Genomic DNA, 53856 nt, shown 5'->3' with positions numbered 1-53856 from the left:
GTCTGGCAGACAGAAATTCATACCTAATCTGCCATCTCATTAAACACCCTAGAGCTTCTAAAGTAACCTAGATCTGCGATCCTGGAACTTTGATGTACTTATCCTATCAAAAGCATTTTTGTCTTGCGGCTGCCCCTTTCAGACTTTTTTTAAGCCCAATTATTCCTCATGATCTCTGACAAAATTGCTTATATTTATCTCAAGCTCACTGTTTCTGTAAACTGTGGCTCATTTGAATCATGCAGTATTCCCTCGCTGAAATCCAATATTCTGTCTTTTGCCAGCGGCAAACCCTACAGAAACCAAGAAGAGGTTCGCAAAGCAGGGTTGCCGTTTCCCTGTGCGGGTACATGAGAATGTGTGTTTATGTTGTTAAAATGAAACTGTTTATTTTAAAGTGTATTTCATGTGCAGTGTGGTGTATTTATGAAGGTGTCTGATCACTGCCAGTAAAAAAAGAGTGTGTCCCTGCAGAGTGGTTCCCAAAACCTATCTGAAAGCATCTGTGTTGACGGTGTACAGCTGAATGTAAGAAACAGAATGATGTTTTGCATTTTAGATAAATATAGCGATAAACAAGCAGCCCTCGGTTATATTAGTTATTGTCTCGTGAGGATTCGGATTACAGGATGTGGCTCTTTAAACATTTTACCGAGTCTCAGCTCTGAAAGACTACCCAAACGCTGTGCTCCTAGTGTTGTATGATATGAAATAATGAGGACGTGCAAATTAATTTACATAATTGTTGTTTAATTGCAGCAGCCGAGGGTGTTAAGGATGCAGCAGCCCCTGCTGGTAAGAACCTTCATGACATCTAAACTGGGCCCACTAGCTGTGCTCCAGATATCCAATTTATTTTTTGAGTAATGCATACAGTAGCCACCCACTTGAAGCAGAACATGCACTGGAAACAAATATTTAAAGAAATGCTTCTAATATAATTTTTTTTCTCTCATTTACAGATAACAAGGGTAAGAAACCTGCGTTCAGTGTTGGTTTGTCTCTGTGTCACGCAGACTGTCTGTAGATCATCCTCATCCTCATCTTTCTCATCCTTTTCATCATCGCTGTCAGCTTCATCGCCTTCATCCTCATCATCAAAATAATGCCTTTCCTTCCACTTATTCAGAGATGTCAGGAGAGGAGGAGGGTAAGGTTTAAAGATGAACCCGAACAAACACAGAAGCAGTGAACTTCTGTGGTGATGGGGCTGAGTGTGGAGATGCATGATCACACACTTACACACATGCACTTGAGCAGTTCAGAATTCCTCGGTAATCACTTGTTAAAATCTGGAGCAGTGAAGAAGGTGTTTAATTCACGGGTAAGCGTCACACCGTGTATACACGAGCGCGTCTATGTATATGATATTTTTGGCTTTATTTAAATCTGTGATTACATGCAATGGATACAGATGAATATTTGCCTTTTAGCTACATTTATATAATTTACTGGAGCAATATAGCGTTCCTAAATTAAATCTTATTCGTGTAGGGAACAGCTGAGAACTTCAACCAATTTTAAATCAGTTAGAAAAAGATAAGCTGGCACCTTATCATCACAATATTTATCCTGATATTAGTTTATGTATTTAATTAAAAAGTAGGTTTTATGTCTGATTTTTTGTTTGCAGCTTCTACATGTGTATCTATGTTTAGCTGATATACAAAAAAGTGATTGTGATTAGACAAAATCAAACATGGAAGACAAATCGCCCCTTTTGGTTTTTCCAGAGAGGACATATCCAGAGAGGAAAACATTAAATTTAGTACTAACTGCTGCAGGTAAATTGTAATACAATTAAAGACATTGAAATTAAAATCTCTAGGTTGTCATGGCTACAGAAATTCTTGCCTATTTCCTCATGTTTTAAATAGCATCAGTACTACTCCTGTACTACCAATGCCGATAATAAAGATATAAATAATTTAGAAAGTAAATGTGTTCGGCAGAGCCACTGCAGAAGTCTGAACTGATGCTATCTGTGCTGCTAAATAAAACTATGGCAGTGAGTAGGACTAAACACTAAACTATTTTCATGACACACTGGTGTCATGAAAATAGAAATGATTTTAATCAACTTCCACATTAACATCAGTTGTTAATCCAAATGTCAGATAACCTGTTGAGGTTTTATTGGTTTCATGAAGATAAAGGTGCACTAAAATGATCACTATAAAATAGACATGATACATGTTTTACTATGGTTAAGAATGTTAGAAAACAGAATGGAGATTCACAACCTGTTAACCTCCATCTTTTATGTGGAAGGAAACGTTTATATTTACATTTTAACATTTTCTTGTTCAATATGACTTTTAACTGGAATCTTGAACCGTAAAACTGTTTAAGTGTCAGTTAACAGTTAATTATTACATGTAATAATGAATTATTCTGAAAATCGGCTAAACCTCATTTTCCTTTTTCGAAACTACAAACTGAAATAGTTAATATTTATTTTTAATTCAGGAGTAGTAAACCTGGGATATACCCAGCACCTCTAACGATTTCTGAAATGCCCGATGATGGGTTCACATCAATAATATAAATTATTATTACTAATTATTGTTGTTGTTATTGTTTTGGTTATGCTATCACTGACCCTTTAGTGTTTTCCAGCCTTCTCTATAATGTAAGATGATACTTTGTATTTGTGAGAAAGAAAACTGAGATTTATTTTCTTCTTTCGCTGATTTTTCCTCTTATTTCCATCAGGGACATCTGTACTCAAAGGAAGATAATTATTTCTGTCTGCAAAAAATGTATGTTCAGCAATATATAGCTTTGTTCTGGGACCTCCCCACATATGTGCATATGTAATCAGCTCAAACTGAGAATTAGAGCAATTTAACTGGAAGTCGGGGGGCCTAGGAGGCATTTAACATATAGTAAACTATAATTAACTGTTGTTTACATATATAATATGTTCATAGATTGTGGCTGGTGTGTTACCTGTAAATAAAAGACATAGCCACTCATTGATTTATGAACTACTGTTATGAAACCTCAAGCCTCAATCAAAAGTGATGAGAGATGTGTGTGACTGAAAAACAAGGCTTTATCTGCCTTTTTGATAGAATTAAATATAATGTACAAAACAGGCATTGTGTTGTATTCACTAAGATGTGAAAGCAGCTTTAATACCGTAAAGTTATCACGAAAGGGTTTACTGAAGTCACAGAAAACAAAGCTGAATTATTGTTTTTCCCTATGGCCTGGAATTGTGATGTCATCCATTAGTTTTGCATTTTCACGCCTCAGTGTCATGGCTTTGGCCGGCATTATGATATAGAGTTAGTGTACTTGAATTTAAGGTTGATATGTTAGAAAATGTTGCTTCCATAAACTGTATGTATGCAACTCAGATATCAGATGTCAACTGTTTTGCTCACTTAAACATTCCAGCTATGGACATTTGTTCAACCTCAAGTGGCCATTAGAGGAACTGCAGTTTTTGTCACTTTCACACTTCAAGGTTTCTGCTTGACTTTCCTATAGACTTCTATATTAAAATTCTCTTTTAAACCAAATGAGTCACCTGGTCCTGGTCAAGCAGGTTAATGCTCTTCCACACGCTCTTCTCTTTTCAGACCCAGAAAGTATAAAAAGCAATCTTTTATACAGTCTATGTTTATGATTCTGTTGCAAGATGGTCTTTATTTATGTTTATGTGAATTTCCTTTAATTGTAGCTCATAAAAAGTCTTAAATAATAGGTTCCCAGAGAGTGAAGTACACTTTGTTGCACATTTATGTGAACAGTCTATTTGTGTAATATGTTCACCCTTTGAGTTCACCTCTCTGGATTGAATGTCAGTTCTTATTATGGGCCAACTGTAATAGAGGGCATGAGCAAGAAAGTTGGACACGTGGTTCTCTGCCCGTGTATGTGTGAGTGTGTGCAGTCAAGATGAATTATTACATAAACCTTCTGCAGCTCACCAGGAGTGATTAAATGTGTGTGCGCAGGTGCAATGATGAGGTAGAGCAGCGATTTCTACTCATACTCCAGCTCATTTATGCTTAGTCACAGTCTTTGAAGGGGTACATTGGCCAATATACAGTTAGAACCCAAATCAGACAATTCCAAGCAAACATGATTGAAAAAGCCAAAGCAACACTCAAAGCAAATGGCTGGCACAGCTTTAGTCTGTTCTTAACTCCATGACCTTTTGCTTAATATACCATATGCCAGTGAACTTAGCTAATTTGTTTCTCAAATCCTTTCTGTTGTGCCCACCATGTTACGTTGGCTGCAGTTGGCAGAGCTAAAACGTCGGCTGTGATTTGAGAGTCCCGCTTTGGGAGAGAACATAAACATTGATGGAGGCGTGATGTTTTGCAATCTAAAGGGAAACTCTACCGATCTGATCTCTCTCCAGGTGTCGGACCGTATGAATTTATATGTGAAAAAACAAAACAAAACAAATCTGATAAGCCTCTGTTGTTGTTTTTTTTTTGGGTTTTTTTTGCTATTTTAAAAAACAAAAAAACGAAAGTGCTGCAGAAAGTTCACCAGACCTTGTGACTGTAAGCTTGATGTTATTTCTGTGATTTTAAGAACATATGCATAGTGCATGTTAACAACTTCACCCTTACATGTCATGTATGGAGATATTTTGCATTTCTGGGGGAATTAGACACCACAACTAAACTGGGAAACACAATTTTTACCATTCTGTGATTACAATGGACAACATGATCATAGCATCAGTCTAAGATACACAACGACAAACTAACACCCAGACCGACATCCAGTCCAGAGTACAATAGCAAAACAGAATCGAGAAGTCCTTCAGACAATCTAAGGTTACCAAAGTCAGAAATATGGTACCCTCTTGGGTGGTAAAAGCCACCCAAGACAGCTGGCACCAACAGCTTGTATTTGTTTGTGAGAACTCACGTTTTTTTCCCCATTATTTTAGCATGGCAGAGAAGTTTAAATATGGCAGTACCCATCATCCAATGAGAAGACGCCAGTCAGTCTGTTGAGGTATTGCAAATTTGAATCATATTTTCTACTACTACAGGAAAAATTGCCTTTCCTTCTCGGCCCAGGGGCATCTGAAACGGCACCCCCAACTTTTCAACTCAATTTTGTGTCCAGCCTGACTTGGGTCTCTTGACTGCTAGAGCTACAGATCCACCATAACAGAAACTTCCTAATTTATCAATTAAAAACCTCTGGGCCATCCTTGGATTGCTGCCTTTTGTTTGTTTTTAACTTATATCTGTAATCTGGCACACTGTTTACATCTGGAAGTCTCAGTCGACATCTGTACAACATCTGGATCTTGCCACCAACAACCTGCATGCCGTTTTAATCGTCCCTCAAGGCCTGCAACATCACAGCTTGAGTCAGTGCAGGGATTATTATGTTTTGGGGCCTGATAATTTTCCGATTGTTTCCTTTTACACTATTATGTCACTTTCTGTGGCAGAAATGCAGCCGGCTGTAGAGGGTAAGCACTGTCCTGCAGCTAAATAGCGTTATAGGTGTGCTGACGTATGTGTGCGCTCATTTTGTCCTTACTCATCTGTAAAATTAAACACATTGATTTATCTCTACAATTATCACTATAACTCACAGAGGCACGGGCAGTTTATGACGCCAAGCACTTTTCTGTCATACTGTGTTTATTTACAGCATGCATTTGCATGGAAAGCTTACAGTACATTATATCTGCATTACCACTTATTTAGTCCTGTTTATTTACAAAACCTGTGCTTATTCTTCATTAACAGATTTAGGTAAGTGCTTTGCTTTGTTGTTATATCTGTGTGTTTGTGTGTTTGTCTGAAGATATTGTAGTTGTCTGAGTGAATAGGCTTATGCATTGTCTTTAATCCGATCTTTGTTGAAGCATTTTCATTCTTTATACACACATACACACACACACACAGCCCTCTGCAGTCTGATGAGACCTGTGCTGTGCTGTGAAGACTAATTTCCATGTACCAACTGTTTCTTTTCATTTAGCCAACAATGAGCCTAGGGATGGTAAGCAAAAGACTCGACACAATACATGCCAGCTTGCTTGTGCTTTCCGTGTTTGTGCTTGCTTTGTGTCAGCCACTTTTTGCGTTAGTGGACATGGGTATCAGATGAAAAACGCTTCCTCACTGAAGCCTGGGATTGCTCTGGTGTTGCTTAAAGTTTCAGTATTTTCACTCAGCAGACAGAGACATTATGAAGATGCAGTTTTGTTGCAGACATATAACCACGGTGATTTCTGGACATTGAACATAATAACGACACTAATCATGACGAGAATAACTTTATTTATGGAGAAAACAAAAGTGACAAAGTGCCTCACAGCAGACAGATAAAGGAACCTAAATCAAAAGGAAGAAATCAATGCAAAGGCGCAGCTTAAAAGCAATTCAAGGCACGGCAAATTCAACTGATAGACTGTCAGATGAAACATGTTGATGGTAAAATGAGTAAATAAATACAAATATAGCAGATAACAGAAAAGCTTCTGACAATGTCTTGTGAAAAAAGTCTTTCAAAAGGATTCAGAGTACAGTGGTTAGATTGCTTCCACCAAAGCATCCAAGCAAACGTCTGTTTTGAAAGTGAAATGATGAGATCTGATTGGTAAAAAGCGATATATCCTGCCTGTATTTCTGCTGGATATATGCCATCTGTGTGTGTGACATGGCCTAATTATTACTAGTGCTGAAGAGTGTTACACTGCACTGATTACTGTTTACATAATGATTTTTCTGTTGTTCATGTCTTTACATAATGAGGTCCTCTAGTTTCATTATGTTTTCATACACTTAATAAGTAATAATAATAATATGTACTGTACAATCAGGATTATAGTAGTATACCATGTGTAGTACTTGACTTTATAGAACTACAAATCCCAACTGCTCTCTTATCTTTTCCTCCAAGTGTGAAATGTGGAAACCAAGTATCTGTTGATTCTTTAGTCAGTGTCAGTGCTCACCTGAAATTACACTGCAAACTGCATATTAGGCATTTCAGTAATTAAATTAACACAGTGAATGAAGTTTTCAATAACCAGTGAATTAAGTTGGTCAGAATATTCATTTTAATGGGTTTCACTTATCTTTTATGATCTGACACGAAACTATTATTAAACGGAATCTAGTACTATATTTTTTTACCCTCTTTAATATATGTATATATTTATACAATAATGCTTAAGTTTAACATGCACATTAGATATACCTAATGTGGGTATCTCAGACACATGGTGCTCATTATGTCAAAAGAAGCCCCACCCACCTGCCGGATATACCTCTAATTTATGAGGCCAATCAGAAATAAGATAGCTTAAGGGCATACAGTAAATGAACTGTGGGGAAAGACCAAGGCCCAGTATAAGACACAGTGGAGGGAATAATTATTTCCTGCTGAATTTTTAAATTTGCTCACTTCCAAAGAAATTAAAGTGAAATAAGTATTTTGATCCCCCAAAAAACATCACTTAGTACTTTGTGGAGAAATCTCTTGTCTTGTCACAGGGTTTCATCTCAGGAGGGATTTGGACGTACTCCTCTTTACAGTAACTGCTTCCTTTAGGTTTCCTGACTGCCACTTGGAAACTAAAAACCTCAGCTCCCTCTGCAGATTTTCAGACTATGGGCTGGAGAGCTAATGTGCTTTGTCTTTAGCCACTCCTTTGTTACCTTGGTTTTGGCTCACTGCCATGCTGTAAAAACCATACATGATGCATTTTCAGTGTTCTGGGAGGAAAGAAAGTTCTCATCCAAAATTCATCCATCTAGTTGTCTTTTAGCCTTAGCAAAAACACCCCCCCAAAGCATAATGTTTCCACCTCTGTGCTTGACTATGGGGATGGTGTTTTAATCGCATCGCTTCCTCCCATACCTTCTCTGAATCGTTTAAATGTTCACTGGCAAACTTAAGACAATTAATGTTAAAATAATATCCATGAATGCCAAGACCAAGGTTTTACCAGGAGAATGTTGCAGTTGTAGTTTATTAAACTCTATAGAAAAGATTAGGAAATTATGAGGAAATAAGAACCCCATACAATCCATATTATTTATACTGTGTAATCCTTTACAAACAGTTAAAAATCTATAAGTTGTATTTTAGAGTCTAAAAGTAATGCATGGTTAAATAGTGTTGCTTGGCATAATTTAAAACTCCCAGTGCCAAAGTACGACAGCGTCTGGAGTCAATTTCATTTAGAAGCCCCATCCCAAACACAGCCAGTATCCAGTGCAACAGCGTAAGAGTGTAAACATTCAAAAGTGTCCCCTGAGCCCTATCCCAGAATCAGTTTTACCCACTTAGCATTCCAATGGAAACCTTTTAAATCACGCTGAACATCTGAACTTGGATCTGTCCTCAGGGGTACTTTTTGATTAAAAGATCAAATTAACTGAGCCCATAAAAGCAGAGAGAGGAAGAGGCGCCGACAGTATGGCTCTCTGAATTTATGGAAGCGCATGACCTTATCTGACTTGTGACCCTGGATCCATTCTCTCAGCAACTGGTCTCGTCCAATGGATGTCCAGTCAGGGTCCTACTCACTCTATCTGATTGGTGATTCGATGTACCTTTGGCTTATTGCTTGTGTATGAACCTTATTTTCTTGTTAAATCTGCAGGATGTCTGACTCAGACAGTTTATGTAGATTGTGTACTGTACCTCAGAACAGTTGAAGTGATTTTAGAACAGTTGTTGAAGAAATAACTCATTAACAGTTGTGCTTTTCTTAAAAAAAAAGAGGAAAAAATGTTAATTAGACTCTGAGAAAGAAATCCGTGTTCTTTTGAAGTGTGAGAGCACGCTGATTTAATGTGTGAGTGTTCGTCACCTGAAGTCAAGGTGATCACTGGGCCAATTAACGCTTGTGTTTAATGGGACAACACAAATACTGTACAGACTGACGTGTTCCTCACTTTCTCATTTTCCCCCTTCCGATGCAGAGTTGCCTCCTGATGGTAAGAGAAGTGAATATGTTAGCATTTCTATAAAGCATATCAACTGACAAGCAAACACCTTACAAAGGTTACATCAATTTACTTGCAAAAGAAACAAGTGAGTAGATAAAAGAGCAGCTCATTTTTTATTGCCACGATAAGACTGTACAGCTTCAGCTTATGTTCTGTCGGGGTGGCAGATGATTGCAGAGAGTCAATAGTAATATGATGTCTTCAGGGGTGATCTGAGGAGTTTCTATATTCCCTGTGGGCCAGCCTGCTCCTTGGTCGCTTGTCATTTGTCAGAGGGTCCCAAATGGCTTATGCAGTGTAACAACAAAGGCATAATGCAAACAAGCTGCCTTGTGGAGAGACTGTTGCTCAGTTTCAGCACTAAATAACCGTGCAAAGACAGAATTTAGTGGGTTGAGGCTTTGTGTCCTTGAACTAAATTTCTGAATTTTCCCAAATGACTTTCAAATAGGCACTTAAGAAGATGATTCGGGGGTTTGCTTGGTCGCCTGGTTGCCTTTATTTATCTAAAATCTATGTGCTGTGCCCAGATAACATTTTCTTGTTTTAATTCATACTTTAGTTACTCTCTCCATTCCACTCCCATCACAGATCACCTTCCAGGGGAGGGTCCTCAGCTGTCTGAGCTGACCGGCCTGTTTGTGCTGAAGCCGGAGAGTGTTACAGCAACAAAAGGTCTGGCAAAAATGATTGGCCATAAAAACTGAGTTATATCTGAAATGAGAGGAATGGCCACTTAGTGCTAAATTCCAGTTGTTACACACACAGTTTAATTAATTACTGCATTTAATCTTTGTGCTTGGCAGGCAAGGACATCACGTTTGTGGCTAAAGTGGACTCCTCAAACCTGATAAAGAAACCGGTCATGAAATGGCTGAAGGGGAAGTGGCTTGACCTGGGTAGCAAAGCTGGAAAGCACCTTCAGTTTAAAGAGTCCTATGACAGAAACACCAAGGTACACATTTATTCTCCCTGTTTTAAATATAACCTTTGTGAATGTATTTATAAAGAGACAGTAATATCAACGGGACCATAGCCTCATGAACATTATAGCAAATCTTTCAGTTGGTTGGCTGACCACTTTATTGTAGACCAAAATATCTGAGTATGTTATGGTATTTCGTGCAGCACTATGGACAGAAATATTGGGCTACATAAACGTTACACCATGAAAACTCATGGCATGAGACTTCCATCACACAGTTTTGGTACTGATATTAATGCCAGAGGAGATTTGAAACTTGGCTATTATTGAGTCAGCAGAGCCGTGTTGACTGTTACGTACTATGTGACTCATCATTTGGTGACCCTGCTCAGTAACTTTACACAGTCTGCCATTTAATGGCTGAGTTGCTGTGGTTCCTAAATGCTTCCACTTTGCAATAATACCACTTACAGCTATCAGGGAATATGTAGGAGGGAAGAAATGTCTGGACCCAACTTCTTGCAATGGTGGCAGTTCAGTAAGCTACACAGAAGACGCATACTTTCACAAATGTTTCTAATGACATACTGCATGGCTGTGTGTTTCATTTCATGCACAAGTGGGATTGAAAACATGTATATTAAAAAAATTAAAATGAGGAGGTCGGGGAGAGGGGGGGGGGGGGGGAATAAAATGATAGACTACAAATAGAAATGCAAAATGTATCTCCAACTGCTGCACCTGTAAAAGACAAAAACAAAACATAAAACATACATACACTACCTGGAACACAAAAATGAGAAAAATACATATATACATAAATGAACAATCTTCTTATAGTGTGTGTGAAGGAGAGAGAGTGTGTGAGTGTGTGTGTGGGCAGCACCCGCAGCCCCCAAGACTGGACTGGATTGTGCAGATGAGTCCGAAGACTTGAGGCACAAACAGTTACCAACTATTTACTAAGTGGTTGTGAAACTGAAGCGTCAGATGCAAAATGGAAACAGAGAAGTCAAAGTTGCACTTTTTGAAACATGTTGGTTTCAGTGGTAAGGCGCAACTTTTACTTTGACAGTCAAAGGTCTCCTTTTACAGTATGTATTGCATTTTTGCAAACTTCACTATCACTCAGTGGTTAGTTTGCAGTTGTTTACAGAGCAATCACTGTTCTGTGAAATCTGCTACAAACCAAAACAATCACAAGGAGGTTTTTGGAGAAACGCCCTTTTTGCAGTGTAGCTACAGCCAACAACCTTCAGCAACCAGTTGGCAACAGGTTGGCGAATACATGTTTTTCCTTAGTGACCTGCATTGTAAGTTTCAGGCATAAAATGTGAACGTGCTAATGGCTAAATATCATTTTTTAAATATCCTGACTGCATGCAAGTCAGCCTGCTCATTGCTCTGTCTCAGACTCTTGGTGGTTTTTAAAAAAATGGGATAAAACTTTGTGTAAAACTGACTGTTTTAACGAAAGATCCAAACTTTGTAACTGAACTCAGCTCAGCTGTTTATACTGATCAACCAAGTGGTAGCAAATAGTAATGTGCTTCAATATTTATTCACTTTCTGAATCCTGTGAAATCACATTTATTCCACCACGGCACAAAAAGCTTCTCGTTTAAAACATGTTGAATCTGTTGGATTATACTACTGTAAATAAAGGCACGAAGGCATGCCTGTGCAAAATCCTGCCAACATTAATAGCAAATTGCAGTAATGAACAACTGAAAATAAAACTTGCAATTAATAGATTTTATGCTTTCCAGATCACACCCACAAAGTTTTGTTTATTTCAATCAATATTTATAAAACTCACAAAAATCAACAGCATAAAAACTGGTAGAAATAATCTGGTTTTAGCCCTTTGTTTTCTAACCATTTAATGACATTTCTTCCCAGACATCTTTGTGTAGAAAATGGAGGAAAAGATGAACACGTAATCAAAGTCCAGTGAGTGACTAGCTAACTGAGCAACATTTCAAGGCGTCAGTGTCACCCTGCTCGCTTTATCCATACTTCGAGCATGTGTTGGTCAGCACGGCCGGTTTATATACGTGCGTGTACGTTTGAGCTTTTGCGTTTGGGTGTTCATTTAATTGTGTGTGTTCCTAGCATATCATCCCCTCTCTCTCTCTCTCTGTCAGATCTACACTTACGAGATGAGCATCATCAAAGTAGTGGATGGAGACGCAGGTGGCTACCGCTGCGAGGTCACCTCCAAAGACAAGTGCGACAGCTGCACATTCGAAGTCTCTGTGCAGGGTAGGTCTAGAGACAGACACTTAATCACATTATTGTCATCTTCCATTCGGCGTATCCACCATTACTATGTAACTAGCTTTGTCAGGCAATAACTCAGTGAGTGCGATACACATTAGGTCCTATCATTTAGTGGCCTAGCGAGGTCATCAGTCCATTATTCCTTTGCTGCTCAAGCCCGCTGAGTAATGAATTAACCTAGCTGAGCTCTCACCAGCCTTTCTCCTTCTGTCTGGTTTCAGCTGCACAAGAGGACCAGCAGGACAACATCTTGGAGGCATTTAAGCGATCGTGAGTGTCAGTGTCGGCGTGGGTCTACTCTACATGTCACCCATCACACTGTCTCGCATATGCTCCTCTGTAGATCGCTGCCTCTGGGCATCTGTCAGTCTCAACCAGTGTCTCTGCCCGTGTGCCTGTCTATCCCTCGGTTGTAGTCGACTTTGTACGAGTCACTCAGTCTGCCATCTCTCTCTTTCTGTCACGTCTCAGTGCATCTGCTGCCTTGGTGTTTTGCTTCACCTGGACTCCCTCGTGGTTTAGGATCTTATGCATTTCGTCACATGTCTCAGTAACAGTCTCAGAAGGGAGTATTTCTTTTTGTGTGTATGTGTAACTGTTTCTCTCACTGTCTATTTCCATCTCTGCTTCTGGCCTGTGTGAAGTTGGTCTATGCTAATGTATCCTGCGAATGTGTAGTCTTCTTTATTTTTTGAAAAATGAGATTTCAGCTGTTCTCAGCCTGTAAATTGTACATATGTACACGTGCCTTGTGCTGGTAAATCAGCTGACACCTTTGCACCGATACCTTGATTCGCCCTTTTTGTAATCTGTGATCAAAAATATAATTTCCCTCCCTCATTAGAGCATGAGCAAAAACGGGCAGGTAAGATGAAAAAGGCAACATGCAAAAAGACAGCATCATATTGTGGTTTAGACAGGATGTCGGTGCGTTTATTTGCAGAGTGCTGATAGGAGGGAACAAGAGGGTGAAGGAGAGAGAAGGTTAGTGAGATAAATGAAAAGTGAAAAGTTGGTTAAAACTCAAATATGTTGCTGGAAGAAAACAGCGTATGAGTGCGTTAAACAACTTGTTATGAGGAAGTCTTGCAGCTTAGCTTCTGTAAAATAAGAATAGAGGATCCTGTTTCCCATAGGAAGATCATTTGTGCTTCTCTCATTAACACAAGGTCTGCATGCATTAAGATACACAATCCTCTTCTCTTAATTTCTGTAGTTTTATTAACACCAGATTTTTGTGTCTGCCTGAATTAGCACAAGCTCCTCATTGTGTGCCCCAGGCATATCAGGCTATTTTTTTCTTTGTGTTGCATCTTCACTGACTGGTCGGCTAGCTGAGAGGGCTTCAAAGGGAAACAGAAAATACACACTGTATGTTTACACAGCAGTGTTTCACCAGCATTTAAAAGCATTTCTAGGTAGAATTCTCATTATACCACTATGTTTATTCTTATCAGTGAAATGCGTACGCGCATATCTGCATTTGTTAGATAGTATGCCATGGCACTACTGCACAGAGATGAAGGTCAAAATAACAGATTCAGCCAACGTGTAAAGATGCACCACACATCTAAATTCAAAGAATTCCTCTGACATTGGATTTTATTTTGATTTATTTCTTAGTGGGCCGCGATAGGTGGTGATAACGAATCTCATTACTGCACGCTAAATCAAGGAAAAATAAAATACTGTTGTTACTAGCTGTGGAGGTCAAATGTCTACACATAATGTGTTTTTTTAAATATACTGTAAATAAAAGATGGTTCTAGCGACCATCGCTCTGGTTTGTGGACTACAGTTTTAGAGCTTAGCGGTAGCACGTAGCCATGTTGGTTGTTACAGTGCATCTGTTATCTTTCTTTATTTTAGAACAAGTTTAAAACAAAATCTACTTACCAGAAAAACTAAGCAAGCATCTTCTCAGAATATATTTAAGTACAAATTAACCAAACAAGCTAATGGTCCATTTAAAACCGAACACACTAAATGCATAGAATAGCACCACTATATCTTTTTGACTATAAATTATGTCCTTTTTACAAAATGAGCATCACCCTTTAATAGAAAATACTTAAACCAGCAATTGAGATTAACTAAACAGGAAAATGTTCACTGAACTACACATGAATAGGTTCATTTTCTCATAGGTTTTTCTACATTACAAGCTATGTTTGAAACCAGAGAAGTTCCCTTCAGCTGCCATCAAAAAGAATTCATAATAATGAAGCTTCGCTGTGGCTTCAGTCTTTTATCTTTTTTATACAGTCTATTAGTGCTCAGCACTGCTTTTTCATTCATAATTTGAATTTATAGTGTGAATCACTGTTTGCCATACCACACAATAATATGCATTTATACATTAACAGGTATCATTAATCGTTCTTTGCTCTCATTCCACATGCTCAAATACTGAAGCAGAGCTCTTCACCTCTGTTTTCATCTAAACTTTCAGTCTAGTTTTTCACATAGCTTGACTTTTGTGTAGACTGAAGCTCTCTGAAGTGCTCAAGCAGATTGAGATTCTGCATTTGCTATGACCACAGCACCGCAGACATCGCTTTCACTCTCATCGTTTTTATCATTTGGTGGTCATGTGTGCCTGGTGATCGACGACATTACCACCCAGCGAGAATTTACCTCCATTAGGATGGCAAGGATAACACGGATGGATGTTATCCTTGGATGAACTGTTCATCCATAGGACGAGCATTATCACTCAGAATGGCTCTGAATTTACTGGCATTTATCTTGCTCTCTGAGGGGTTCAATGAGCCTCAACAATGCCAGGAAAACACACTCCACGCTGTAAAGGAGCTGCCAAAACCATTCACGGTGGAAAACAAGCAGCACTCGATCCTGTAGACATTTATTGGTGTGTGCCACACACAGTGCTTGTCACCTTGTTGAGCACGAGACAGCGACTGATTATGCCACAGCACATGACATATTCACCATCACTTTATACTTGCAAATGTGCATCTGAAGGGTAATAAAGGGTTTTATGCATGGTTACAGATGCATAATTCCCCCTACTTGTATTCAACAAAATATTTTGCATGTGACTGTCGCTTTTTGAGTATCTTCTTCCTTTCACTATGCTTATGTCTCATTCTTACATATACTGTCTTTAATCACATCATGACCAAAGATAATCTGATTACTTTTGTCAAGTAATGAGTAAAGTAAGGGATTACTATTGCAAAAAAAGTAATTCGATTACTGTTACTTTCCTGTAAGCACTCTGCGTTACTAAACCGTGATTTTGTTTGTGAGAGTCTCTCATGACAATGATGTGCGAGCGTGCCACATCCGTGGCAGCAACAGACGTGTGTAGATCAACAATGGATAATATGGAATGTGGGAGAGAGTACGACCATGCAGCGTTTAAAGCTTGAAAGTACTGACATTAGCGTCCACTGTACACTCTGTGTGGGAAAAAAAATTCTTTCTACAGGGAAAAATTAAATGTGGCTCCTAGCACGCTGCCACAGGAATGTGAAATTCACAGAGAAACCCCCAGATCCCCCCACTGACATGACCTGCTAAACAGATGAAAATAGACTTACTACACACCGAACGCGATAGAAGCGACCAAAGAGTCAGGTTTACATGTAAAGTCATCATACATAGAATAAGGGAGCCAAGAGCTACATGGAGTTCTGTACAATCTGCCTTCCTTTTACAACCAGAGATGTTGCCTCCTGCTGGCCATGTGAAAGAATGTAGATTTAACAGACTGGTTTCACTTTACATTTACATTTAGTCAGGCTGCTTCTGTAACTAACAATTTTAATCTTAATGACTTGTCTGACTGATTCACTCCACTGTCTTGTGGTACAAATTGGTACTACACAAAAGTACAGCCTAGTCATACTATAAAGATTGCGCTTTAAAAAAACACTTAGGTTGTTTGCACAGTTATAGCTTTTTTTTTTTCCATGCTCAAATTGTATTGATAGCTAAATAACTTTTTAAAATGTGGAATTTCGAAACACAGAATTTACAATAAGTAACTTTAATGTTGGTCCAAATCTGCTGGACATCTGTGATATGTCACATGATCCTCTGTTTGTGGCTTTTGTGTACTTCAGAGACCTAACAGATCTTTCAGCTCAAGAGAGCTTATGATTCACTCTATGTTCTCACTGCCCCTATTTTCTTTTTTGCATTCTGAATGCATTATGGTAAAAGGGTAAGTGTTAACCACAGGCACAAATTTGTTAGAAGTTTACTGTTCGACCATCTTCAGTATTATTGCGTATTAGAATTTCCTATGTGTAATATGGAATAAAAAAGGATATATTATTGAATGTAAATACATTATTAATGTCTTTTTTGCCACCTAATTTACAAATAATGTAAATAGCACAGGATAAAAAGAAATAAATAATAATCCCGGAATTGAATTTCTTTTAATTCCAGTGGAGATGCAGATGAGGATGCTGGAGAGCTAGACTTCAGCGCACTGCTCAAGAAAAGGCAAGATAATTTACATTTTCAGAGAAGCATCTTCCATCTTCATGTGTCTTAAACTTGGTTTGCACTTACTATCTCATTCACAATCAATCTTAAACACCACCAGGCAGAAGAAGGAGAGGAAGGAGGAACCAGAAGTGGATGTATGGGAAATCCTAAAGAACGCTAAGCCCTGTGACTATGAGAAGATTGCCTTTCAATATGGCATCACAGACCTGAGGGGTATGCTGAAGAGGCTGAAGAAGATGAAGGCTGAGTCCAAAAAGAGTGATGGTAAGGGACGGGGGTTACGAGGCAAAAGCAGAGTTTGTGCTTTGAATGAGATAGCAGGCAGTAGGCTGTACATACCAGCAGCATATAAAGGCCAGCATTTTAAGGAGGAGCAGTTTTATTGCTGGGACAACAGGTGGAATATGTGTTAGCATATGCCTGCTGTTGGTTGGCACAGGTATTATTTGGCCCTTAAAGCCTTTGTCTTTACAGCTTTCCTGAAGAAGCTGGATCCAGCGTACTCAGTGGACAAGGGCGAGAAGATCCATCTCACAGTGGAAGTGGCTGACCCCGACGTCCCAGTCAAATGGTTCAAAAATGGACAGGAAATCAAACCATCGGCTAAGTGAGCAACTATCCTGCATTTGTGCCAGTTTTTGTATTTAGATTCACATTTCTGTCATCTATGATTATGTGAAGAAGAAAGTTTTCATTGGAGTCCATGTAATGAAAAACTAAGTACACCCTGTCTGCAGCATATCAGGACAAACTCCTCATATCAGCTGTCAACATGGTGATGATTTGGGCTTGTTTTGCAGCCACAGGACCTGAGCAGCTTTTAGTTTTTGAGTCAACCATGAAGTTTTCCGTATACCAAAGCATTTCAGAATCGAGTGCGAAGCCATCTGTCTGACAGCTAAAGCTGGGTCATTCAGAAGGACAAGGACTGCACCAAACTGAAGCAACACTGTAGAGAACAGTGGACCAAAATAATGACGTGAGAGGCAGATGAAGTGATATAGAACATGCATACTTCAGGTTTTTGCTGTTTAATACATTTCTACAAGCTAATTATGGGGTGCACTTAGTTTTTTTTAATGGACTACACAGAGTCCTGTGAAAACACATAACTGTGGCAACTGTAAGTCTAACTCACATCTAACTCAGAAAAGTGCTGTGTGCAATTCAACACCATGTCTTAGGATAGACCTGTTATTGTTCTGTCTTCATCCTACAGGTCTCGTGTTGTATCTGATGTAGCTCCTTGTCTCTTGACGCTGGTTTCACTAATATGGCTGAGCATCTAGAATGACTTACTGCTCCCGTAGCAGGATAACTGGTTTTAGGGCAATCCACCATTTCGGTGATGACTTTCCCAAGAAGACAAAGTTTTGACAGTATGACGACAGTTAAGGTCAGCCCCATGCACATAAACAAACTCGTGGGCAGATGAATATGCTAGTGATTAGATCAGCTGGCAGGGTGTCCCAGATTTGTCAGAGTTCTCATTTCCCTGCATCTCAACAGAGGTTAAGAGTGCAAAGTTTGCATTACAGCCACAATAGTCACTTTAAGGGGAGATACAACATCTATAAATAAAACATAATTGTCCTTTAAATAGTTTAGCTTAGCTTGATTGCTCTCATTATGTCACTAACATTATAACAATAACAACTTGACCAACTGGAGCAACTGCAAGAGTTGCAGAGTACATTTCAAGCAGTTCAGCAAGCACATCCTTCCTCAAGCAAAACACGGTGCAGGGAGTGTAAACGGTTAATTCAAAATCCTTTAGCTCTGACTGGGATGTCTGACAGAATACATATGTTACTTTTTGAGCCTCTTTAGCCTGCTGAGCTTTATCCAGTGTCTGCGTCGCTCTCCTCTGTGCTCTTTTCCCTCCTTCTTCAAAGGCTACTTGTGGTCTTTCATTGAAGAGGCTACAGCTGTTTCAAGTGCTATGTTTTCAATAGCTCCACCATCTGCTATTTCATGAATCTTCATGCTGTTTCTGGAAAGTAAGGCGGCCCTCTTCCTGTTATGATTAAGACAGTTACATCGGGAGAAGTGACTTTTATTTTGGCCTGAGCAGAGTCTCCCTGGAGGTCTCTCCAGGCTGTGGGCTGTGACCATTCAGCTCTAACAAATCAAATGTTTTAGGTTAGTGACTAAAAGCCACTGGGATCAGGGTATTACTTGTACAACCCTGCTCTTTTTTGTTGTTGCTTTATTTCACTCCTACTACTGCTGTGGATAAAGCATAAAACCAAAACCAAGCCAAAAATTCATTTGACATAATACATATAAAAAGAGATTATCTTATTATGGCCAGCTGAGATTCACTATTTTGCCACTCAGTGTTACAAACCCCATAGAAAATAAATTTAATTTTGTTTTGTGTTTTCCTTCACTGATAGCAGCTTAAAACATTGTTTATTAGGTACAAAAAAGTGATTTTTCTTGAAGGCTGAGTTGTCCTTTTGTTTCATTTAATTTACCAAAGCCTCAGAGATGAGGAAAAAATGCCATACTGATTCAATTTGGTCTATCTGCACTTCTTTAATTTACTCTTCTATTAAAAAATACCATAATTTAAGATTGCAGTACGCTGTATATGACATAATGATACCTCCAAGAACCAATGTCGTGGAATAACAGACATTTACTGAAAGTTGGTTCGCAGGTGTTGGGGAATAAAGTATGAAAAGACGTCTGTAGCTACAGAGGGAGTGTTGTGAAATAACACATCAACCATATGGAAACCATATATATAAATCTTATAAAGTTTGTATCTGTCTTGTGTGAAACTTGCATGAAAAGCATACAAGAGTGAAAACAGATAAAAGATCCCTTGAAAAATTATATAAATGAAACTTGTATGTTTTGGATACTTCCTAAAACAATATATGAAAGTATTGAGAAAGTGGCCACTTTCATGAGTAAATCATATAAGCCTTATATGATTCATTATATGAAGCAAGCCAAATCTGATGCAAGTCTTTTATAAGTTTTTTCTGTTTCTTTTCCATATGGGCAATGAAAGACCACTAGTTGAGTCAGCTGGAGGTGCAGAGTTAAACAGAGTTAGGTGCATTGTGGGTAACATGGGCATAGGAAGTTCTGCAAACAGACTGTATTTTAAAGATGGATGTACCTACAATTATGTGGCTTGTTAGATTGTGTACTTGCAATTTAAAGTTTCATCTGTCATCAGTTGAGGACAATATCTGGACAGTGCATCGGTGCAAAGTGCATCTATTGTATGTATGGATGCATTGTACAGTCGTATATACCTGCTAGTTATTAGAATAACATACAAATACTAGAATTTTACTCAAAATAACTAAAACACAGACTTCTTGGGCTGTAGAATTAATTACACTATAAGTCATGCTAGTTGTCTGATGTTTTCTTTAAAAATGTTCCTCTCAACCAGCATTGAGTGGTCCAATTCAGATCACCCCATATGTGTAGGATTTTGCAGTAGCAAAAAGAAAGAACTCTCTTGTAAGAGAACAAAGCCTCAGATTGGGACAACCACCTGCTGTGACTGTTTGGATGAAGGGAAAGAGAAGAGAGTAAAAGAGAGCATAAAGAGATTATGCCAAAACATTCATTATGGGAGAGAGAAGGCAAATGCTCGAGCCTACAGCGCCATAACTGAATGATAGTTCAGAGTCACCTGATCCAGCCCTAACTATAAGCTTTATCAAAAATGGAAGTTTTAAACTCAATCGTAAAGGTAGAAAGGATTTATGTTTCACGAATCAAAATGGAGAGCTAGCTCCGCAGGAGAGGTGCCTGATAGCTGAAGGCTCTGCCTCCCACTATATGAGACAGTATTGGTGTCCACCTATGAGTCAAAGTGGACTCTTCCCTAATAATGAAAACTTCGAGTGTTTAAGAGTTTAACTGAGCGAGTCATACAAAATCACCCCCTGAAATAGCCATACAGATGCAAATATTTTATTTTATTTTGTTATTTGATTTATTTTATTATCATAAACATATTAGTTTGATTCCTGAATTCGGGCAATTCAAAAGGGAGTCTGTGGAGAATGACTAAGCAGCAAGGGCTGAAAAATTAAATCACAACAAAACTGCTACAAGCTGCAATTCCACTTGAGGTTGGCTTTAAAACCAGTGTTAAAATGCCAAACTCAGCACCAATAAAAACCACCCTCACAGCTCGGTAAATAAACAATTGTTGCCATTATGGAAAGTTTGTCCCTTTATAACAATACTATGGTAGTGAACTTTCATCTTCTTAGATACTGCTAAGCTTTAAGGTTTGGGAGCATTTGATCGATGGTAGCTGTTTTCTAGCTATCATCTATCATCTGAAAATTCAGTTCACTCAATGTTTAAGCGGTTGGTTCCTTCTGGAGGAGGTGTATTGAGGTTATGAGACAAACTGTGGTGTGGTACAGATCATCCAAGCCATTTGAGCTCAAGTTTGGATGAGTGACTAACTTACAAAAGCTTGCTAACATTAGTATTAGCTGAGTTAGCGCTCATATATCAATCTGTCATAGCCAGTGTATGCTGTAGAGACTAAAATTATTCTAAATACGAGGCTGTAACCATGGTTATTTTTGCTGTGAAGTAAGGTATTATAGCTTTGGAGTCTATGAGGATTTACTCAAGTTTTTGGCACGGTCACATTTGCTTTAGATTTTAGGTTGCGTGGTTGCCTTTTAGTTTTGCCAATGAGTGCAACAGCATTAGAAGGTACAAAAAGAAGCAATGGGGAGTTTATTACAACCTCTACTACTGATTATAATAACCACATTATACGCTGCTCAAAAAAACAAGCAGAGGGGCTTATTAATCAGTTTCAGCTACTTTGGCATTAATGAAATTAACAACAGTTGTAGTAGAGGGGCAACAATGAGACAACCCTCAAAACAGGCATTGTTTTACATGTGGAGGCCACTGACATTTTTTCCTCACTGTTTTTTCACTAGTTTTGCATTTGACTAGGGCCAGCGTCACTGCCAGTGGTAGTACTATTCCTCGGCATGACAAGTTTGGTGGTGGATCAGTGATGGTGTGGGGAGGCATATCCATGGAGGATCCTGGAAGATGAAGGACTTTATACCACTGACTGGCCCCCCCACAAAACACCCCTGGGACATTGTGTTTTAATCTATCAGACAACACCAAGTTGTGCCTCAGACTGTCCAGGAGCTCAGAGATGCCCTGGTCCAGATTTGGGAGGAGATCCCCCAGGACACCATCTGTTGTCTCATTAGGAGCATTCCCCAACATTGTCAGGCATGCATACAAGCAAGGGGGGCATACAGACTACTGAGTTACATTTGGTGTTGCTTCATAAAAGTCTGATGGGATATTGTCGTCACCTTGCCGAGTGGCGGGCTGGCGGTGCGGACATGCAAGCTTGTGAATGCGAGAATTCAAGAATGAAGTGACGTAGCGGTTTGAAATAAATACTGCAGTTGTAGCTACTAAAAATCTCAGATGAGTTTGGGTCTCATTGACCTCCACCTCAAAGTCAAGGTCAGAGGTCAGGTTTTCTGAAACTGCTGTGAGGGGTAGAAATCGCAACCGACAGTATTTTTCACTTTGATTTTTGGGGTACTTTTCAATTCAGCCCTCTGCCGTGTGATCATTTTTATTTCCATCAAATGATGTGGCATCATTTTATTCCTAACACGTCACTGAGTGTTCCTAAGTGTTCCTTTATTTGTCTCGAGCAGTATACGAGAATAATAAAGAAATCCAGGGACCATGACATGTTTACATAAATGAAATCAAAATGTAATACATTTTAATCCTGAACACTCTGTTTCTAACATTTCTGCTTAACTGTTAGCCTTACAATATGTACTTATTCAGTATTCAAATTACACCTACTGTTAATGGACCTTGAGTGGTCTGATGATGTGAATGCTTGCAGCTTGTAACCATGGGAATCTTTCTCATCACTGCCTCATCACTGCGTGTGATGACACTGTGGCATTACTGTAGCTCTCTGATGTTTGGCACCATATTTTCACAGCAAGCTCAACGCATGTGTGTGGGAGCATATATTAAATGTGTGCATTCTTTGTCTCGATCTGTAACTTTGAGTCACTCTGTTGTCTTTAGGCCTCGTTCGCCTGACTGTGGTTGGATTTGCTGAAAGCACTTAATCATTATTCTCTCTCGCTCTCTCTCCCTTTCTTTGTCTCTCACTTCATTTCTTCTTTATCCGACTCGTATAATCTTCCCCCGCCATCCCTCTGCGTCCAGGTATGTGTTTGAGAGCGTGGGCAACAAGCGGACACTCACTATCAATAAGTGCAACCTGTCGGATGACGCAGCATACGAGTGCGTGGTCGGGGAGGAGAAGTGCTTCACGGAGGTTTTTGTCAAAGGTATATGAGTCACTGTCTTTGGAGGAATCCTTTCAGGAGGGAGCGGTTTTTCCGCTTGGTTTAGCAAATGCTGTCATTTGAGTGTTGAGAGGCCTGACAGCTCTGTTCCCTTCTTGTCATCTGTGTATTTCAATGCTTTTATGCCACGCAGTAACATGCTGCGCTCTGTTGTCTGCTCACTCATTTTTAATGGGTACGTGGCGAGTGAAATTTTCATGCTTTGTTTATTGTCATGTATCATTGTCGCCGTGCTGTTTGTATTAATGTGCTGACATATTTATCCGAGTTTGACTGATATGTGTGTTTTTGAAGGACAATCTGAATACGGATCAATGGTAATAGTAAAATTGCTAGGCAGATTTGGTGTATGATAGCTCTGTATTCAGGGTTTTTGAAAGAAGCACTTGTATTTCGTGTATTCTTGTAACACATTATATTATTCTAGATCCATGTCATTTTCGGTATTAATTGGGCCTACTTGATCGACTAAATGCATGCCACTTTACTGTACATTTTAATGGATGTAACTCAGTCTACTGCTTTTATATTAATCCCATACTTTACTCTCTTACATCATCAGAAAGATTAAAAATAAGCTCTATAACCACTCCCAGGCAGCTACAATGTGTCTATGTGCCTGCTGATGAGTGTTGTTATATTTATATAGATATAAATATATCACTCATGTGGCTGTCTGTAAACAACTACATCAGTACCTTTTGTCACTGATTCCTCCTGGCACAAGTCAGGCCAGAGGTGGGCTCACCACATAACAGCTTGTCTAAACCAGCGGTCTCAGTACTTTAAAGTAGACGCAAATTACCTAAGCAAAAGCTCGGCTTACTGTACAAATTTATCGTTTCCTAGTTTGTCTTGATCGAAAATGACTCCTAAAGGTGTGCTCAGACAGGAAGCATTTTCAGCTTCAGTAAACCAGGTCAAAATCTGCGCATTTTACTGACTGTAGAGGTGATTTCTGTAAGCTGGCTAGCAGACATCAGTTTGAGATGTGCTCACCAGAAACCCATTTTTTTCTGTTGATTTGCTTTAGTTTCATATATTTTTCCTCTGAGCTCTTTATGAAATAACACTAGATTCTAAAAGCGAAATCTCATGCTTATTTCCATCTTCAAATTCATATTCTGAATACTATACTACACTACAATATACTATTTTAAAGTAGAATTGCTTGGCCTTTATAGTATCATTATTTTAAAGATGCATCAATTTAGATTGTCTTTTACGATTCCAATTTCCAGTTTTTCCAATGTTTTTCTTTTCTCTCTTTCCTTCTAAGAACAGTATATACAAGCAAAAATGAACTTTTCAGATATCACCCAATCAAAGAAAAGTAGCCAATCAGGGACCAGCTGGAACAGTTTAGATAAAACAAGTTATTAGATTAAGTTAATAAATATCTTTTAGTTTATACTTTATTTATCCCATATTTGTTTGTTATAGCATAATAATGGTAATAAATAATAATAATACAGGCTTACATAAATACATAGACTAACAAAATGATAATATAAAGGGATACGAAATAAACAGACATAAAAAAAACAGTTGGAAATGAAGCTTGTGATTATTTATTAAACACTAAACAGATTATGTAACTGAAAAAACCCTTAAAGCTAGATTAAATATTATTTTTCTTGTCCTAACTGAAACCTGTATAGCTCACTCAGTTGCCTTTTCAGCTACTTCATTGAAAGGACAAATTCATGATAAACTATTGATTACATGAAATTGTATCTACATCTACATTTCTATTGCATTCAGTGTCTCACTTTTAGAGTTTCTGGGAGCCTCCAAACATGTTACGGTTATTCCATGTCAGAGTACAAATCACATATTGCTTTTTCCAGACTTGAAGGTACGGCCGCTATTACAAACCTACTGGGCTATTTCAGTGTCATACTCTTCTAGCTGTGTCTGTGTATTCCAGAGAGAATATATTCCTCAGTTTTTATGTGGACAACATCAAATTCATTTCACAAAACTTTTGTGATGCCCACAGTCAGATTTTTACATATTTCTGTGGTGTTGTGAGTGTAGTTCAGAGAGTTCGCGGGCACACCAGCTAAGGGGAGAGAGAATTGAAACGTCCGGAGGGGGACTGGAGGCCGACTGTGACAAATAGCTGAGGCTAGCAGAGCATCAAGCACCACACCATGTGGTTACACAATGTGACTCCCACCACCTCAGGAGACTTGAGGTGCCTTCCACCTCCACAAGACGGCTGTGTTTGGTGGCTTTGGATAAGAAATTCAGGAACATACTATGCTGTTATTCAAATACGAAGGAGCGTTTACACGTTTTGTGTGCTATCCTATTTTTCTGCTAACAGGTACTAAAGTAGGGTATCTACCATTCAAAAAGAAGAAAATAATGCTAAAAAACCTGACCTACAGGTACATGTATACTGTATTATGACATAATTAATATCTTTTAATGATAGATTCTTATTGCTGTTGATATCGTAGAAAAGCATTAGTCACTCTCCTCAAGTCCTGCTTCCTTGCAGATGTGTTTATTTGCTACACTTATTTTACTCTCCATTCGTGTTTGTGTACTCCGGTGATTTAGATATGTCCAGTTTCCAGTTGGTGATTTACATAAAATAGCGTATCTCTTTAATGACTCACTTCCCATCTGTTGTTTGACTCAAAGCTATTTGTTTTCAGAACCTCCAATCACCATCACCAAGCTGCTGGATGATGTTCATACAGTGGTGGGTGAGAGGGTGGAGTTTGAAGTGGAAGTGTCTGAGGAAGGCGCTAACGTCATATGGTGAGCTAATTTACCCTTCGGTTCATTTTGAGTTTGAAATTCATCAATGTGCTACTCAGCTAATAAAACTCTCTGTATAACGGAATAAACAGTCCAATGAGACAATACGTTTCAGGCCTCATAAAGCAATGCTGACGCAGCTCACATAGTGAAATTTTTAATTTTTACAAGCTAACATAAAAGATACTGGCTAATAGTGTGTAACTGAGATTTCTGCATAAGGACACTCCAACAGAGTCATGGCAAAAGGACAGATGTCAGTTCCTAAGACTTTACATTTTAAAATTAAATACTGTAAATACAGCGTGATATGAACAACAGCACATGACATATTACAACATATTATGATCTATTTCTTAAAAACTAAAATGCAAAATCCAAAATGCATTGTGTGAAAAGCAAAGTACCCAGTGATTCAATCCTCTTAGGGCGAATGTTTGCAGCAGTAACTTGAAGTAGTTGTTTTCTGTATGACTTTATCAGGCTTTCACATCACAGAGTTTTGGCTCACTTTACAGTGTTACTTGAGTTCATTGAGGTTTATTGAGTTTATTGACGGCACAGCATTTCAATCAGGTTTTCTGTCTTCTGTCCTGTCTTAGTTTTTCAAGCATTGTTTCTGCAGGTCTGCTTAAGTTTGATTAAATAAATGATGACAAAGTGTAATATGTCATGTTTTGCTGTTGTTCTGAGGTTGTATTTATATAGTTATATCGTTTATATAGTTTATTTATTTATTTAGCACATTTAATTACAACAGGAACGTTGACCAAAGTGCTGCACAAGAATACAAAATACCTAGTAAAATAACTTATAATATTGATAGCAAACATCAAATATGAATTGTCAAATAACTCTCACACTGTATTAAAAGCCAGTAAATACAAATGTGTTTTAAGATAGGATTTAAAAAGATTGGCAGTAGGAGCCTGTCTGATGTGTATTTATCTAATTTTACAACCTACTAAGTAATAGGTGTACTTTCTTTCTACTGTGACTATACTTTGGCTCACTGCCATCAGCAAATAAGACACTATTTACCAAAGGCAATGATGGAGATTTATCTGTTTTGTCACTTCAGTATCGTAATGATTTATTATTTAAAGATGGTGTGATGAAAAACTTTTAAAATAAAGATTTATCGGTGCAAAAGGTGTAATGAATAACAAAACCCCCAAAAACCAAAACCATTATTAGTAAGCATCTATCAATAAGCTCAACCAAATTGTTATATGAAATATTGCTATTAGCTAAACATTTTGCAATTGCCTCTAATATCATTGTCTAATAATCTTCTCCACAAAAAAGAATCTTTGTGGCTTTTATTTTATTTTATTTTAAGTTTTATTGTTGTACAAAGCCAGACAGTTTCTAGGCAAAATCTACAAAGATGTCTTTTGGGTTTTGTTTTTTTGTTGAAATAATACACAGCAATCAAAGCTGTCTGAGCAATTAGGGGAAGCCTAGATGGGCTGTTAACTGGGACACTGTCTTCCTTGCTTCCTTCTTGTCTGCACTTTTTTGGATGTGGTTATTCCACTCAGAGGTTTTTAGAGAGCCAAACTAAAAGATATGAGTACGAATGCATGCATTTTTTTCCTTTGCTATACACAGCTTTTTTTGGTACAAATATTGTACACAAAAAATCCTCACCTACTGCACAACTTTGTCCCAAAGCCTTTTGACTCCTGAAGGATCTCACTATCTACAACACTGCCAACATCTCAAGTATCAGTCCCTTTTCTCGCGTTCCTGTGCTAAAGTATCTCAGATGTATTTATGTGTGTGTGTTTTCTTCACAGGATGAAAGATGGAGTGGAGTTGAATAGAGACACTGCAGGTTCAAAGTACAGGTTAAAGAAAGATGGGAAGAGGCATATTTTGATCATAAATGAAGCCACTAAAGAGGATATTGGAACGTACTACGTCTATACCAACGGTGGGGAGTCAAAGGCAGAGCTGGAGGTTGAAGGTATTTGTCCTCCAGTCCACCAGTGCTTGAAAACTTGCTATCCAGGCTAACTGGGCTTATTGAAAATAAACGGGGAGCATGAAAAGCAAATAACAACATGATCAGATATTATTGGAGCAATTAAAAATTAAACATTACATAATAAATATTAATGTGCTTAAATTGCAAAGGCCATGAAATCTGTGCTGATGTTTAAAGTTTACAGACATATATTTCCAGTATGACTCCTCAGTTAGAAACAAACTTCAACACATGTTGATGTTTTCCATCCTGACAAGCATGAAAAGCAACAAATTAGTCATTACTCATGTCATCATTAATTTTATTTCATTAATCTCTTGTATCAGTTGTATCACACTATTCGTCATACTAATTTGGTTTTACACCTCCAAAATTGATATCAGGCTTCAGATATCAGGCACTTGCACGCTGTGAGTCAAACGAGTCCCATAAATTGATTATAGTGTGAGAAAATCTCTGTCCTTCCCCCTCAGATGAAGGATAGAAATACAGAGAAAAGATAGTATAGTTATAGTAACTGTGAATTAGGTAGCTGATATAAACAAAGTACTACAGTCAAAGTGGCTAAAACCAGCATGGCTAAAGCCCACGAGGTAATGAAGGAATGCTGGATAATAGTTTTCCTCTCAGAGACTGCACATACCAGATGGGCATAGCCATAGTGTTGCCTGTGTCACCATCCAGTAATGTGAATACTGCTCAGATCTACTGTGAAGAAAGAGATGAGCGTAAAAGCAAAGGTGTTGATTTACCAGCTGATCTACATTCCTACCATTCACTTGTGGCTGCAAGCTATAGTTAGTAAGTGTAAGAATCAAATTGCGGATATAAGAAAATTAGTTTCTTCTGTACTGTTTCCTGGATCTTCTAGGTCATCCAGAATAATAACTGCTACTCTCCATAGTGGTGGTTAGGGAATCCGAGTAGGATGGGTTCTTTCAGATAAAAGATGACCAGAAAAGCGGGTTTGGGGTGTCTCTGAAATGGTTTACAAAATGTATGTATGGATTAGTTGTACTAAAACGAATGCATAAAAGGGGGAAAATGGCTAAAGACACGTTTTTACGATCATGTTTATTCCTGCGGTGCAAGAGGCAGCTTAACATAGGAGTCTGTTGAGACTGACTCAGTTTTAGCACAAGCCTCAAGTGCTCATTCACAGAACTGCAGTTTTGACATTTGTGCAATGGTTTAATTTGGTTGTGGCGGTCGCTGCTAAGTTTGTAGCAATGCCAGCATAGGTATATAGTAGAGAGTTTTTTTCTTTTAAAGAAAAAAAGGGGGAGGAAGCAATTCCTCCAAATCCAACGTTACTTTATAAATACTTGGTAATAATTAGGTTTCTAATGGGTAGTTAATGTAACTCAACACTAAGATTGGAAATGGGAACACACAAATAAAATCCAGGAAGTTGAAATACTTCAGCACAAAACTGTAACATTGTATTTGCACTCATTTTGCATGGATACACTTAATTAATTAGGCTTTTTTTTTATTAATTAAACTTTTGATTGATCTTTGTGGTGCAGATAAGGAGCTGGAGGTTCTACAGAGCATAGCTGACTTGACAGTGAAGGCATCTGAGCAAGCTGTATTCAAGTGTGAGGTGTCTGATGAAAAGGTGACTGGAAAATGGTTCAAGGATGGTGTCGAAGTCGAGACCAGCGATCGCATAAAAATTTCACACATTGGAAGGTATCGCTATCAGACTCCAGTGGGTTAATGTTCTGTTGTGATAAAACTGTTGTTTCCAGCTCGGCTACCTATCATGTACAGCTGCACACATTATGACAACAGCAAACACACACACCCAGGCTCACAAAATCATATAGCTATGACAATAAACAGTTTGCTACATGGCTTGGAAAACTATTACCAGAGGGCTTTCTTAGTTGTTTGACCCATTTTTTGGGGATAGGCTGCAATCTGTAAAGCTCTAACCTCTAAACACATACACACGCTCCCTCAAAGACTCGCACATGGTCACACACAAACAACAAACAGACCCCAAGGGTCTGGGTTTTCTCTCAGTAAGCCCTCCATCAGAGCGGCCTACGGAAGGAGATATGCCAAGGCGACAGCGGTCACACAAGGTGAAAGCCATTTAGTAGCTTTCTCACTCTGCGATATTGTCTCTTGAAGTATGTTGCTAGGGCAACTGTCCTTTGCATAAATGCGGGTCATAACAACTGCTGTCTCCTTGGTAACATCTGGCGACATTTCCCCAGGATCCACAAGCTGACGATCAATGACGTGAAGGCTTCAGACGCTGGAGATTATACTTTCGTCCCTGATGGCTACGCACTTTCTCTCTCAGCAAAACTGAACTTCCTGGGTGAGAGTGACGTAAAAACCAAAATACCAAGCAGTTCTTCTGAATTCAACCTATAAGTTGCAAATTTGAATCTTCCTGATCTGTTTAATTTTTCCCCACAGAGATAAAAATTGAATATGTTCCACGACAAGGTAGGTGCTTTTTTTTTAAAGACAAAATTCATACTTTATACTGTTGTGTATGACAGTAAATGTTAGAGATATGTGAATGTGCTGATATCATTGTAATTTTTGTGTAAAACTGGATGCCATTAGGTTTCCTTCAGCTGTGAATCTTCTGTCAATTAGAGGTGTAAAATATACCTAACATGAAATTTGGTTTAAAAGTGAAAGTAGACATCAAAATGTTGTGTCAACACCCATTATATTCAAGAAAAATTGTTTATTAAATTAAGTAAAAATTGACAAGTGAACTCTTAAATTATTGAGCTAATCAGCTGTTGAGAAAATATAGCAAATATCATATAAGATGCCACTGTGTGACCCTCTGAACAGAGAAATGGTTAAATGTCCTTGTGCCCTTTTAAAAAAATCAAATAGTTGATCATTTATTGTTAGTGTAACACTCTTATTGATTAATGCCTAACCGTACGTTATGGTTAGTGGGACAGATTCTGTCTATGTTAGGTTTTCCTCTATCCCAGAAGCACATCAAGGATTTCATTTCAGTTTTTTAGCAAAGACATTATTATATGCTTTGGTAATACAAACAGACATCTGGGCTATCTCTAGCCTTCATATAGTCATCAAAAAATGTAATGTTTGTGTGCATGTTGTGTTTTTCGTGTTATACAAACTCATCAGCAGTTAGCTACAGAGGTTATGATTATATGAGAGCTACAGTTAGGCACAGAAATCAGTATCTGGCCTAAAATAAAGTTACTTCATACATAATTATGGGAATACTTGCATTAAATATCCTTAAAGGTGCAATATGTAAGACTGCTAAACAAACCATCAGAAAAATAAATTAGCTGAAAAATATTGATAAACAATCATGACAGTATGTCTGCATGTTGTATACCAAGCAAGCTCACATGATACCAAAATAGTGGTGTCCCATTGCATAAGGCCACATTTGTACCTCAAAACAGGACAGTGAGTCTATGCTGTGTCCACTTTTCTATAATTTCAAAACAAGAAGAGAAAGAAGTAACTTTCTCTTCTTGTTTTGGAGAAGGAAGGTCATATATGATGACGAATAAGTCTGAACCTTACAGCAAATTCTTGATTTTGTTAGTCAATGAACAAATGAAAAATGCAACAAAGGCTGAAGATACTGGCGAGCATCCATATGTGCAGGTTTGTTTGGAGCTTAGCTCTGGTTGCTGCACTTATCATGTCCCTCCCTGAGCCATAAGAGGATTGGAGGGACTGAAAACCTGTCACTGAACTTAACTGTATTTACAGTTTTTCCTACTGATAGTATGAGTAACAATAGCAGAGTTCCCCTATGCCAAAATAATAAAGTAATAGGTAAATAAAAACAATTAAAACACAGAAGCATTCTACTATAGCGACTTATATTTTTTTATAATGGGTCAATGAGGGGGAGCTTTTTCTGTAATTTTAGACATAGTGACAGATGTCTTATTGACAGATTTACTTCAGCAGCATTTCTTAATCATAAAACTGAACAATACTGGTGAAATTGCACTTCCTTTTTTATTTAACCACACTCAAACTGATGCTTAGGTATGTCTGTAGTGCACTTTGTTCCACCTGCAACAACACCCTAGAGTTTACAGACGTACCCTGGAGTTCATTTATACATCCCTGCAGAAAGGTGTGAAGTTAAATCACAACAAACTGCTTTTTAGCTGCTGTTAAGTTGCTCTTTGCTCTCTGTTTTGTTCTCAAAATTGTGTGATCTTTTCATAAAATGCAACACAAAAGGGTCTTCTATGAAACAATTTAAAAATATATAATGAATTGAAGAATGTGAAAGTTGAAAATGCTCACAGCTCTGGAAAGCCATCGAGTAGACAAAAGCCCCAACTTGCTTGTTTGGCTTTAGGCAGTATAGTATGATGCTGCTCCAAATGTAAAACCCCCAAATCCCTCTAGTGTTTTTTTGCCAGAGTCCAAAAAGACCATATATAGAATAAAAAAACAGTAAATTTAGTCTTTGTGCCACCTTTGAGACACCTTAAATCTCAAATATAAAAAACAAAAAAAGAACCAACATCATTGTTCTAACCTAAATGATCTCTTTCTTCCTGTCTTCATCTGGTCACATTGAAAGATCCTCCCAAGATCTTCCTGGACACCGGTAGCTCCGGCGGCAAGAACAACATTACCGTGGTGGCTGGAAACAAACTTCGCCTTGACGTTCAGATCACAGGAGAGCCGGCCCCCGCTGTGTGCTGGATGAAAGGAGACCAAGTGAGAAAGAAATGGCTCTCATCCTTCACCTCGCATCACAAACGCGTCAGATATTTTATATGTTCTGCGTCAATCGGAGTACCTCGCCGTTAGTCATTAAACAGCACAAAAGAAGAATGAAACAACACTAGAGTGGGACGGTTGAATCACCTGTCTTTGTGGTGGCTGTCGTCATGCGACACCGTCCTCTTCAGCAATCTCCTTTTGTTCTGTCTCTCACTCTGTGCTGCCCTGTGTGGTAGGTGTTGTCCGAGGCTGAGGGACGGGTCCACGTGGAGTCAGAGCAGAACGTGTGCAGCTTTGTAATAGAGGGGGCGGAGAAAGCGGACGAGGGCCAATACTCCATCACGGTGACTAACCCTGTCGGCGAGGACAAGGCGGATCTCTTTGTTAGGGTTGTGGGTCAGTGGCTGTTTCTTACTTTTGCCTTTTTCTTTCCTTGATCCCTTTCTATTACTTCTGTCTGACTGAGGGCAATAGTTCCTCAGAGTTTGAGATTGGGTCATGGTAAAAAAGAAAAAAAAGAAAATCCATAATTTTCAATAGTGGTGCCATCTTTTAAAAAATCACATCATCTGAATTTTAGGTCCAGTGTCTTTGCAGCTTCTACCCAGTACAATTAACATATTAAAAAAAACGTATGTTTTTAGACTTTCACCTCAGATATTGTTTTTCATTAAAATACATACTGTAAGGAATTTGTCTGTCTCTTAATAGAGTTAAGAATGACCAAGACATAATTTATATAATAAATAATAATTATCTAGTCTCTAGTCCAAGATGGATTTTAGGGTAAGCAATGAATAGAGAGCAGTGGATGGAATTACTTAAATAAGGGACATAGAAACATTTGATTAATAGTTTTTAAGAGTCATAAAACACCACAGAATACCTTGCTCTAACATGATTTGTAATCACCACTGATGTAATTTATTCAACAAAGTTACTTTAAGTGGCAATGTCTATATAGAGGTAATAAAAAATGTAACGTCTTTCATTTGTGATCAGTGAAACATATGATGGCTTTACCAGTGAATTTGGTGTTGACTCCCCAAATCACATCTGCATGTTGTCACGTACTGTACTACATCAAAAACCTCAAACGCTCCCATTTCTCTCTGTGTTTCATCTCTCCATGCTTTCAATTTCCAACTGTAACCTGCCTCTCCAGATGTGCCAAACCCTCCTGAGAACGTCAAGTGCACATCAGTTGGCGAGGACTCTGCCATCATCACATGGGACCCTCCCGCCTTTGACGGTGGAGTTGCCGTTAAAGGTACCCCTGAAACATGCAGCGTCTAATGTTCACATCTGATGTCTTCCTCCCAGGAGAAAAGAGGAGTTTAAATTCCATTTTGTTTATTACATTGCAATATTTTTGAAGTTTTTTCTAACTGACTAGGAGCTGTTTTTAACGACTTCACCGTATGTTGATCCTGCTTCCTCGAGGGTACCTGATGGAGAGGAAGAAGATAGGCTCGCCCAGATGGACGAAGCTCAACTTTGATGTTCACGAGTCCACCACATACGAGGCTAAGAAGATGATTGAAGGTGTACTCTACGAGATGAGAGTGTTTGCAGTCAACGGCATTGGCATCTCTCAGCCCAGTGCAAGCTCAAAGCCCTTCATGCCCATTGGTGCGTTGCCATTTGTCATTAGCAGAATGGTTAATTAACAGAGGCTTTTCACACAATGCTCATTTTGAAGCAGCTTAACCTACCTTCCCATCCCATTATACCCCGTATTAACGTATTAATTAGCTCTTGTCTCTCTCAGCCCCCACCAGTGAGCCCACTCGTCTCACAGTAGATGATGTGACAGACTCTACCTGTGCACTCAAGTGGCGTCCTCCAGAGAAAATCGGAGCAGGTGGCATCGATGGCTACATCATTGAATACTGCAAAGAAGGAAGTAAGAATAACCAAAATGGATATCACTTTATATTAAGGCTTTAGTTTGGATTTGTAAGCTATAACTAATGACATTAGATAAACGTCAGAACTTTACAAATTGGTGATATTAACAGTAAATTGTGGGTTAATATATATTTATGCACCTTTGAGTTAGCTAGCAAGAGGAATTCATACTTACACTTGCTATTCTGAGTGTATCATTGTTTTCCGGCTCTCAATCAAGGCTGCATGAAATGCTCTACACGTATGAAACACTTGTCATGCTCAGTGGTCGCCATCTTGGCTATGCAGCAGAACTGAAGGGGCCACTAAACAATTTTAAGCAGGTTAGATAATCATTACAATCTAAATGCTAACAGTGATATTTGCATCTGTTGTGTTTTGTGTATATACATGAATTATGTATAGTCAGAGGCATGACAGGCAGAAGATAGTGGGATGATCACAGTCAAGCATTAGAAATGTTATTTCCTGAAACTGGAAAGTTAACTTTCAGTTAAATCCAACATGTTAAATTTAACATGTTGGATTTAACACAACATTACCCCGTTGAAATTCATTTCCTTTACAAGTCAACTCATAGTGTACATAATGTACTACATGGCACTGGGATTCTGCTGTAGAAACACAAACAGAGAGAAATGGAGGCTACAAGCCTGACTACTTGCTGCTTTTGTTACCTGTCTGCTGAGCTTTATCGTCACTCTTGGCTAGCTTTGTGTTAGCATGCTGTTTGAGTAGATGCTCGCAAAGAGCCAAAGTTTTGGAGTATAATACAGTTGTTTCTGTCCTGGAGTTTCTTTTGTCCGATGGAAAAAAAAAAGTAATATCCATATCACTGCTCCTCAAAAGTTCTAAACCGCTCCAGCATTTTTCTCTTCTCATGCATGAAAAAAAAAAAATCAGCTGAATGCAGCACAAGTGTAGGAAGCAGTCTAAGGAGCTTGGAAAGAAAAGCGTTTGGACTTCTTTAAGTTGCTTGAAGACGTTTCACCTCTCATCTGAGAAGCTTCTTCAGTTCGTACTGCATTACTGAAAAATGTAATGTGATTACAGTAACGCCTTACACTAAACACTGGAATTTAGACACATTAGAAATTATAGGAACTGTAATGGTCATGGTTATTCCTTTGGTTAAAGTAGTAAATGAGTGATATGACAAATCCTTCTTAAAACAAACAAACAAAAAAAAAAACATGAGCAAAGGCAAAAGAAATCATGTGTCTGGAGTAATGTGAGAGGTACTTTTGGATGCTCCCTTATTTCCCAAAGCATTGCCACAGCACACACATCCACATGTTTGATTTGGCACAGATTTTGCACCAGATGCCCTTCCTAATGCAACCTTCTCATTTATCCAGGCTGTAGGAGTACACTAGCTTGTGACCCCCTGAGAAAAGGCCACCTGAGGCTGGATTAATGTGCACTATAGAAAACTGTCCAACTTTCTGCCTACTGTAATAGCAATTATCAGATTCAGCTATTTACAAACTGTATGTGAGTTTTTGAGATTAGTAGGTATAAGAAAAAAGTTTGAATGAAGACGTATTTGCCAATATGCCTGAGTAAATACCATAGTGTTTTAGTGTTATTTGTGTATCTGCCTGTTCACTGGTAAGCAATATTTATACGTGATTAATTTCTCAGCATTAATCTCAAAGTTACACACTAATCCTGGTTTTCTGATCTGTTTCTTCACTATTCCTACTATTACTTGTAGGTGACCAGTGGGTGCGGGTTAATGAGGAACTGGTGGGAAATATCCATTACAGGGTGAAGGGACTCCCAGTGGGGGAGAAAATGCTATTCAGAGTGATCGCAGTCAACATTGCCGGCCACAGTCCTCCTGCCATTCTCTCCCAAGCCGTCACTATCCGAGAGATCGTGGGTCAGTAACAAGCTTTAATCAAACAGCATTTAATGAACACATTTGTTTAACAGCACTAGAAATATTTAGTGTATTCAGGGTTAGACATCATGTTCAGCAACCATTTAGGATCAATTAGAGGGGAAAAATAATTTAGCTATTATAAATTTACTGAAAATATCAGGGATTTATAACCACACATAAGACTAAGAGTCATTAATTTCTACTGTAACCACGCAAAGGAACATACACAAAACCTAAAAGCTCTACATGTTTTATATTTTACATATCTATACGCCCCCACACCACCCACTCTTTCACAAAGTTAACTTTTGCTTCTCTGTGTCCACCAACCAGAAAATCCAAAGATACGCCTGCCTCGGCGTCTGAGAACCAAATTCATCACACAGGTGGGCGAGAAGGTGAACTTGGTCATCCCCTTCCAGGTGAGTCTGGTTTTAGAGTTTTAGCATTTACACTTCATTTGCAATATCGGGAAAAAAAGAGTGGACAATACAAGGTGCTCTTACGTGGTTTTTGTTTGTTTACTTTGTTTATTGTTTAACTCCATAAAATGTCAATGAACAAGGTGCAGTCACAGGCAGTAAACAACTGTAAACAGAACACCAGTCTCACTCCTCATGCAAACGGCACATATTTCCTCTTCAAAATACAAAAACAAACAAAAAAACAGAAATGAGATGTAAACAGTCATAGTAAATATTAAGAAATATACAAATATTAGAACAGTGGTTCTCAAACTGTGGAGTGGGTTCTCTGGGTGGTTCCAGCATTTTGAGTTTTTGGAAATATTAATTTTTTTGTATGTTTTTATTTCTGTTTATTATTTAGGTTTTGATTCTAGTTCTAGTTTGTTTTTATGGTCCCCTCAGTGCTTCTTCTGTCTCATTCTGCGTCTTCTCCCATCTGTTACGTTCACTCATGTCTCTGTGTTTTCTTTGTTGCAATTATTGTTACTCATTTGGTATTTTTTCCTCTCTTTGGTCTTACATTTAGTTTTACTAAGAACCTTCTGTCTCATTGTATAGATTTGGTTCAGTTGTGTCTTGTTACCCTCCTGTTTCCACTTTCCCCTCTTGTGTAGAAGTAGTCGTGTCCTTCGCCTCAGTCTTTGTTTATCTTCCCTTGTGCTCTCTTTGTTCTTTCCCTTAAAGTTTATGGATTCGTTTAAGTTTTATGTGTGCAATTTGCTGTGATTTTGGATTTCTTTGTCAAATACATAAATATAAATAAAAGGTTTGCTTTTGTTACCTTCTGCCTGCTTATTGAAGTCCTACATTTTGGCATGTGCTCAGAGTCACCACAGGTGAGGGACAGATGACCATGAAAGAATATGGAGTGAAAGCAAATACGGCTTGTTTTCTCATAAAGTTTAATGGTAAATGGCCTGTATTTGTATAGCGCTTTACTAGGCCCTAAGGACCCCAAAGCGCTTTACACATCCAGTCATCCACACACACATTCACACACTGGTGATGGTAAGCTACATTGTAGCCACAGCCACCCTGGGGCGCACTGATAGAGGCGAGGCTGCCGGACACTGGCGCCACCAGGCCCTCTGACCAGCACCAGTAGGCAATGGGTGAAGTGTCTTGCCCAAGGACACAACGACCGAAACTGTCCGAGCCGGCAACCTTCCGATTACAAGGCGAACTCCCTTACTCTTGAGCCACAATCGCCCCCCGTCGATTGATTTTTGGTTTTGAATCAGAGTAAGTGGGGGGATATATGAGTAGACAGTGAGGATTGAAGAGAATGAGATTATGTTAAAGGAATGACAGCCAAAATACAGCTCTTATGTCTCAAGGCTAAAATTCTGGTCAGATGCCTTAAAGTTTTTTGAGGTATTTTTTGAGTTCATTTAATAGAAAAAAAGGATATTGTACTCATAAATATATATTAATTAATGTGATGTATAATTATGCCTTTCAACAAATTGATGCAATCTAATAAACTTATATATAATAAGCTTAAACAATCCATTAAAAATACATAGGAGCAGGCACTGCTTTGTGAAAGCTATCACGTTGCGCTGTCATCTTGACTATAGTACCCGAGATGGACACTGCTGTTCTGCTTAATTGTGTTTTATGTGTGTGGCTTGAGACCAGCTGCATATGTGGTACATCAAAGGCGGTGGAGAAGAGAACTCATAGGTGTTCTTTTGCTGTCAGGGCAACTTTTATTCACGCCAGACTCAAGACATGAAGGATCGTACCTACAGTATGTTTTATCACATAAGACGGGGTTCTCATCACCAAAGATGCAAAACGTGAAGGAAAGAGACAACACAATCAGCATCTGGTTAAAAATTTCATGCTTTTTCTCTTTACCTCAAACCTCATCTCCCAAACTGAAGTCAGGGTTTGTGCAAAACCATCTTATTTATTCCAAATATGTTTGCAATTACTTATTGTCATTAAATGTGACCCTCCTGTTTCCGGATGGCTGATAATGACCTGTCTAAACAACAACAACAACAACAGGTGGTTATAAGCTAACATCATGCAAGTGTTCTAGAATTCACACTTTCCCTCTTATAATCAGTCTTAAGCTGTGTCCCAAAACGTCGGCTGCATCCTTCGGAGGCCGCATTTGAAGGCCGATTATGTCACAGCCAGGCGACGAAGGCTGTCCCAATTCGTCGACTCCTTCAAATGCGGCCGACAAATGCGTCCTTCATTTCCCCGAATTTGAAGGATGGGTCGGGTGTGTCCTTCGTGGCCCACCATATCCCAGAATTCATAGCGCGGCCCAGCCAAATTTCAGCTGCCAACAATGGCGGCCGCTACTAAGTTTTAAAATTACTCTTATTAATCTTTCTGGGTCACAAAATAAACTTTTAACATATTTTCAGGCGAGAAAGTTGCTGTGTAAACATCAAATATCTGCTTGGTTTGTCAAGACATCGTATATTTGCAAAAGTGTGCCGACGTTTTCGGAGATGTCTGTTACCCACCCGCTCGATAGCAAGCCGGGGGTGTTCAATGGTCACTCCAGCTGGCGAGAGCAGCGGACTCCCGGCTTCATCGTTTTCAGACCCTCGCTCTTTCGCTACTCAGGTTAAACATGATATATAAGTCACTCGGATAACATAAAAATGTAATTGTTTGCCTTTTTTCGGTGTTTTATTTGTTCCGGAGTAAATCGGTTTGGTTGAGATCAAAGTTATTAGATTATTAGATTTAAAAAAATTATTAATCCATCGGGTGGGTTCCTCCGGGATCTTCACACAGCTGAATAAACGTTAAACAGAAAACTGATTAAACAGAAGTGTGAGACGGTCGAGAACTCCACCGACAGCGGTGACGCAAATCTGAAGGCTAGACCGTCCCATTTCACAGCCTCGCACTTCCGGCCTTCTCGGTCTTCGAAGGACCCGGCCCACGTAGACCACGAAGGCCGGGTCCTCCGAAGGATGCAGCCGACGTTTTGGGACACAGCTGTAGTCCCCACTAAGTCCAACAATGGTAGATCCACTTTAAAGAAATTTTTACTAACACACTAACAGCAGCTAACAGTGGCAAAAACAGCAGCACTTACCAAAAGAAAAGTTCAGGATTTCCTCAACAACTCCCCCCAGTATCGCTGTCATCACACAGAAGTGAGCTTCACTTCTGGAGGAGTTTTAAAGCCTCCAGAATAAATAGACACGGACACACATAGACAGCTGAGGTAAACAGCTTACTGTTTTTACCCCTCAAACACTAATTTTTGAGGGGTAAAAACTCTACTGAAGCCTAGTGGTGATATTTTATACACTTTAACTTTGAACAAAGTGTCAGTACCCCATGTCTAATATTTAATTAAAGGAGAGTAAAGGCAGAATATCCACATGACACCTAAAAATATTTTTTATCTAGCTTTGGTAAAGTGGTCAGAGAGTAGATTAAAGAACTGTTTTGCACCCGTTGCAAATCAGGCTTTCACATCACACATACCTCCACTAGATCGACTGCCTATGGAATATTTATAGAATCTAAAAATACAGAAGGAGTCAAAATCACTCATGAGCTTTGAAATATGAGCTGTGAGCAAAACCGTGAGGCTGGACAGAAAACATAATGACTAACTGTTGAAAATGATTTAAAAAGACATACATTCAAATCTTTACTAGTTGCTATTCTAAATTTATTTCCACTAGAAAATGCAATTTCACCTAAAGATGGCAGAAAAACATGATTAGCTAGTCAAGCAATCCCCAGCCAAAAGCTATTGGTTCACATTTCTGGTGTTTGGGGCCATCTGTAAATACCACATTACCTTAACTTTAAACTTGCTTTTTTCAGTTATCTTTAACAAATGGCTATATCATGCACCAGGGAATCTAAAAATCTAAAAAATGGGGTAACATTTGTATCAAAGCCTACCCAAGCTCAATCCCACTGCACATTGTAGATATTTTAAGTGAATCCTGGAGTGGTCATTTGAAGAAAAAACAGCCAAGCCCTTATTTCCCCATGGCTGCTACTTGAAAACATATTGTCCTCTTCTGGAATTTAAATCCGATGTGCTAATGTTGGTAGTAACAGGGGAACACGAGTTCTAAGGGCACAGGGAGTGTTACAGCTTTTGACAGCAACTTGCAAATTATGGCAGTGGTAAAAAAGAATCTAACCATAAGCTGTAAAGGGTAAACCATTGTTCTAAATAAAAATAGACAAGAAGAAAGCGAGCCATAGCTCGGTCTCCTTTTGAAGAAGCAGATGAAAAGCCTGTTCTGAGACAGAGAACGTGGCTACATAGTGTTCTCCTGGGAAAAAAGAGCACCGACTGTTCTGTCATCTCATCCACGAGCTGGACTGAGTGTGTTCCCGCGGCTGTTTTTACACTGATGTAATATCAGGCCATAACTAAAGTTATCGGTGACATGTTTAATAAAATATTTTATGTGCAAAAGTTTAAATTTTGTTTTTTTAAATATTCTATAAGATCAATTTATTGTTAATCAAAAGATCAATTTACTAGTAAGGACATTTTTAGTGAGTAATCAAGTCAGTTGTTTCATTTTCAGCAGATTAACCAAAGCATTAGTTTAGGTGGGCCCCCAGATCGAGGTCAGATGAAATAATGGCATATCAGCTGAAGACTCAGCTACTGAGTTAGTTATTCTGATACACTGCCAGTCAAAAGCTTGGACACACCTTCTCATTTAATGTTTTTTTCTTTTACTACTTTCTACATTGTAGGTACAAAATGAAAACATCAAATGTATGAAGCAAGATATATGGAATTATGCACCAAAGAAAAAATTGATAAATAACTCTAAACATGTTTTATATTTTCGATTCCTGAAAGTAGCCACCCCTTTGCTTTGTTGACAGTGCTGCAAACCCTTGGACTTCTCTCAGTGACCTTCACGATGTAGTCACCTGACATAGTTTTCACTTCACAGGTGGGCCTTGTCAGGGTTTATTTGTAGAATTTGTTGTTTTCTTAATGGGGTTGGAATCATCAGTTGTGTTGTGCAGAAGTCAGGCTAATACACAGCTGACAGCTCTATTTGACAAGTGTTAGAATTCATATTATGGCAAGAACCAATCAGCTAAGTAAAGAGAAATGGCAGTCCATCATTACTTTAAGAACTGAAGGTCAGTCTGTCTGGAAAATTTGACTTTGAATGTGTCCCCAAGTGCAGTCACCAAACCATCAAGAGCTACGACGAAACTGGCGTACATGAGAACAACCCCAAGAAAGGAAGACCAAAAGTCACCTCTGCTGCTGAGGATAAATTCATCCGAGTCATCAGCCTCAGAAATCGCAAGTTAACAGCACCTCAGATTACAGACCAGATAAATGCTACACAGAGTTCCAGCAGCAGACACATCTCTACGTCAACTGTTCAGCGGAGACTGCGAATCAGACCTTTATGGTCAAATAGCTGCTAAGAAACACTACTAAGGAAAAGCAACAACCCAAAGAGATTTGTTTGGACCAAGAAACACAAGGAATGGACATTAGACCAGTGGAAATCTGTGCTGGGAGGAGGTGTGATGGTGTGGGTTGCTTTGCTGGTGACACTGTTGGTGAATTATTCAAAATTGAAGCCACACTGAACCAGCGTGTTTACCACAGCATCCTGCAGCGACATGCCATCCCATCCGGTTTGCGTTTCATTGAACCATCATTTATTTTTCAGCAGAACTTTGACTCCAAACACACCTCCAGGCTGTGTAAGGGCTATTTGACCAAGAAGGAGAGTGATGGAGTGCTGCGCCAGATGGCATGGACTCCTTGGTCACCTAAACCCAGTCGAGATGGTTTGGGATGAGATATCAGATGTACTGCAGGAGCAAAGAGCAGGTTCAAATCAGGATCAGAATCTTTATATTACAGAGATGCTGAGCACTTGTTGGCCCTTTTGCCTTCACTCTGCAGTCCATCTGATATTGTTGCGATTCTTTGCCAACAAATCTTTATTCAGATTTACTTCAGTGGCATATCTCTATCTTTGGGCAGGCTGTGTATCTCTGTATCTGCAAGCTGCTTTGTAACCCACCTCTACCCCAGCTACCCACATAGCAAACAGGTCCATAGAAAACAGGTCTGTCCCGGATCTGGCATCAAGCTGGCACTTCTGACTGACTGGTGTCATGGCTTCCAGTCTGCATGCCAGGTGTGAATGTGTATGAATGTAGTTAGGAAGCACTGAGTTTAGATAAAGTGTGTGTGAGTGTGGTGTGTTTGAGTAATCTGGGAGAGTAGACAAGTGCTATATAAGAATCAGTCCATTCACTGTCTGAACAGAGTTTTGTCATGTTACTTTGCACTATTATGCACGTTGTTATTACATGGCTTGATTAAGGTACACATTAGGCTGACATCTGGGGCCAGAGCTGAAACTGTTCTGGGCCAGCACAGGGCCAGCAATGTGTCCACAACTGACCTTGTGCTGGCCCATGAGTGGGCCACATCTGGCAAACCTGATCTGGGCCACCAAAGGGCCGTCATTCTTTGCGGTATGTGGGCCATGTGTAAGCACATTGTGTGGGCCAGATCTGGGCCATACCAATTTTGCTATGTGGGTAACATCAGGTTTGTTGACAGTGATGATTCCTCTGTTCTGTGCTGCAGTCTTCCTGCTTCTTTTGCTGCCTCAGTATTTTAAAATAAATGCTTAGCGGGGCAGAATGGTCTTGTGGGACAATAGAGACATACTGTCTGACATGATGGAAATTATCTTCTTTTGCTATAAGGGTTGTGCCTGATTTTTGGAAAGACTGTATTCCTTGAAATATTTGGAATCATTTCCTTTCCTTGACTTTAATTACAGGGAAAGCCTCGTCCTGTTGTGACCTGGTATAAAGATGGTGTTCCCATGGAGGACCGCACAGTGGGAACTCGTACCAGTGAAGTTGATACCATCCTCTTTATTCGCTCTGCCGAGAGGGTCCACTCTGGAAAGTACACACTGTCTGTTCAGATTGAAAACATGTCAGACAGCGCTGACATACACATCCAGGTTGTAGGTCAGTCCCTTCACCATGGCAACACCTTCTAAGCTTCACCTAAAGAATGTAAACTCGCACCTCATGTTCTCTCAATAAGATTAGAACATAGCGCGTAATTCACAAAGTGCATGATTAATAACCTTTTTGAAATGGGATGATGGTTCGAGCTTGAATCTGTGACATGTCAAGAGTCTTTTTTTGTCAAATTTGATGATAATTCCTTATTTCATACTCTGAAGGATCTGTGACTCAAAGTAGCAAATCATCAAAGTGCTCAGTCCTCTCTCTCTCTCTTTCTTATAATCCTGGCTCCTGCCTCTGTGGCCGCCAGCTCATTCCCCAGCTTACTGCTCGTCTCAGCGGGTCAGGGTTCTGGGTGGATTATTTGGTGGGGCTCTGCTGAGATTATTTGCTTATAGACTTGGATTAGGTTTGGATTTTGAGGGCTATTCTGTCACTTCCTCTGCTGAGAAGGTTGAGCTAATAATGAGAGGCTCTGATCCCCCCTTCCTCAGTTGATCTGTCACTGTACTCGTTTAGCAGGAGACAGTACAGGAGGGATTAAAGGGGAAAAACAGAAGCAGTGCTCACAGTTTGTACTGTACTCCAAAAGAAAAGAGTGTTCACAGCAAGATTAATGAGACACACACTACTATGTTGCACTGTTTTCTTTACTGCACTGTGTTTGGTGAAGGCCACAGAGAAGGATCAGTGATAAATACACTGCATTTCTCTGCTTTGTTATCGAGGCATACTTCTTCTTTGTTACGTCTATGCCAACAGTTTTTCTAGTAATGTATGCAGCTATCACCGCCTTCCCTTGATCCTATTGTCTTTTGCTCTGCTAATCTGTCAATCTTTCTAATCTGTCTAATCTGTCAAATCTCTACCGCTGCAAGTGTTGATTTCTTTCTCTCACTGGGACTTCCCTGCTCCATATCTGTTTGTACATTTCTCCCTCTCTCAGCCTCTAAAAGCCTTGCCAACATCTATGTCTAGGCAAAGAAGAGAGTTATCTCAGCCAGCTATGCATGTGTGGAACATTTTTTCACCACCCTTGAGCTGTGCAGTTTAATGAACCTGTCTTGTTCATAGTTTCACACAAAATCCTCCACCTGTATCTCGACTCTGCCACTTCTCACAATCCCACCAGAAAAGCCTGGTCCTCCCATCGCCGTGCATGTCACAGATATCTGGGGCTTCAATGCTGCGCTGGAGTGGAAGCCGCCTAAAGATGACGGCAACTGTGAGATTATTGGCTACACCATTCAGAAAGCTGACAAGAAGACTAAGGTATGCATGACAGAGTGTACAGGTGGTACTGAGAGGGTTTGTCAAGCAAGGTAATTCGCTAATAATAGTGCTGGAGGCATGCAACTCTGGAGCAACAGTGTCTTTTAAATTATGCATCCAAGTACAAGTTGAACCAAATTCTTCTGTGTTTTGTTTTTAATGTCACTGGGATTAGATTTAATTGTTTTTGCCTGACATTTTCTATATTGTGGTTTGCTAAATGTTAAACAGCTAGGCACGCTCCATGAAGATCAGTCCTCCTTTGGGATGTTGCAATCTTTCACTGACGTTAGCTGCTGCAAAATAAATTTGGAACGATCACACACTGTTTCATGTGTGTATGATCATCAGAAAAGAAACAGAATGTAAAAAAACCCCAGAAAATGTAAAGCTTAAACTTTCTGTAACTACAGAAACAAAAACTGCACCTGATTTAAATTTGTCCCATTTCGCCCATCAGGGTCGCCTCCTTGTGCACTTCTGGATCACTTCCAGAGCTCACTTTTCAACTTCTATGTTGAACTAACCCAAGTTTCATGTTAAAAAAGCATCAATTTAATGTTATATATAAAAAATTATAGCATTTTCTGCTCATTGTTGTTACTCTCCCCCCTACAATTTTTATGAACAATTTCTTGAAAGTCATTTTTAGGTGTTGCTTTAAGCAGTAAACCTCTAAAAGCCCACTTAACACTACAGTCATGGTAAAAAAGAAATCAACTGTCAATTCCAAGTTTTTCAATCAGTTTGTCAATCAGCACATAATAAAGATAATGTGGTCCTTGGAATGTGTTAAAATTGTGTTAAAATATGGCAGCCTCGCTTCTGTCAGTCTGCCTCAGGGCAGCTGTGGCTACAACCGTAGCTTGTCTCCACTAGTGTGTGAATGTGAGCGTGAATGAATAATGTCATTGTAAAGCGCTTTGGGTGCCTTGAAAAGCGCTATATAAATCCAATGCATTATTATTATTATTCTAAAATTACACATGAAATATTACACCCTGCCATTATTTATTTAATAAAAACTAAGTCAAAATTCAGAAGCAGTGTGCAGAAAAACTAAGTACACCCTTACTGTGTCGACAGGAAATAAAAGGGAAAGCGAAAGACAAGTGTGTAGCACTTACGTGGAGATATATACAGTACCAATGGATAATTACCAAGGTAATGAGTAATTTGGGCTAGTATCAGAAGATTAAGAACGACTCTTAGAGCTCTGGTACATGAATGACAGAGAAACCAGACAAACACAGTTGTGTGGCTTAAAAGTACTTTAGTGATGTTAAGCCTTTTAAAAGAATTTTGTAAACAACACAGTATTACAACAGGTTTAACAGAACTTCAAGTATAAAATTTTCCTCCAAAGTAGCAAAAAATAGAATAAAATTGTGCACAAGTAAAAGAATTAGTCTTTTTTAAGTCCAAATGTTACCGGTGGGGCCCATGACAAACGGGTGTATTGCATTAGAGTCCGTCCAATGAGGAGTGTGTGTGTGTGATTGTCTGTCCTACCGCACTACTTGTACAGTAGAGGACTGTAGTCCATCAATGTGCGAATGAATGTGCGGGTGTATGTATATCGTCTCCTAGGATCTTAGGTTGGCTCGCCATCCAGTGAACACTGGAACACTCTGGGTTCTGGAATCGCTGACCTGGTCTTTGGATTCGTCCCATATAAAAACCTGACCTATAAACAATGGCCAAATATATGTCACGTCCCCTTTAAGAATAACTCTCACAAATTAAACTAAAGTAGTGTCACAGTGCAGTAACTACTATTCAGATCAGCTATCATCAATTCAATCATCATCAGTTCAGTCATGTTGTACAACATTAAAATATCAAGGTTCAAAGTTCAAAGTATCAATGTTCAAAATTTCACCGTATCAAGGTTCAATACTTGTTTGTAACTTGCAGTAAGATTAAAGATTATCTACAAGGCTTCAAACATTCAGGAATTATAGTCACCATATAATTCACTTTCATTGTAAACATTAATTACATCCATCAAAATAAACTCACTGTACATATATATCTAATCACAAATAAATAAGTATATTACCCCCTTTAAGAAATGGAATAATATGCAAATGCTTATCAGAAATTGAACAAAGTGCAAACAATCAGGTTCAGCAACACGTAAACACAAGGGCTCAGTCTACAAATAGCAGTATTAAAATAGGTGTGCTTAATCCCGCTTGTACCATAGGCCTACTAGTACAAGTGGAAATACACTAAAAATTACCTCCAAGTATTCAATACTGAGTATTGTAAAACAACTGACTGACATCAAAAAATTAAGCAGGAAGCAGCATAAAGTCTGCTTACAATTATCTCTCATAAACTTATTTTCAGCTGCTTTAACCATTTACAGCTTTTCACATGGTAATGACTTAGTTAATGATCTAACTAGCATAACAACAGTGCGTTTCAGAGACACCCAACAACTGTACCCACACTCCGCACATCACGTGTCTGATTAGCCACATTTAGCTTACCGCCGTCGAGTGGATGCTCAGCGTTTATGTGAAGCCACAGCTCAGCAAACCTTTCGGTTTCGCTCTGCCCTCTACGACAACAAGTGCAAAACCATACTTTGTGAACAATATCAGTTTAGATGTTTTTTTTTTTTAATTTCTCCAGCTTACCGATAACAAAGTTTTAGTCCGCCTGCTCTGTTCGGCTGTAGAAGCAAGAGATAGTGATGTGCGGATCGATACTGAAATATCGATTCCTCCGATACCAGTCATTTATGTTCTAGAATCGATTCTCACATTAAAATATCGATATTTTAGTAATCTAGGGTAAATTTGTAGTTTATCATTAACAGGAACACAGTGGAAAGAAACTATAACATTCGGATTGTCTACATTCGAAAGAACTACTTCCTCTTCCGCCTTTCATAGTCATGTGCGAAATACGGCTGTATAAATGTGTTGCTGCCCCTTGGCATGCGCATTCACAACAATGGCTGGGGGTAAATGGAGTCATGTGTGGACGTATTTTACCTCCACAAACAGCCGAGACGTGGTTTGCGATACATGTGGCAAAAAAGTGAGGTGTTGTGGCAACACCACTAACCTTGTCAAACACCTCAGAGTAAATCATATCACAGAATATGACGAGCTTATGCTGAGGCGAACTGAAGAGGAGGAGTGGACAGGGACAGGTGCTGCTAGGGCGAGAAAGACGTCTCTCACGGAGTCCTTTAGTGCTGCAGGCAGGCAAGGTGTTCAAATAGCGCACAACTTCAGTTTTTTTATTTCTATATGACGAATTATGCATTATTAAGTGATAAGAACAAGTAGTCTGATGTCCTGTAATCATTATGATGCTATAATTTAAGATACAATAAAAGATACAATAAATAAAATAAGTTTTTGTACAAAGTATCAGTATCGGATCAGTATCGTCGATACCACCCTGAATTTTACTTGGTATCGGATCGGAAAGGAAATCAGTGGTATCGCACATCACTAGCAAGAGACTGAAAACTTGGGAGCTGGTACTAAGGAGGGACAAGAGCTGCCTAGAGCTTCACCGATTGGCTGACACGCGAGGAGTGGAGTAAAACAATAGGCTCTCATCAGAGCTCATCAACCCTCGGAGAAACTTAACCCTTGTTTAACCAGAACAAATATATATAAATCTGTGTCCCTTTTTTTGTTTAAATAAATATATTGATCTCGTTTCACTTACATCAAACTAGGACAGTAAGAACAGAAACAATGAACATAAAATGTTTTACTTTTTCTTCTCTTTTGTTTGAAATGATTTTAGGAACTGGGTTACAAGTGCATATAATCAAATGCATTTAATTAACTGATAGTCGATAAGTGAGAGCACTCCTGTAAAAGCTAGTCTTGAGCGTTCAGGTGTGTAGATACATTGCCAAGATGCAAAGACATCAGCAGTCATGTTAAAGAAACAATATTTGCTGCCCATCAATTTGGGAAGGTGTTTTGAGGCTTTGAAGTCCATTATTCCAAGTGAGAAAGATTTTTCACAAGTGAAAAACATGTCATCTCCCCATGGCATTCCCATCTGGCTTCCTAGAAAATTTACTCCAAAGTCAGAATGTGCAATGCTCAGAGAGTGTGCAAAAACCCCAACTTTAGCATGTTAAATGCTAAAGTAATGACAGTCCGATTAGAAAAAGATACGAGCGTCCCTTCTCTTTTAAAAAGAACATGGCAGCATGATTTAGGTTTGCAAAGTCACACCTGCAAAAATCACAAGACCTCTGTAACAATGTTCTTTAGGCAGAAAGACCAAAGCAGAGATCTTTGGCAAAAACGTCATAGCAACTGTCTGCACGGCGGTGGAGGTGTGATGATTTGAGCTTGTTTAGCAGCCACAGGTTTTGGGCACTTTGCAATCTTTGTATCTAGCACGAACTCCTCTACATGTCAAAGTATTCTAGAGTCACACGTGAGGCTTTCTGCTCGTTGAGCTAAAGCTTGGCCCAAACTGAGGTAAGCACACCAGCAAATCAGCCCAATCACAGTCCAGACTTCAACCTGAATGAAATACTCTTGTGGGACCTTAAAAGAGCTGTGCCCTCAAACATCAATGAACTGAAGCAATGTTTTAAAGAAGGGTGGGCTAAAATTCTTTCTTGTCAATGTGAAGGACTGACATAAAGTCATACAAAAAAAAGACTTAAAAGTTACGTGACGTTATTGCTGCTAAAGGCACTTCTACTAAATCATGGGGTTTACTTAGTTTTTCACACATTGCTTTCCGTATTTTGTCTTTTTAATTGTTAAATAAATAAAGAGACTGTCTAATATGTTATGTGTTGTTATTCATTTCTGGTTCTTTGTACCTTATGTTAATACTAGCTAAGGAATAAAGACTTAATACGGGTGTACTTTCTTTTCAACCATGACTGCATCTTTCTAAAGTTCAAACACAGATCTAAAAGACAGTAGCATACAGTCATCAGCTATAAACTATAGTGCCAAATTAACAAGATAATTTGTACTGAAAGTGTACACAGGCTGTGTGCCAACATGTTTGCTCTATCAGCTTAAAAGGTGATGTATGTTTGCTCTGTGTTATCTTTTTCTTTGGATAAAAAATAGATCAGAGTTGGTGTATTTGTACTCATTGCTCCTGATTGTTGGTGGTAGGAAATAAAAATTGTCTCATCAACCATCCCTGAGTGATTAAGGCAGCTCTGAAGTCCTGATTTCATTTTTATGTTTCATGACTCACATAAGTGTTTCTTTTGGAGTAGGGAGATCCAGTTTTACTCATGCTAACTAAACTATTGCTCTATTTTTACAACCATGCTGCTAGCAGTGGCTGCTTGAAGATTTGTCCGATAGCTGCAAAGCCATCGTACGCTACCGTGGTCGTTATGTTGAATGAATCGACAGAAAGGCGGCCTAGAAGAACATAGATGTTGGGCACTGGAGATTCTTCAGCATATAGAGCTCCACCTCAGCTATAAGCCTCTTTGAACCTCTCCTTCTCTCTCACACATCAGGAGTGGTTCACGGTCTATGAGCACAACCGCAGGCCCAGCTGCACTGTGTCTGACCTGGTCATGGGGAACGAGTATTCCTTTCGAGTGTTCAGCGAAAACATCTGTGGCCTCAGCGATGAGCCTGGCATCAGCAAGAACACCGCTGTCATTACCAAAACAGGTAATGAAATCCCCGCAGAGCTCTGCGCTCTGTAACATGATAGTATTGCTTTTGATGCTGAGCAACATCTAACGCATGCTGAGCGGTAGACCACATTGTATTCAATTGAAAGATAAAGTGAGCATTGTGGTTTGTAAAGGGTACAGTAGTGAAAAACAGAAGCTACACTAAATAAAATGCAGCCTTGTATTATTTTCGCTGTAGAACACAGTAACGACATTAGAGCTACCTATAATTAATTATCGGCTGTGATTAATTGCTTGAACATGGTTTAAAGCAAAATTAATTCACACTGATTACGCTTAACAGAAATATTCTTTGACAGAGTGTTAAATACCATTTAATACTGGCCGCATATTATGAAAGCAACTAGGCTGGGAAATTAACACCTGCCACCAGCCAAATGCTGCTACTGTTTTTGTGTTGTTGCATTTGCTTACTCTCCCAGAAGACTTGGCAGCCCACCAGCCAATCTGTTTTGTGTTCCAAGCATCAGTCTGGCCTATAAAATTTGGAGGGTTGTTGATCGCGGTGCCCACCTGACCTGAGCATAAAACAAAAAGTCAGTTTCCTGCCTCGATAACTCAAAAGCCAGTTGAGAATATTTGCTTGTGTGAGAGGACGCCGCGTGGATATTACAGACAAAACATTCCCAAAATAGCGGACAGTGACAACTGAAGGTTAATAATTATGCATTTCAGTCTATGTGTTACACATTTCCTGAACAGAATCGACTTTTACAGCATGGTACAAACTAGCTTGGCGTCTTTTAAACTGAGACATGCCCCACCGAAATGAAAACATCTTTTATCCACTACACTATGTAAGCCTTTTCAGCTACATGGCCTTCATCTGTCTTTTCATCATATTCTTCAGGAAATTCTCAGAATTATTTAAATTTCCTCTTAACCCATCAATGGGTAAATTTGTTGAATATCCATTATTGATACAAGGAAGCAAATTCGGTATTATTTCAGTCTCACATTCATCATAGAAAGAGCTGGAAAGCACAGGACAAAAACCTTTGGGGAGCCAGCGTTAGCTTTTATGCTCCAGTCTGCTGGAGGACGTGTTGAAATCTTTAATCATAAACTTGAAGCTTACCTCTTTAGCCTGCCTTTTGATTTATTTATGGATATATGTACTTTATTTTCATCTATGTTGACTTTGATTATGTTTTATTATATCTGTGTTGACTTTATAGCAGCCACTGTTATTATTACACATCAAGCAGTGTGAGTGTGTGTGTGTCTCAACGTCTTCACCCCATGTCCAGGTTTGCTCTACAACCCTTCACCCTACAAAGAGATGGACGTGAGCAGCTGTCCTAAATTCACAGCTCCCCTGATGGACAGAAGTGTCATTGCAGGATACAGTGCCGCCATCTCCTGTGCCGTTCGTGGCAACCCCAAGGTATCCAAACTTTACTTTTTACAGGTGTGTGTCAGTGATGTCGTTTTTTGGGCATTTGATTGGAGTTCATTTACAACCCAAGGTATTTATCCTTCCGCTCTTAATTATTTGTCTTTTTATATTTTTAAGATATAAAATAATTTTTAAAAATCGGTTTAAAAATTGGTTTATAAACCAAGGAACAAGGTATTTAGACTGTTAGGTATTTAGACATCAATCAGTATGTGAATTTTGATGGTAGTTTGTGTGCGGCTCACAGATTCAAACATATCTAGAAAACCTAAAGATAAAATATAGAGAAGTGTGCTTCCTAGTTTATGCATGAAGAGTAAAATAAATGTGAAATAAAGTGAGCACAATGTGTCCTAGTGTGGTTGTGTTAAGACAAAAAAAAAGTCATGGCTGTCAATAAAGCAGTGCTGAATGCACAAAAGGTAACCCCCAGCTGTTTGTTGCAAATGGCTATACTACACACTACAGCACCATCGTGTGTGGATTTTACCTGGATTGGCCTCTGATAGCTGCACTGCAAGGGTTTGCCACAGATTTCCTGCTTTGTGTTTTTTACAGGTTTTGAGTGTCAAGCAGTGAGTGTGTGAACAGTCAGAAAGGATTTTGATGCCTTTGCAGCAGGAATGTATTTTTATGTAGGAAGCTAGAACAAGAGGTGGAGCAGCTAGATCTTTTAGCGCATGTATTTTTTTTTTTTTATCACACAAAATCGGCAAAGATTTGTCAAGGCGAAACGTTGACCTAATTTCACCTCCTACCCTCCTCCCTCTGCTCTCTCCTACCCTCCTGACATCCCTCGCTGTGTTATCCCCCCCCCCCCCCCCCCACGTGCACACACACACACACACCCTTCTCCTCTCCTTTCCTGCATCCCACCAATTTTGCTTGCTCCTCCAACATCCTACTGTGCCTTAGCCAAAGATCATTTGGATGAAGAACAGAATGATCATTGGTGAAGACCCCAAGTTTCTGATGCAAAACAACCAGGGAGTGTTGACTCTGAATATCCGCAAGCCAAGCCTGTTTGATGGGGGCAGATACTCCTGCAGGGCCATCAATGACCTCGGGGAAGACGAGGTGGAGTGCACTCTGGAGGTTCGAGGTATGTCGATGCAGTTTTCACTTCCCACAACAATGTAGTTTCAAAGCTAAAGCATGACCTGAAGTCAGGGCAAGTCTCTCCCTGGCAGGCTTCAATAAAGCTCACCATGACAAATCTCCATCCCCTCAACCCCTTTTGCCTGAGCTGTTGTTCAGGCGAAAGCAGAATTCCTTTGCCTGTGCTAAATATAAATCACCTTATTGTATTTGTCAGAGAAAGTTTCAGAGCCACAGATGACTTTAAACAGGATGATCTGCTGGCCCCTCGTGCTGATTTAAATTTCTCTTTTTCTCCACAGTTTTACAAGAGAAAGGGGAGGAGGCGAAGAAATGAGCGGCACTGCGAAACAGCAGAGGATACAGTTGAACAGGAATAGTAATGGATTATGTATAACGGGATAGTCATGAATAAATATGATTAAAATAGATCACTTGTGAGGCTCTAAAGCCACCCCGTGCACCCCCCACCCCCCTAAACGCATATGCTTGCCTTTCACCGCTGCTATGATGAATGCCATATCAGTAATATGCCATAAATTCTTTCAGCACGCTGCCACCTTGTCACTCCCTGACTGAGAGAACCCACAGTGTAGAGTAGTAGAGCTGC

General features: G+C 39.2%; 1 protein-coding gene across 1 annotated transcript; it reads left to right on the top strand.

Annotated features, from left to right (window-relative positions):
- The first annotated feature begins 777 nt into the window (after positions 1-777).
- Positions 778-53644, top strand: mybpc2a (myosin binding protein Ca). Its single transcript, XM_063472710.1, has 30 exons — positions 778-795; positions 963-971; positions 1028-1155; positions 8893-8951; positions 9555-9638; positions 9770-9918; positions 12036-12153; positions 12393-12441; positions 16594-16650; positions 16754-16920; positions 17131-17263; positions 22894-23018; positions 25706-25811; positions 27614-27783; positions 29334-29499; positions 30033-30139; positions 30241-30270; positions 32384-32523; positions 32766-32925; positions 33695-33799; positions 33973-34161; positions 34301-34435; positions 36158-36325; positions 36662-36750; positions 43599-43794; positions 44930-45069; positions 50564-50723; positions 52000-52136; positions 53064-53250; positions 53549-53644. The coding sequence occupies exons 1-30, from the start codon at positions 778-780 to the stop codon at positions 53581-53583; spliced, it is 3516 nt and encodes a 1171-aa protein (XP_063328780.1). The 3' UTR covers positions 53584-53644.
- The last annotated feature ends 212 nt before the right edge of the window (positions 53645-53856 follow it).

The sequence above is a fragment of the Pelmatolapia mariae genome, linkage group LG4, assembly GCF_036321145.2.
Source record: "Pelmatolapia mariae isolate MD_Pm_ZW linkage group LG4, Pm_UMD_F_2, whole genome shotgun sequence".
Classification (NCBI taxonomy): Eukaryota; Metazoa; Chordata; class Actinopteri; order Cichliformes; family Cichlidae; genus Pelmatolapia; species Pelmatolapia mariae.
Note: the sequence above shows the minus strand (reverse complement) of the source record. Positions and strands in the feature narration are given on the sequence as shown.

What these genes read in the sequence shown, in the direction of transcription:
- mybpc2a (XM_063472710.1), top strand. An exon ending in GCTGGATGAAAGGAGACCAA is followed by an intron (nt 32,524 to 32,765) that starts GTGAGAAAGAAA and finishes CCTGTGTGGTAG; the next exon opens with GTGTTGTCCGAGGCTGAGGG. An exon ending in CATACACATCCAGGTTGTAG is followed by an intron (nt 43,795 to 44,929) that starts GTCAGTCCCTTC and finishes CAATCCCACCAG; the next exon opens with AAAAGCCTGGTCCTCCCATC.